This window comes from Gopherus evgoodei, unplaced genomic scaffold, assembly GCF_007399415.2.
Source record: "Gopherus evgoodei ecotype Sinaloan lineage unplaced genomic scaffold, rGopEvg1_v1.p scaffold_36_arrow_ctg1, whole genome shotgun sequence".
In the NCBI taxonomy this organism is placed as follows: Eukaryota; Metazoa; Chordata; order Testudines; family Testudinidae; genus Gopherus; species Gopherus evgoodei.
In genome coordinates, this window is record NW_022060038.1 from 2475629 (window position 1) to 2546924 (window position 71296).

General features: G+C 46.6%; 3 protein-coding genes and 3 pseudogenes across 3 annotated transcripts; 4 read left to right on the forward strand and 2 right to left on the reverse strand.

Annotated features, from left to right (window-relative positions):
• Positions 1-5966: 5966 nt before the first annotated feature.
• On the forward strand, positions 5967-6907 carry LOC115641998 (annotated as a pseudogene).
• Positions 6908-21396: 14489 nt separating this feature from the next.
• On the forward strand, positions 21397-22350 carry LOC115641943 (olfactory receptor 52R1-like). The gene has a single exon (XM_030545289.1). It carries the CDS (start codon positions 21403-21405, stop codon positions 22348-22350), a length of 948 nt encoding a protein of 315 aa, XP_030401149.1. The 5' UTR covers positions 21397-21402.
• A 13679-nt stretch (positions 22351-36029) lies between these two features.
• Positions 36030-37884, reverse strand: LOC115641935 (olfactory receptor 51I2-like). Its single transcript, XM_030545285.1, has 2 exons — positions 37153-37884; positions 36030-36263 (listed from the first exon to the last, which is right to left on the reverse strand). The coding sequence occupies exons 1-2, from the start codon at positions 37882-37884 to the stop codon at positions 36030-36032; spliced, it is 966 nt and encodes a 321-aa protein (XP_030401145.1).
• Positions 37885-48354: 10470 nt separating this feature from the next.
• On the forward strand, positions 48355-49290 carry LOC115642001 (annotated as a pseudogene).
• Positions 49291-59782: 10492 nt separating this feature from the next.
• Positions 59783-60715, forward strand: LOC115641985 (annotated as a pseudogene).
• Positions 60716-65841: 5126 nt separating this feature from the next.
• LOC115641846 (olfactory receptor 51A7-like) lies at positions 65842-66777 on the reverse strand. The gene has a single exon (XM_030545215.1). It carries the CDS (start codon positions 66775-66777, stop codon positions 65842-65844), a length of 936 nt encoding a protein of 311 aa, XP_030401075.1.
• Positions 66778-71296: the final 4519 nt, after the last annotated feature.

The following is a 71296-nucleotide window of genomic DNA, read 5'->3' on the forward strand; positions in this document are numbered from 1 at the left end:
AAAAGGGTTAGCAGAGATTCAGAACACAATTGGTGGGAGACATCATTTGGATGGTCTCCCATGGCATCAGAAATTTTCAGTTTGGCTTTATATCCAACTGTGGTGATTCTAATGATTCAAGTGCCATTGGTTGTTGTGTTCTTATCACTGACATGCTGGATAAGGAAGAAGATTGATAGGTTGCCAAGCCAGTGATTTTACAAACCATGGGCACATCCCAAAAATAAGTACATGAAGTCTGATCTTTACTGAGGCAAAGTCGGGGTGAAACCAAAAAGTGCCACTAAGAAAATTCTTGCTCAGTCTTGGCTGAGAGCCTTGAGCCTAATGCTGGACTTTCAAAAGTAACTCACTGAACTAGTTTTTTACATATACTTACTTGTGAAAGTACATATATAGATGTAGAGGCCTCAATATTTGGCCTTTGAAAAGGGGAGTGTTGCCTTGGATTTAAACAATGTATATATGTGACCAGAATGTGATCCAGCTAATTGCCACCATATTATGTGCACTGCACCACAATGAATTAATAAAATAAAACAGCACATAGGTAAGAGTCAGTTTGGAGACAGGCTTTCAGAAGCAAGGTCATAACCACAGGCAGTTTTGCTAATCAGTATAAAACAAAGTAAATAACTAAAACAAAAAAAAAGTAAGCAAACAACCTTAAGTCTAGATGCCTCTATTAAGAAAAGTTTATTAAAAATTTAGAAAATAATAACTTAATAGGGATCATTATGACCAATGTGTTTAGTACAAGTTAGTTATAAAAAGTTTAAATAATAACGTGCACTTAGGAGCAGTCCTCGGAAGCTATCCTGGGAGAGATGTTTTCCTGACATCTTTACTCCCTGGCAGGGAGGTGTTTGGCCAGCGCTGGCCTGTCGTTGATTACTGAATGCTGTCTCAGAATGTAGGTAAATATCCGAGATGTTCTAAACCTGTTCCGTATGTCCGTGTGTGCTAACATCTAATAAGCTGCCGTGTTAGACAAGAGCACGCTGACTTGAATTACCCCTTGATCAAACAGAATTGCTGAGTTGCTGCTGATTTATTCCTTACATGGCCTGAAGTAAAATAGTTAAGTTGCCCCTTTGGGGGGTTTCTGACACACCCAGGTAACAGAGCTCCTATATTTTTTCCAGCTCTCCTCTCTGTGGCAGAGACCTCTGTATATTTTGGGCAGGGTTGGTGGTTTGACAGTATGTGACCATGCTGCTCCTTGTGAGGGTATGATTCTGCCTTCACAGAGCTTCTCCCACCTAGGTCCCGTTGGATCTAGCACAATCACTTGCAGCTGGCTGAAGATAGAATTTGGCTGGGAGGTTATTATCAGTGTATCATTCAATCCATCTACCTTGAATTGAAATTGTGATGACAATGTCTTCAAGCAGCTTCTGCCCTCAGACACAGTGGCCCCTTGAAATGTGGGATTAGTTTAATGCATCGACAATGGCCTCTGTGCTTCACTTTCTATCTTCTGGGAATCTGCTCTCCCTCCAGGTGTGTGAATGGTCCATATTCCCTGTATGTGTGAGACAGCAGGGGTCTCCTGGGAATCGTCTGACGTTGCTTATTTATAGTACAACAGTACTCAGAGGCCATAATTAGAAACTCTCTGCCCAATTCTCTCTCTGCTCAACCTTTAAAGGACAAAAAAAGTCTCATCATAAATAGGTTCCACCCAAACTTTTGAAATGCACAGTTCTAGATTCAGTACGTACAAATTACCCCTCACTTGGTATGAAGTGAGCCCTCTGCCGAAGCCAACCCAGGCAGTGTCAGGGACTGTTTCTCTGACTGCAGGTTGAGATACTTGCCAGGTAAATGACAGATCCCAAGAGCAATACCCACTCCCAGGAGTGTTCTATAGCACATTATAATACTCCTCTGACAGCAGATCGGTCTCATTCACTTTCAGGTTCGGGGGCAATGATTTATTTATAGGAATGTCCATAGTGCTCATGGGAACCAAGCTCAGACATTTGTGGATCCCGTTTCACACCCTCCCCACCCTGTGTGAGGTTGGGGGTATCATGAGCCGCATCTTACTGACAGGGGAACTGAGGGTGCAAGACAAAGTCTGAAGAGCACATTGCGCTCCCGAGACCCAAGCTGGTGCCCTAGCTACAAGTCCCCGGTCCGGGTGTTTGCTTTGGGTAGCAGATATGCCATGGGATGTTTGTCCAGTTGTTTGCATTCTCAGGCATGGAAACGGGTCTATCAGTTTTCATTTTTCTAACTTCCTCCAGGCCAGAATGGACGGCCATCTTTGCCCTGGGAGTGTCTCTGCCCCCGAGCCCTGTGGGTGAGGAGCCCAATGGAATAGAAATGGGTTCTTCCAAAATGTGACAGGAGGCGGCGATTCCAGGATAAGCTCTCTGCCTCTCCCTCCAGTGACAGGCAGCCTCCGGGTTGGGGCACCACTGCTGCTTAATTGAGGCCTTGTCTATATGGGGAAGTTGAACCTGTTTTTAAACCGATATACTGAAACGGGTAAACTCCCATGTGGATGCTACTATTTCACTTTCAAAGGGGCTAACTGCAGTTTAGCTTAGACTGGTTCCCAATCAGCTTAACCTAAACTAAACTAACAGAGACCAGGCACAGGTTTGTACCAGTTGAGCGAAAGCAGTTTAAACACACTCCTTATATGAAACTGGGGCAATTTTTTCATGCAGACACATTCTGAGGCCTCATCTATACACAGGCCAGGTCTACACTACAGACCTATCCATGTCGCTGGAGAATGTGAAAAATCCACACCCCTGAGCAAGGTAGTTATACTGACCTAATGCTCTCCCCCTCCCAGATAGCACTATGCCTCCCGCTGACAGAGCTCCTGCCTCTTGGGGAGATGGATTAACAACACAGACAGGAGAAGCTCTCGCGTTAGGATGGAAAGTGTTATAGCTGCTCTGCTGCACGCTGTAGCACCGTACATGAAGACAAACCAAGAGATTTGCACCATTTTAACTAAACTGGTTTAGTTAAACCGATGCAAACCCTTTTGTAGACACTTTTATTTTGGTTTAAATCTCACCCTTAGTCTGAAATCAAAATGTCCACAAAGTCTTTTGCACCAATTGAACTGAATGAGTTTAAATCACACCTTATGTTAAACGAGTGTAACCCCGTGTATATCCGAGCCCCACGGTCAACTTTACACCCAGTGACCCTGCAAAAGCCAGGCCAGCAGCTGCTGGACGTTCTCCTAGCATGTGCAAAGTCACTAGTACACTGCACTGAGAAAATAGACAGAACTCTGCTCATGGCTCGCTCATTACAGGCTGAGCTGTAAATGCCTGTGCGGTTAGTACTGAGGGTGTGAGTAAAGTTACCAGAAGGGTTCATTGGAGGAAGGCAGGCTACATCTGTGGGAGGAATTCCCAACTTGGGGAGATGTTCCCACGCTAGCTCTGACCTAGCTCGCTGCCTACAAAGAGAAGAGTAGGTGCCGCGGTGCGAGCAGTGGGACACGCCAGCCTCCCAAATACACAGATAGGGGTTCTGATGGGCTTGAGCTTGGCCCCTCACATGGCCACAGCTACCCTGCTGTATTTAACATGCTGGCTCTCTCAAAGATGGGAGCAACGTCTCCAGCTGCTGTGTAGACAAACCCACAGAAACCAGATGGAGGAGTGAGAACGTCACCAGGGGAGAAGTAGGCAAGGTGTGCCCTGCATTCTCATCATGAAATCATTTGGTACCAGTCCTTTGGGTGCTTTATGTGCAAAGCTCCCAGCAATGTCCATAGGACTCCTGAGCTCAGAGAGCTCCCAGGTCAGACCCCTGGTGTGAACCTCCTGCTTCCTTCCTCCAAAAGGCAGGGCTGTGAGAAGGGCCACAACTCTCCCAGGAATATGCAGGGCTCAGTCCTGTATCTCCTGCTACCAGGGCCATCCTTAGGCATAGGCAGCTTATGTGGCTGCATAGGGCACAGAAAATTTGGGGCACCCCTGGGTCTTAATGTCTAACCTCCCCACAACCTTTCCCTGTCCCTGTTCTGAGCCTTCCTGCAGGCTCCCACCACAGCTGGCTGCTGCAGCCTGGTGAGTCTTCTTGCAGAGGGGATCTAGTACTTAAAAGTGAAAAAGCCTCCAGCCTCCCAGACCTATTAGCTCAACACTGAAACTGTTAAAGAGCCATTCAAGGGGTAATGAAGCCATTTAACAGGCATTTGCCAACCCCCAGGTATAGACTGTTGGTTTCTGAAAGTTCTGACAAAACCAGTGGTGCATTACTGTGATATTTACTCAGAAGAACGTGTTAGTCTACAGGACCTTCCTTTAAAAACTGCTCTCAAATATATTTCATTGGTGTGTTGCTGAAGATTATAAAATCATGTCACTAAAAAATCTTTGCATAGATTTTTAGATGCATGATCTGAGGATTTCTCTTTAGCCTTAAATGCTTGGATCTTCAGACATACAGTTTTTAAAATAAATCTTTCAACCCCCCCCCCCATCTAATATACACATGCCAACCCGGGCTGCCACCAGGTGTAGGGGCACCAGTTTAATAATACTGCATAGGGCCCCATAAATCCTAAGGATAGCCCTGACAGGGCAGCTTCACCCTAGCTTTGAATCCTGCAGAAAGAGACTTTTGACACAACAGAACAGTCCGGCGGAACGGTTTGCCCTTCTCACTTGAATTCATTGCTGGAATTGATGCTGGCATGACAGCCCCGGAGAAAGCTTAGGGGGAGCCAATCTACAATCCCTCAGGCCATTCCAATAGGCCTCATCTCTGACAGACAGAGGCTGACTCTAAGGACAGGGAGGGCAGCTGAGTGTTCCAGGCCCGCTCCACCCCATCCTCTTTGCTGAGATTCCTTCCAAGGGATTAATTAGCCCCTGTTGTCCCACAAGAATCAGGCCTGAGCCATCCAAATCCTTTACCCACATGTATGGTAATGCTCATATCACTTTCCCTCCCCTCCCTTGCCGCAGGTATTCAGGAGGCAATGCACAATTAGTAAAAACGGTTCAAATCAAGTCCCTCTTTCAGCTGGCCACAATGGGCCACGTCTCCAGTAGGTGTAAATGGGTACAACTCTAATGTCTGTCTGCCCACTTCCAACAGCTCAGGACCAGTGTTCCCTCAAATTTTTGCCACCCATGTGCAGAATTAATTTTTGTTATGTGCACTGATATGGAGGTGATGTGTGACACGTCACCTCCATATCGGTGCATATAACAAAATTCATGTGCAGGGGGTGGGGACAAGTGGTTTGGAGTGTGGAAGGGGGCTCAGGGCTGGGGCAGAGGGTTGGGGTGCAGGGGTGTGAGGCCTGTGGCTGAGGTTGCAGGCTGTACAGTGAGGCTGGGGATCAAGGGATCAGGGCTCAGGCAGCGGTGCAGGGGGTGAGGGCTCCGGCTGGGGATGCGGGTTCTGGGGTGCGGCTGGGGATGAGGGGTCTCAGGTGCAGAAGGGTGCTCTGGGGATTTGGCAGAGAGAGAGGACCTCCCTCAGTTCTCTTTCCCCACAGCACCACCTGGGCTGGGGCAGAGGGACGTCTCTTCCCGCCACAGTAGCTCCAAAACTGAGGATGCGGGATAGGCACCCTTCCCCCAGCCCCCACAGGGTTCAGGTTGGGTGACCCTGGCAGTCTGGGCCGTGGCTCAGTCTGGGCCACCAGATTTTTCATGGACAGTTCATAGTGCATCTAATGAGAAGAGTGTAGAGAAAAAGAATCACAGCTTTGAACTGCTACAGAGCCCTTAATTACCACTAAAAGCCAAGGTAATGAAGGTGGAATGTCTGCAGTGCAGGAACCAAGAAAAAGGTTATTTGTTACTCACTCTTAGTGTGCTATTAGCTCAGGATAGATAAAGAAGTAATGCTGAGAAAATGCCACCTTGTCATGTTTCCTTCAGCTGGTTAATGATTGTTTTCATGGTTAATTACCGGGGCAGGAAGCAACAATGCAGTGGAACTGAATGCACCCAACTGGATCCACCATGGCACTTTCAAACTGAACCATGACCCACCCCTTCACCTTCATCCTCTTTGGCATCCCGGGGCTGGAGGCGGCACACGTCTGGATCTCCATCCCCTTCTGCTCCGTCTACATTCTGTCCCTCCTGGGGAACGGCCTCCTCCTGGTTTTTATCAAGACTGAACCGAGCCTCCATAAGCCCATGTACCATTTCCTTTCCATGCTGGCGCTCACCGACCTGGTCATATCCACCACCACCCTGCCCAAAACCCTCTGCATTTTCTGGTTCAGGGACCAGGCCATTCACACCAATGCTTGCCTGGCCCAGATTTATTTGATTCACTCAATGAGTACCATGGAGTCTGGGTTCATGCTGGCCATGTCCTTCGATCGCTATGTCTCTATCTGTAACCCGCTGTGACACTCGGCCATTCTGACCAATCAGGCTGTAGCCAAGGTAGGGCTGAGTGTTGTGATGAGGGGTTTGTGTTACTGGGCCCACACCCATTCCTGCTGCAGCGGCTTCCATACTGCAGGACCAATTTCATTTCTCACACCTATTGTGAGTTCATGGCACTGGTGAAACTGGCCTGTGCAGACACAATGGTTATGAGTGCCCATAATCTGGTCGTGGCATTTCTCACCGCGGGGTTAGGTTTTATCCTCATTGTCCTCTCCTTAATCCTGATTCTTCGGGCTGTTTTCAGACTCCCCTCCAAGAAGGCGCGGCGCAAGTCCCTCAGCACCTGCGGATCCCACGTCTGCGTCATGCTGGTGTTTTACACTCCTGCGTTCTTCTCCTTCCTCTCCCACCTCTTCGGCCATGTGGCTCCCCACGTTCACATCCTCATTGCCAACATGTACCTGCTCTTCCCTCCCATGATGAACCCCATCATCTACGGGGTGAGAACCCCGGGGATCCGGCAGAGGATGCTCCACATCTTGGGTGTCAAACCAGCCTGAAGCCCATGGGACCGGTCAGCGGCTGGGGAGCAAGGTCCATGTGTAGTACTAGAGTTTTTTGTATTATGTATAAGTTAAAATGAACAATAAAGAATAACACTGTAGCATGAATTAAGTATATTTATGTGTGATATGATTTGACCATATTCTGCCGGCCACCCTTTCTGAAAGCAGAAAGGAATGACCTCGTGTGCCATTGGTAAAGATGCATCAGTCAGAATCTTGTATCTGAAGCTGATTTCAAGGCAGTAATAGACCTTTAGGGTCACTGCTTTGTTGTAGGTTTAAAATTAGCATTTTGTAATAAGTAAAAGAATGCAATGATTGTTTTCTACTGCATTGCAATCCGATGTTCCTGGTCAAATGTTCTGTGTAAATCAATCCTGTTTTATATGTGAATGAGAAATATGAGTGTTAAAAGATAAATGTGAAGGTCATCACAGGACCAGATGTTCTAGGGAGGAACCAAGGACCAACATAAAGGCGCCAGGAGATAGAAACGTGCCCCTATTGAGATGTCAAAGGAGGGCAGATTAATGACTCTAAAAATGAGGCAGGCACCTGTCAATTGGGGCAAGATAGCTTTGATTAAAACCAGCATGGGGTAACTCCCTGAGAGACTGATGAAGGAACAAAATAAAGAATGAGAAGAACAATTTAAGAAAACAAGCACTTGTCAAACAACGATTCATTACAGCGTGATGATGCAAAACTCATTGGTCCCAATGAAGGAAGATCAGTATATAAACAGGGTGCTTTGCCATGAGATTTTTGGTTCGTCCTGTCAAGACTTCTCCAGAGCATCATGTCACGACTGATAGAACCTGGCTCCCCTGTACCCACGATCAACCTAGCTGGCCACTAGGTTGCTCTGGACTGGTAACTATAACATTGACTGGGGGGACAGTGTGTGTGTGTGTGTGTGTGTGTATGTGTATATGTGTGTGTGTGATTTAATGCATATGCTAATTGCTGTATCTCCAATAAATGTAGAGTATTGCTTTTCCCCCTGAAAAAGATACCATATGATTCTTATAAGCATAACACATGCAGGTGACATCAGGGCCAGAAAGGTTAGGGATCCAGACGGCTGTCTCCTCCCGCTATGAAAAGCTACCTCATGATTGCTGAGCAGCAGGATTAATAAACACACTTGTCTGGGCCTGAAGCACAACACGACTTTCACTTTCCACTGGTCTAGAACATCGTTATCGTTTGTCATTTCCACCTGGAAATTCCTTTCTTAATGATTCTCAACATTGTGTTTGCTTATTTGACTGTCACTGCATATTGTGGAACTATCCACAAGGACTGGCTTCCAGTCTGAGCTTGACAAATTTATGTAGGGGATGATATAATGGAGGATAGGATTAAAATTCAAAATGATTTTGGACAAACTGGAGAAATGGTCTGAAATAAATAGGATGAAATTCAATAAGGAAAAATTCAAATTACTGCACTTAGGAAGAAACAATCAGTTGCATACACACGAAATGGGCAATGACTGCCTAGGAAGGAGCACTGCAGAAAGGGATCTGGTGGTCATAGTGAATCATATGCTAAATATGAGTCAACAGTGTAACGCTGTTGCAAAAAAAGCAAACATAGTTCTGGGATGTATGAGCAGGAGTGCTGTAAGAAAGACACGAGAAGTAATTCTTCCTTTCTACTCTGCACTGATTGGTACTCAACTGGAGTATTGTGTCCAGTTCTGGGCGCCACATTTCAAGAAAGATGTGGAGAAACTGGAGAAAGTCCAGAGAAGAGCAACAAAAATGATTAAAGGTCTAGACAATATGACCATTGAGGGAAGATTTAAAAAATTGAGTTTGTTTAGTCTGGAGAAGAGAAGACGGGGAAGGGACATGATAACAGTTTTCAAGTACGTAAAAGGTTGTTACAAGGGGGAGGGGGAAAAATGTTCTTTTTAACCTCTGAGGACAGGACAAGAAGCAATTGGAAAAAGTTTTTTCCTAATGTCCAACCTAAACCTCCCCCACTGCAACTTGAGACCATTACTGCTTGTTCTGTCATCTGCCACCACTGAGAACAGTCTAGGTCCATCCTCTTTGGAACTCCCTTTCAGGTAGTTCAATGCAGCTATCAAATCCCCCCTCACTCTTCTCTTCTGCAGATTAAACAATCCCACTTCCCTCAGCCTCTCCTCATAAATCATGTGCTCCGATCTTCTAAACATTTTTGTTGTCCTCCGCTGGACTCTTTCCAATTTTTCTACACCCTTCTTGCAGTGTGGAGCCCAAAACTGGGCACAGTATTCCAGATGAGGCCTCACCAATGTCGAACAGAGGGGAATGATCACGCCACTCGATCTGATGGCAATGATCCTACTTATACAGCCCCAAATGCCGTTAGCCTTCTTGGCAACAAGGGCACACTGTTGACTCATATCCAGCTTCTCATTCACTGTGACCCCTATGTCCTTTTCTGCAGAATTGCTGTCTAGCCATTCGGTCCCAACCTGCGGCATCCCTGCAGCACAGCCAGTGCCTGGACAGGAGACCTGGGCCGTGTGAGGGACAGACTGTGAACTGCCCTGACATTCCAGAGATGGGAGTTTGGGGGTCTCCTGTGCCACAGGATGGGGATCTGGGTTTTCCTTTAACCTTTCCCATTTTCTCCTTATTTTTTTATTTGGTTGGTGTTTAATAAATTGTATTTATTTGAACTATATGTAATGATCAGTGGGTCAGGTAAGTACCCGGAGCAGACAGACCATCCTAAAGTGCGGACACCATAGCCCCTGAAATAAGTTACCAAAATAAGCTGGGGGTTGAGCCCCCAAACAATCCTGGGCCCAGCCTTGTTGGGGTTACGTGGACTCTGTCACACAGGGGAGTGGAAAGGAAGTCCTCAAAGTCAAGCAGGCCTCTGAGTAAAGGGAGTGGCTGCAAGGTCTTCCACAATACAGATAATAATAAGAAATTATAAACACAGTGATCCAGCCAAATCAGGGCCTCGACCCCCTTTGCCTTTAGCTACAGACAAAGATGAAAACATTTTTGACAGCTACAGAATATTAGTAACTTGTATACAGGTGGATACAGCCCCCTGTTTGGCTTGGACAGCAGAATTTGTTCAGTCTTATTTCAGAGCTTGCAACCCCAGGTGCTCCACACTGGAGAAATACTCTGTGCCAGAGAAGCAAGCACAGAGTTCAGCTGTGGGAATCCAAGTGCCCTTCAGCCGGGGCAGTGCTGGAAAGTCTGACTCAGCCTGGAACATTCAATTTCAATTCCACCTGGGAGAGACTGGGAGGAAATGAACCAAGAGAGAGAGAACAAATCCAGTGCAAATGTAAGGGGACTGTTGCCTCCTTATTAACATTCAGTGGGGGTGTTTGGTTGCTAGCTCCCAGCACTAAAAAGGGAGGGGTCGATGGGAAATCAGGGGCCTGAGACTGTCAGTCTCCAAGAACAATATGGAGAGGCCAATGCTCCAGATCAGCCTGATTGACAGGGTGGGCAGGCTAATCAAGGAGTCAGGAGGCCAGGAGGATCCCCTCCTCCATGTGAGCTGGAATTGTCTGAGTCAGATGGAGTGTGGCTGAGCTAAGGAGAGAGCAGGGGCCCAAGCTAAGCTGCTAGGCACAGAGCTGCAGCCCAAAAAACCAGAGCACAGTCCAGAGAGAGCAGACCTGCCCTGGGAGGAGAGTTGCAGCAACCAGAGCCAGAAGGGCCAGATAAGCAGCCTAGGAAGCAAGTTAGAGCAGAGAGCAGAGTCACAGAAGCAGCCTGCAGAGCAGACCTGCCCTGGGAGCAGAGCTGGAGCCAGAGAGGCCAGAGAAGCAGCCCAGGGAGCTGAAGGCAGAGCAGCAGCAGCAGTCACGCTGAAGGAGAGTGGAGCTAGAGCTGGGACTGGAGCAGTCTGGAGCTGGGTGCGGTGAGCAGCTGGGGAGAGCGAGGGGGACCCTGGGCAGTGGGCCCAGCACAGGGAGACGTCTCAGCCAAGAGGCTCTGCAGGCCAGACTTGGAGGGGGATCATAACCCTGACAGGGCGGGGGTGAGCTGGGGAGAAGGGTACTGCCACCCAGAGCCTGAGAGCATGTGGCCAACACCAGAGCAAGTGTCCAACCCGCAGCATTCCTGCAGCACAGCCAGGGCCTGAGAAGGAGACCTGGGACCTACACAGAACAGACTGTGAACTGCCCTGACATTCCAGAGACACTGTTTGTGATGCTCTCTGCCACAGAGCAGGGTGATGTGTTTTCATTTAACCTTTCCCATTTTTCCTTAGGAGTTGAGCCCCCCAGGAATCCTGGGCCCAGCCTTGTTGGGGTTACGAGGACTCTGCCAGACAGCAGAGTGGAAGGGGAGTCCTCAAGGGCAGGGAGGCCTCTGGGTAAAGGAAGTGAGAGTGAGGACTCAGATCCTTTCGCCAGCCCACTTCACCGGGGTAGCGCAGAAGCCAGGAAAATTCCTCACAATAGCGGGACCATTCCCCCACTTACACAAACACTAATCCAGTCTCTATCCCTTCCAGAGGGCCGCCCTTGTTCCACAGCAGCTCTGGGAGGAGGGCCTGGCCTCTTTCCCATGGACAGGCCTCCGGCAGCTCTCTATCCACAGGAACATTATGTTGGTGTTGCTTTTACTAAATTTGTTCCCCCATAGCGGCCCCAGTGACTGGGATGCATTGGCAGGTTTCTGAGTGGGAGCGGAAGACGAGTCCCAGAGTTCGCACCTCACAGGACAGGGGAGCTCACAAACTGCAGCTAGTTCTGAAAACCTGAGAGTCACCTTCAGAAGATGACAAAGGTTCAGGCTCCCTCTTCCAGCCTTTGCTCTGCATCTCATCCAACAAAGAGTCCCTGCCAGATCTGGGTTCTGCCTGTCATACTGCCATCCGATCTCTCTGTGCCTCAGTTTACCTATCTTCATAAAATAATTAATTTACTGGATTTGTATAAAGTTTTTACTTTGTTTTTCGTTTGTTTCTTCTTTTGTTCTGTTTTCAATGGCTTTCTCTTTTGGAAGTGTCTGTAAAAATTGTAACTTTTAACTTTTAACACAGTGAGGGAGTCGAAGTGCGGACAGGTGGCGAAAAGGCGAGGGGGTGGGGGAGGAGGTGAAGTGCAGCCTAGTGGTAAAGAGCAACCTGGCAAACTGAAAAATTGAAATGAAGAACTTGGGAATTCCTTCCTGCGGGACCCTCAATCCCTTTCACCCCCGCTGGGAAAGAGCTGAGAAAGGAAAAGAAATCAGTTCTTGCTACCAGCTAACTAAGAAACGTGCACAAACATCTTAAGACACAGAAATCCAATCACGTTCTTTAAAAAAGGTAAATTTTATTAAAAAGAAGAAGAAAGAAAATACATGTGGAACTCAGGCTGTTGCTAGATTTTAAAGAGCAACTGCAGGAATTTAGCACCAAGAATAGCTTCGTGCGGTCCAGCTTAAAGGTTACCAAGCAAACTCCAGGTCAGCCGGATTGACAGGGCAGGCATGGCTAATGAGGGGAACAAGAGGCCAGGGGTCCCATCCACAGTGTGAGTGGGGCTGCCTGGGCCAGAGCGATGCTGGGAGCGGAGCTGCAGCAACCAGAACCAGAGAGTCCAGAGGAGCAGGCCAGGGAGCTGCAGTGGAGGCAAAGGAGCAGCAGCAGTGCTGAGGCAGAGTGGAGCTGAAGCTGGAGCAGTTCAGAGCCGGGTGAACTGAGCAGCTGGGCAGAAAGAGACAGGACCGTAGGCAGAGGACCCAACACAGAAAGATGCCCCAGCTCACCAGATTTAGAGGGGGATTTTAACACCAATGAGAGGGTCAACACTGGGAAAAAGAGTCCTGCTACCTAGAACCTGAGGGCATATGGCCACTGCCAGACCATGTCTGACTTGTGGCATCCCTGCAGCACAGCCAGGACTGGGCAGGAGGCCTGGGATGTGTGAGGCAGAAACTGTGAACATTTTCCTATAACTTTTCCCATGTTGTCCTTTTATTTAAAATTGCTTGCTTTTTAATAAATTCTGTTTGCTTGAACTCTATGCGAGGATCAGTGACTCAAAGCGGAGAGAGCACCCCAGAGCAGGGACACCCTAGCGCCTGATCTCAGTGACCACGACAAGGTTGGGGATTGAGCCCTCCAGGAATCCTGGGCCCAGCTCTGTTGGGGTTATGAGGACTCTGCCACACAGGAGAGTGGAAGGGGAGCCCTGGAGGTCAGGCAGGCCTCTGGGAAAAGGGAGAAGGAGCTAGGACTCAGGTTTTTTCGCTAGCCCATTCCACCAGGGTAGTGTATAAACCAGGAAAATTCCCCACCGGAGAAGGAGTGGTTCCCCGATTACATCACTTAGAAATTCTTCAAAAGACTCGCCTTACTTTTCTCTAATAAAGTGAAAATTTTACCCTTCAAACGTTTTGCTACATTGCAGTATGCAAAGCTCTTCAAACTTTTGCAAAACTGTGTGATAAACAGGTAACTGAGGCTATGTCCGCACTACCGGCTGTGCTGCTGAAATGTCTTCCGTGTAGCCGCTCTACACCGATGGGAGAGAGCTCTCCTGCTGCCATAACTAAACCATCCCCCATGAGTGTGTCCCGCTGACATACCGCTGTCCTCACTTGCAATTTCGTCAGTCATGGGGAGGGGGGAGGTGTTACACCCCGACTGACAAAAGTGCTAGTGTAGACAAAACCTGAGTTGCATGCAAATAAAGATGTCCACTGTCCCAAGTCCTGAAATGTATAAGATGCTTGCAATTATCTGCTGGCCTTTCTCACCAAACCCAGCTGCTTGCATGACTTGCCCTTGGTGAATCCACGTTGACTGTTCCTGATCACCTTCCTCTCCTCCAAGTGTTTCAGAATGGTTTCCTTGAGGACTTGCTCCATGATCTTTCCAGGGAAAATACAGTAGGAAAAAATATATATATACAGAGGACATGAAAAAATGGGTGCTGATAATAGCCCACCTTAACTGATCACTCTCGTTCTAGTGGGTATGGCAACACTCATTGTTTCATGTTCTTTGTGTGTGTGTGTGTATCTTCCTACTGTATTTTCCACTCCATGCATCTGATGAAGTGGATTTTAGCCCACCAAAACTTTTATGCAAATAAATGTGTTAGTCTCAGGTGCCACAAGGACTCGTTCTTTGTGCTGATACAGACTAACATGGCTGCTACTCTGAAACCTGACACTTGAGAGTGTCACAGTGTCACAGACATCTCACATCACAAACTTTGCAATCAGATAAGGATGAATATGAGTGTACAGGGTGTCCCCACAAGGTACAATGTGTCACACACGTGTTGGCAGGTTTCTGAGTGGAAACGAAAGTGGAGTCCCGGGGTTCACACCTCAAAGGAGCGGGGAGCTCACAAATCCCAGCTAGTTATGAAAACCTCAGATTCACCTTAAGAGGATGGCGAAGGCTCAGGATCCCTCTTCCAGATTTTCCTCTGCATCCCACCCAATGAGCAGCCCCTGCCAGAGCTGGAGTCCATTTCCCTCTTGGTGATAAGGAGAGATCATGCTTACGGCAGGGAAGTCAGGATGCCTGGGTGGGGTCTGTCATCTTACCACCCAATCTCTGTAAGATTTTGACTAAATAAAGTCTCCCTGTGCCTCAATGTACCTATTTATTTAATGGGGCTGTGGTCATAATGACTTTTCTTTGCTAGGTGTTTTGAACATCCTTCAATGAGAGGTGATGCACAGTATGATCTCTGATCCCTTAGCAACAGCACCATGTGCCTGCAGAACGTGCCTGTGTCTCCCCTCAGACATCTTTCTATAGATCTGTCTGTCTAGTTTCTTCCCATCCTGTCTAGGAATTTACAGGGTATCAGACTCTATGGACATTTAAGCATTAACCCTAGTTTTGCTATATATCAACTATAATTTGTAAATATACACAAATGCACAGAGCAGCCAATTCCTCACTGACTCAGCACAAAGCCCCAGAGTTCTCATCTCCCTTTGGGAAGGAACCGTAATAACTGTTTACTCCTAAAGCTGGATAAAGAGCACAGAAATCCAACCTGTTTACATGGAGATGCTCTCTTATCCACTAGAGGCTGAGCAACCCCTCCCTGGGGTTGCACAGAGCTATATTATAAATGGCTCTTGGTGTAGGATGCTGCTGCAGATGCTGGGGTGAGAGAAGTGGGGGACATGGCTACCTGAGGAGGATTCCCAGGGAAGATGCTTCCATCTCAGAATTAACAGGTACCCTTCTCTTGCTGTGGAGTTCAGCTGCTCAACAAACTCAGTACATTGTGGGCATGATGGGACAGAGAATGATTCTGTGGTCCTTTTTCCTCTGCACAGACATTAAACATACAAGGGCCCTGGCCACAGGGGATGAGTTTGCTTCAGTATCATGAGTTAAAATGTCCCTCTTTTCTGGGCCCTCTCAGGCTGATGGCCTCCAGCCCCAAGGTCGCTGGATTTCAGTGTTACAGTGGATCCTTTGGGATATACAATAAAAGGCCAAATTGTGAGGCCGTGGCCCGTAGTTTTTCCAGGCCACAATGAAACAAATCTCCCCTTGGAGTAGGAACTGAGTTTAAATCTCAGGAGCCAGCTGGGTGTTAATGCAGAGAGACTGTCATCTCCTCCTCTTGCAATTCAGGGCTCTGGCTGTTAACAGGGGAGCGGGGCCTAATACCTGACTTTTATCTCCATGGAGCTGCTTGGGATCCTCCCTCAAACAATTGTTTAAGAAGGATGAATTCAAACTGGAACAGGTACAGAGAAGGGCTGCTAGGATGATCCGAGGAATTCAAAACCTGTCTTATGAAAGGAGACTCAAAAAGCTTGGCTTGTTTAGCCTAACCAAAAGAAGGCTGAGGGGGGATATGATCACTCTTTATAAATATATCGGGGGATAAATATTAGGAGGGAGAGGAATTATTTAAGCTTAGTATCAGTGTGGGCACAGTAACAAATGGATATAAACTGGACACTAGGAAGTTTAGACTTGAAATTAGATGAAGGTTTCTAACCATTAGAGTCAAGTATCAGAGGGGTAGCCGTGTTAGTCTGGATCTGTAAAAGTAGCAAAGAATCCTGTGGCATCTTATAGACTAACAGTCGTTTTGGAGCATGAGCTTTCATGGGTGAATACCCACTTCATTAGATGCATGTAGTGGAAATTTCCAGGGGTAGGTATATATATATATGTAAGCAAGCTAGAGATAATGAGGTTAGTTCAATCAGGGAGGATGAGGCCCTGTTCTAGCACTTGAGGTGTGAAAATCAAGGGAAGAGAATCTGTTTTTGTAGTTGGCAAGCCATTCATAGTCTTTGTTTAATCCTGAGCTGATGGTGTCAAATTTGCAGATAAACTGAAGCTCAGCAGTTTCTCTTTGAAGTCTGGTCCTGAAGTTTTTTTGCTGCAGGATGGCCACCTTAAGGTCTGCTATAGTGTGGCCAGGGAGGTTGAAGTGCTCTCCTACAGGTTTTTGTATATTCCCATTCCTAATATCTGATTTGTGTCCATTTATCCTTTTCCGTAGAGACTGTCCAGTTTGGCCGATGTACATAGCAGAGGGGCATTGCTGGCATATGTTGGCGTATATTACATTGGTGGATGTGCAGGTGAGTGAACCAGTGATGGTGTGGCTGATCTGGTTAGGTCTTGTGACGGTGTCGCTGGTGTAGATATGTGGGCAGAGTTGGCATAGAGGTTTGTTGCATGGATTGGTTCCTGAGCGCAAATTACTATGGTGCAGTGTGCAGTTACTTGTGAGAATATGTTTCAGGTTGGCAGGTTGTCTGTGGGCGAGGACTGGCCTGCCACCCAAGGCCTGTGAAAGTGTGGGATCATTGTCCAGGATGGGTTGTAGAACCCTGATGATGTGTTGGAGGGGTTTTAGCTGGGAACTGTATATGATGGCCAGTGGAGTCCTGTTGGTTTCTTTCTTGGGTTTGTCTTGCAGTAGGAGGCTTCTGGGTACACGTCTGGCTCTGTTGATCTGTTTCCTTATTTCCACTACATGCATCTGATGAAGTGGGTATCATGCTCCAAAATGTCTGTTAGTCTGTAAGGTGCCACAGGATTCTTTGCTGCTTTAACCATTAGAAGAGTGAAGTTCTGGAACAGCCTTCCAAGGGGAGTAATGGGGGCAAAAGACATAACTGGCTTTAAGACTAATCTTGATAAGTTTATGGAGGGGATGGTATGATGGGATAACCTAATTTTGGCATGCATCTGACGAAGTGGGTATTCACCCACGAAAGCTCATGCTCCAAAACATCTGTTAGTCTATAAGGTGCCACAGGACTCTTTGCTGCTTTTACAGATCTAGACTAACACGGCTACCCCTCTGATACTAATTTTGGCAATTCATTTGGCAATTGATATGTGATTATCAGCAGGTAAGTATGTCCAGTGGTCTGTGATGGGATGTTAGATGGGGTGGGATCTGAGTTACTACAGAGAATTCTTTCCTGGGTGCTGGTTGGTGAGTCTTGCCCACATGCTCAAGGTTTAACTGATTGCCATATTTGGAGTCAGGAAGGAATTTTCCTCCAGGGCAGATTGGCAGAGGCCCTGGAGGTTTTTCGCCTTCCTCTGCAGCATGGGGCATGGGTCAGTTGCTGGAGGATTCTCTGCATCATGAAGTCTTCAAACCATGATTCGAGGACTTCAATAACTCAGACATAGGCTAATGGTTTGCTACAGGAGTGGATGAGTGAGATTGTGTGGCCTGCATTGTGCAGGAGGTCAGACTAGATAATCATAATGGTCCCTTCTGACCTTAAAGTCTATGAGTATATAATTGTAAGAATTTTTCAACAATGGCACCTCATCTTTTCTCCTAGCTTCATTTGAGAAGTCGGCTCAAATGTTATGCCAGAAACACACACAAAAAACCCAATTCAGCTGGAACAAGACACCCAGCAAGTGAAATTTGAATCCAAATGCTTAAAGTCTGGCAAACTTGTAAGCAACTGAAAATGATGTCTCCTAAGTTAAGGGGTCAGACAGCCTTAATTAATGCTGGTGCCACCAGCAACACCATCTATGGCCAAAAGATTTGTGAATCTCCTTCAGCTAAATGCTTTGTTCCAGTAACATCTGTGGTAAGAAGTTCCACAGGCCAATCATATAAACAATTTTTACTTTCAATGTTATCTGTTCAGACTTTCAATGGAATTCAATGTTCCCTTCCTCGCGTGCTATAAGACAGAGTAAATATAAATGCCTGACCCACTTTCTTTATCGATAGTTTCATAGGATATAAGGCCAGAAGGGACTGTTAGATCATCCAGTCTGAATTCCTGTCTAACATGGGGCATTAAATTTCACCCAGTTACCCCTGTGTTGAGCCTAATAACTTGTGTTTGACTAAAGCCGAACAGGGGCGGGGTAGCTCAGTGGTTTGAGCATTGGACTGCTAACCCCAGGGTTGTGAATTTAATCCTTGAGGGGGCCACTTAGAGATCAGAGGCAAAAATTAGTACTTGGTTCTGCTAGTGAAGGCAGGGGGCTGGACTCGACAAACTTTTAAGGTCCCTTCCAGTTCTAGGAGATTGGTATATCTCCTATTATTATATACTTGGATTTTATATCGTTAGCGAATCTACCCCCCTGCCTAGAAGCAGGATTTGTTGTGTCTAAGCCATCCAGGACAGATGACTGTCCAGCTTCCTTTAGAAAACCTGCAGTAAAGGAGTCTCCATGATTTCCCAAGGCATCTGTTGCATTTGCTTTCTGTTCTAACAAGAAGTTTATCCTGAGATTTTATCTAAATCTGTTTTGCTGTAGTTTGAACCCATGGCCTCTTCTCCTGCCCTATGTGACAAGAGTGACCAACTGTTCTCCATCTTTTTTATGGAAGCCTTTCAAGTATCCAAAGACCACTGCCATATTCTCCTCAATCTCCTCTTTTCCAGGCTAAACATATCCGGTTCCTTCAGCATTCGCTCATATGACCTCTGGTCATTTTCCGATTCTCTATGTCTTTCTTATACTTTGGCAACTAAAATTAGACTCAGTACTGTTTTGACTTGCATCCTATACCTCCATAAATTACATTTCCTTTTTTTTTTTTGCAACACAAACTGCAAAAAAATGCACACCCCTGAGAGATTTAGCTATATCAACCTCACCCCGATATAGCTGGCGTTGGGATCAATGGATGAAGTTTTCTATCCACTTAGCTACCACCTCTTGCCGAGGTGGATTACCTACACTGACACGAGAACCCCTGCCATTGCTGTAAGCAGTGTCTACACCGGAGCGCTAAGGCAGAACCACTGCAGCATTTTAAATGTAGACAAGTCCTCAAGCAGATCTTCCAGAAAAACATCCAGTCTGGATCTACAGACATGCAGAGTTGGAGAATTCACCTCTTCCCTCTGCAGTTTGTTCCAAATGTTAAACATCCTCATGGCTAAAAATCTGGCCTTATTTCCAGCTGTTATTTATCTGGATTCATCTTCCAGCCATTAGGCTTTGTTCTCCCTTTCTCTGCCAGATTTTAGAGCCAGTTATATGTGTTTGTGTCTAGATATTTATATCCCCCTCCAACTGCTGCCTTCACTTTGCCACTGAACAGAGTATTTAGCCAAAGTTGTTCACACTCTTTACTGCAGAGTTTCTGCTTCTTAGCTAACGAATAAATTCTCCCAACAAAGAACACCCAGTTCTCACTTTTCTCTCAAATGTTTTCCTCCCAACCAGTCTTGCTGATAATTTGCTTCAGCTTTGAGGAATTAGCCCTTATAAAACACAAAGTTTCCATAGATGTTACTGGTTGGGAACTGTTCTATGTTTGTCCATTTGAATGTAATCAGTAATCAGTTTCATTCTTTATTTTCCTCTCCACTATCATAATCTCCCTTCTTTGTCTCTTCTTTAAACTAAACAGTCCCAGACTTTTCAGTCCGCAGATGGCAGCCTCCCCCATTCTCCTTGCCTGTGGCTGAAATCCCCTTTCTATCGGCTATATCCTTTATAGAGACTGGATGACCAAAACTGAGCGCATGTCCATACCAGGGTATTCTCCATACAATTACTTAGGCATCTGAACATTGTTTTTGTTTTGGTCACTGCTGAGAATGAGCTGATGTTTCTGTTAAGTTGCCCACAATTACTTCCAGGTCTTTCCCTGAGTCTCTACCTCTGGTACATGTTTTCTCAAATCTTTTTTTTTTTCCCCAGTCTTAGATTTTAAGCAACCGAGTGAACGGGGAACTCCCTATAGAATGGACTCTCTAGCCTGGCTTTCATTGCATTAAGGAACAGTGATGGATAACCAGCATCCACTCTTGTGTTTCCTGCTGCTGCCTATTAAGGTTTCTCACAACACAACATGTAGGAAATATTCTTGCATGAAGCACCATAAAATATAGAATTGGCCTTATTGGTGTCAATTGTTCATAATTCATTTATCTGAAGAGTGAAAATGTCATTTTTCAGTGTGTGAAGAGTGAACAATCTGCCTCACTCATTACCACAGCCTCCAGCAGTACATTTAGTGTCTCTGTCATAAACAGATAGCTAAGGGTTAATGTCTCTTTCACCTGGAAAGAAGTAACCTGAAACACCTGACCAGAGGACCAATCAGGAAACAAGACTTTTTCAAATCTGGGTAGAGGGAAGTTTGTGTCTGAGTCCTTTGTCTTGTATCTGTCCCTCTCGGCTATGGGAAGGATTTCTCTATTTCCTGCTTTCTAATCTTCTGTTTCCCAGTTGTAAGTACAAAAAGATAGGTTTGGTTTTTTTTTGTAGTTACATGTGTGTAGTTGCTGGAGTGCTTTGAATTGTATTCTTTTTGGATAAGGCTGTTTATTCATATTTCTTTTAAGCAATTGACCCTGTATTTGTCACCTTAATACAAAGAGACCATTTTTATGTATTTTTCTTTCTTTTTACGAAAGCTTTCTTTTTAAGACCTGTTGGAGTTTTTCTTTAGTGGGGAACTCCAGGGAATTGAGTCTGTGCTCACCAGGGAATTGGTGGGAGGAAGAAGTCAGGGGGAAATCAGTGTGTGTTAGATTTACTAGCCTGACTTTGCATTCCCTCTGCGTGAGGGGGGAAGAGAGATTAGCTCTCGGTACTTCTGTTTTCCAAGGCTGGAAATGGGGAGGGTGGAATCCCTCTGCTTAGATTCACGGAGCTTGCTTCTGTGTATCTCTACAGGGACACCTGGAGGGGGGAAGGGAAAAGGTTTATTTCCCTTTGTTGTGAGACTCAAGGATTTTGGGTCTTTGGGGTCACCAGGGAAGGTTTTTGGGGGGACCAGAGTGCCCCAAAACACTCTAATTTTTTGGGTGGTGGCAGCTTTACCAGGTCCAAGCTGGTAAGTAAGCTTAGAGGTTTTCATGCTAACCCCCATATTTTGGACGCTAAGGTCCAAATCTGGGAATAGGTTATGACAGTCTCCAATTAACATTATCTCTCCTTCCAGGCATTTTCACTGTGACCATCACCCTAGACCCTGCTCATATACAGGAAGTCAGGGGAACATACAGTGCATAAAGGAGACACCGTTCTACCTCAGAGTTGGACACCTTCTCCCCTACTCCATGTCAGATTCCAACACAACCGACTTCACCAACCCCTCCACCTTCATCCTGCTGGGCATTCCTGGCCTGGAGGCGGCCCACATCTGGATCTCCATCCCCTTCTGCACCATGTATGTCACAGCCATCTTGGGGAACTTCACCATCTTGTTCATTATTAAGAGAGAGCCAAGCCTCCATGGGCCCATGTACTATTTCCTCTGCATGCTGGCCGTCACCGACCTGGTCATGTCCACATCCATCCTGCCCAAAATACTGAGCATCTTCTGGTTCAATTCCAGGGAGATCGATTTCAGTGCCTGCCTCACCCAGATGTACTTCATTCACTGCTTCTCAGGGATGGAATCTGGGATCTTCGTGGCCATGGCTTTTGATCGTTACATGGCCATCTGTGATCCCTTGAGACATTCCACCACCATGACAAACCCTGTGGTGGCCAAGATCGGCCTGGCTGTGGTGCTGCGCAGTGGCATGCTCGTGCTGCCCTATCCTTTTCTAGCGAGAAGTTGGTCATATTGTACAACTAATATTATCCCACAATCATATTGTGAGCACATAGCCGTGGTGAAGCTGTCCTGCACCGACATCCATGTCAGTAGTTACTACGGGCTCTTTCTGACATTCTCTGTTATTGGATTGGATGTGTCTTTTATTGCTGTGTCCTACACCCATATCCTTTGGGCCATCTTCCACCTCCCCACAAAGGACGCCAGGCTAAAGACATTTGGGACCTGTGGCTCCCACATATGTGTCATCTTAGCCTTTTATATCCCAGCTCTATTCTCCTTCCTCACACACCGGTTTGGCCACAATGTGCCCCTGCATTTCCACATTCTCATGGCCAACATGTACCTCCTATTTCCCCCCATGTTAAACCCCATCATCTACGGGGTAAGGACCAAAGGGATCCGGGACAGGGTGCTCCAGCTCTTTACTCATAAAGGGACTTGAAGTTTTCTTCTTGTGCTCTGGATCTCAGAGCGAGCTCCATGCAGAGCTGCCTGGTGATGTTTTGCTGTGCTCTCTTCCTTGAATCGCTTACTGACCAGTCAAAAAGACATCAAATCATTTTCTGATCTTACTGCGCTGTGTCAGCATGACAAACTGAGGAATCAATTTATGTACAATTCATTGGGCGGCCACCTTTCTAATTGCTGGTAAGTGGACCTCCGAGACCTGACCCCTTATTCTACCTCTTTGGCCAAGGCTGTGCCCCTGGTCTGCCCCTATCACTTGCCCCTCTCTGCCCCTCCCCCTGTCACTCACTGGATCATTTCCACCTCCCTCCTCCCATCCTTAGCTGCAAGGGAGACATTTCAGATTTTGTTAGGGTGGGTGAAATTTGAACATGATTCCAGGGGCTTCTTGTGCTCTTGAAATCTCTTGGATTTTGGCAGATAACTTAGCAATTAGCATTGTATCTAATTCCTATATAAAAGAAAGAAAGAGAAATAAGTATTAGACCCACTCACCTCTAAAATAACATGTTCTGACATCTTGTGGCAAGTCACTTAAAGGACACTGGTTAGGTTTAAAATTTTAATGTATATTATTACTTTGCTACTAACTGTACACACAGAGAGACCCCATCAGTACTCCTGGGTTCTATCTCAGTTCTCAGAGGGCAGTGGGACCTAGTAGGTTATGGCAGATGACAGATACATCTGGGGTCTGTATAAGAACATCAGAATGACTATACTGGGTAAGACCAATAGTCCATCTAGTCCAGTATTCTCTCTTCCAACTGTGGCCAATGCACATTGCTTCAAAGGGAATGAACAGAACAGAGTAATCATCAAGTGATTCATGCCCTGTCACCCACTCCCAGCTTCTGGCAAACTGTGGCTTTGGACATCATCTCTGCCCATCCTGGCTATTAGCCATTGGTGGAGCTGTCCTCCATGAACTAATCTGGTTCTTATTGGACCCATGTTATAGTTTTAGCCTTGGCAACATCCAGTGGCAAAAAGTTACACAGGTTGACTGTGCTTTAAATAATGCTTCCTATTAATTTCATTGTGTGACCCCTAGTTGTGTGTTTTGTGAAGGAGTAAATAACAATCCCTTTTTTGATTTTTCAACACCAGTCGTGGTTTTATATACCTATAGCATATCGCCCCTTAGTCGACTGTTTTCATAGCTGAAAAGTCCAAGTCTTATGTTGCCCTTCTCTGAACCCTTTCCAATTCCATTATATCTTTTTCGAGATGGGGTGACCAAATCTGCACACAGTATTCAAGATATAGGCATACCATGGATCTGTATAGAGGCAAAATGATACGTTAATATCTTATTGTCTTATTAACTAACCCTCTCCTAGTGATTCCAACTTTCTGTTCGCTTTTTTGACTGCTGTTCCACTTTGAGTAGATGTTTTCAGAGAACTCTGAACAATGACTTCAAGATCTCTTTCTTGATGGGTAACACTAATTTTGACTCCATCATTTTGTATGAATAGTTGGGATTATATTTTGCCATATGCATTACTTTGCGTTTATCAGCACTGACTTTCATCTGTCATTGTGTTGTCCAGTCACCAAGTCTTGTGAAATCCCTTTGCAACTTTGGACTTAACTATCTTGAGTAAATTTGTATCATCTGCACATTTTCCTACCTCACTGTTTACCCCTTTTGCCAGATCATTAATGACTATGTGGAATAGGACTGGTCCCCATACAAACCCCTGGGGGACACCACTCTTTACCTCTCTCCATTATCACCATTTATTCAACTCTTTGTTTCCTATCTTTTAACTGGAGTGCCTGGCAATGCTTTCTGCCCATCAAATGATGGTTAATTTAATTTAGAACAATCTTTTTGTTATCTGAATCATCCTGTCTCTGTTTATAAACAAAGGCAGAGGCTGGGAGCCTCACAGAACTCAACACATTCCACAGTCAAGCTGTGCTGCAGTTAAGAGCTCCATGTGGGGCTAGGGTGTGAGGAGCAGACCTCAGGTATGAAACTCAGGGCAGGCTAGAGCCCACCTGATTTCTCTCCATGGTGCTTCTGGCCAGCTGGGCTCCCTCTGCTCTGGGGCTGGGTTGGAAGCTGCTGCAGCATGTCATGGAGCATTTCTGCAGAAAGGAGACGGGTTCAGATCAGCAGGGGCTAGCATGGGTTAATGACCTGGGGGCTCACCCAGCCCTGCAGGAACTGGACACTGCCAGATCCCCTTTTTGTCCTGACTTCCCGGCTGAGAACTGGGTACCGGGCCACCCTAAATGTCACCCAGACACAGAAGCCAAAAAACAGATTGTTGGGGTAAAAGGGTGATGAGCGGAAACCCTATTAACTCACCTTTGATTTTATGAGCCATCTGTATCCTTATGTCTTTGAGCTTTTACTGTACCCATTGCTCCCATGGTTTGTGCTCAGAGGCAAGTGGCTGAGGAGGAGGCATCTGTGTATAAATAGGTTGGTCATTAAAGGCTACCAGCACCTAAAGAGATCTCACAGGGAGAGAAGAAGGGAGTTACTGTATTTATATAAAATCCAGATTTCTCCAGCTTCTCTACAGAGGGGTGGGCATGGAAGGAATGGAAGCTCCCAAGAAGAGGGAACAGAGAGAGGAGTTTTGGTCCAGCCCTTTAAAAACACAGAGACTAGATGAGCTAGAAATAAGCTGCCACGGGATAAAAGAGAATGTGCTGTCATGGATTGGTAACTGGCTAAAAGATAGGGAACAAAGGGCAGGTATAAATGGTCAGGTTTCAGAAAGATGAGAGGTTAATAGTGGTGTCCCCCATGGGTTTGTTCTGGGACCAGTCCTAGTCAACATATAAATGGTCTGGAAAAAGCGGCAAACAGTGAGGTGGCAAAATGTGGACGTGATACAAAATTACTAAATCTAGCGAAGACCCAGACAGACTGCAAGGAGCTACAAGAGGAACTCTCAAATCTGTGCGAGTTCAGCGGCAGTCAGAAAAGTGAACAGAATGCTGGAAATAAATAAGAAAGGGATAGATAAAAGAACAGAAAATATAATGTTACCTCTATATAAATGTATGGTACACCCACATCTTGAATACTGCATGCAGATGTGGTCGCCCCATCTCAAAAAAGATATACTGGAATTGGAAAAGGTTCAGAAAGGGGCAACAAAAATGATTAGGGGTGTGGAAGGCTTCTGTATGTGGAGAGGTTAATATGACGGAGACGTTTCAGCTTGGAAAAGAGATGACTAAGGGGAGATATGACTGAGGTCTAGGAAATCATGACTGGTGTAGAGAAAGGAGACAAGGACGTGTTGTTTACTATTTCTCATAACAAAAGAACTAGGGGTCACCAAATCAAATTAACAGGCAGCAGGTTTAAAACAAAGCAAGTATTTCTTCACACAATGCACAGTCAACCTTTAGAACTCCTTGCCAGAGGATGTTGTAAAGACCAAGACCATAACAGCGTTTAAAAAAAGAACTAAATAAATTCATAGAAGATAGATCCATCAATGGCTATTACCCAGGATGGGCAGGTATGCTGTTTCTAATCTCTGTTTGCCAGTCGCCAGAAATGGGTGACGGGTTGGATCACTTGCTGATTCCCTGTTCTATCCATTCCCTCAGGAGCAACTGGCACTGGTCACTGTCGGAAACAGGATACTGGGCTAGATGGATCTTTGGTCTGACCCAGTAGGGCTGTTCTTATGTTCAGATTGGAGAGAGGTAGTGTGAAAGTAGAATGAATTATATAGTAAGAAAAGAAAGGATTAAAGAAATGTTGTCTGTACCTTTAAGCAAAGTTGTTGGAATGTTGCAACCAGGTGTCAGGAATACAGACATTAACATAGAACAATTGCACCGTTTAAGGGCAATTGGTGAAGCATTAGCCTTAGACCGATAACAGTTAGTAAGGAAATAGGATATGCATGCTGTGCCCCAAGTGAATTTTACTGTTTTGATTTCTTTGTCCCTTTGTCTAATTCCTGCTCTTTTATCTGTATAAATAAGTCTGTTTGGGCCTTGCATGGCCACTCACATATTCTGAATGTTATTGGCGGAGTGCTGCGCTAATAAAACAGAGTGGTCTGACAAATTGTGAGTCCTGATTCTAACTTTGACAGTAGTTACAAATGGATCTCACAATACTGGGTTACTGGGCTACAAAATGGCAGATAAAATACATTATTAATAATTGAAAATAATGCACATTGGAAAACATACTCCCAATTATATATATAAATTGATGGGGTCTAAATTAGCTGTTGCCACTCAAGAAAATGATCTTGGAGTCACTGTGGATAGTTCTCTGAAAACATCTACACAATGTGCAGCAGCGATCAAAAAAGTGAGCAGAATATTGGGAATCATTAGCAAAAGGATAGATAATAAAACAGAAAGTATCATATTGTTAGGTAATAAAGCAAGTCCTCACTCACCTCTCCAACACCCAAGGTCGTGCGGAGTTGGAATTTGGGCCCACAATTCTGTCAGAGACCAGACACTAATGCGTTGATCAACGGGCTCACACTACCCCAAAAGCTTTAGAATAAGTGTGGCGCCTTTATTAGGGGTGAGCATCAATATTTATACACAGAAGTAAACAAAGTGATTAATAAAAGATAATGGTCATGCATAATCAATCAAGATTTTACAGGAAGAGCAAGTTTAACAAGTAAATGCATAGAGATAAAGGCTAATGGCTACTTGAGGAAGGGGGTGTCATGAGTAGTTTGCAGGTCAGTGCTTTGTTCAAAAAAAGGTTCAGAAAGGATTATGCAGAGACGGCCAGTCTGGGTGTTTTTTTGGCTCCAAAGTTCACCAAAAGTTTAGACCCAACATTCCTCCATTTGTAGCTTTGAGATAACTATTAATCAAAAAGCTACACCCTATTTCAAGATCTCAAGGGCCGCTTGGCAATTTCAGCCTGGGCCAATTCGAAGAGAGTAAGGCTTTTAGCTGAAGTGGGAAAAGAATAAACTGACTTACATGAGTTTATGAGGGAGGGGACACACTGAATACAGCAACACAGTATTATAAGGACTACCATGGCCCCAACAACACCCACCAAGAGGTTTTTAACCCACCCAAATCCGGGCAGCCAATTCCATAAGGCTCCCCACCAATCATAAGGTGGCTGGCCAGAGGAGTAGTTTTTAGCCATTTCCCTTAGGTGTTTGGTACGTTGAAAAGTGTCAGAGTAGGTGTCATTTACAAAAACACAGCATTCTTCATTTATGAGGGCGCAAGTTCCTCCCTGGGCTGCTAACATCATATCTAAAGCCATTCTGTTTTGCAAAGCCAACTGGCGCAGCTGGGACATTTCCCCGGCCTGGTTCTCAAATAGGGTTGCAGTTTCATTGGTCAAAGATTCTAATAGTCCCTGTAGACGGATGATAGCACCCTTCAAGCTAGTGTGACCAGCCCACCGCTGCCAGGACAAACCATCACGGAGATTAATATCTTTGTCAGTTTCACGGATGTTACGAACGTGGGGAAAATGAGGGGGAGTGAGGGAGATCCGAGAAGGCGGTGCTAGCCATGCCAAATAACATGACCCTGCCCAATCAGGGGAGAGAAAATAATAAGCCTTGGGCCCGCACACCCAGTATGTTCCATATAATGCGTTTTGGGTATTCCATTTCTCAAAGTAGGAGGTAACCCACCACCCGTTGTACCACTGTTCCCCTGGTAACGCAGAGGGGTCGTTGTGTGAACTGCAGAGGCACAATTTGGTAGTGTTGTCCTCAAAGGGCAGTGTAGTACTGCTTGAGCAGTTGTAGAAGGCAATTGTGTATCCTTTAACAATTAGTTGGACACCTTCGAGATCTGAGCAGGGCTTTTTAAAAACTGACTCTGAAAACCTGCCCCTCCATGAAAAAGTTGAAAAGGTTGGATCGGGGTGAGGGATCCACATATGGGATAAGTGGGATGCGCAAGGCTTGAAGCCAAGATTTTTACTAAAGGCGGTGCCATTAAAATATATGTTGCATTTACTTGTTCCCACAAAAGTTGACCCTTTTTCTTTAACAAAACACAGTGATCCTGTTTGATTGGTTACCCTGAGATATTTGTTAATTGGCACTTCTGTTTTGTCCCATGTAAGATTGGGTTGGACTGGATCTTTTATTCTAGTCGGTGGCATCCAAGTTATATTAGCAGTGGTTAGGGGAATGGGTGTGAAGGGGAGTCCCTGTGCTGCATTTACTGGAAATTGAGTACATACCCAGCAATCACTTCTATTTCCTAAAATACGAGTTTTAACCTCGTGGGAATATCTAATAAAAGCATTATCTTCATAAGCAGAAAATAAACTGAAAAAGCATAAAAAACATACAGTTGTCAGAATAAAGGGTCCTCTCATTTTTTTCGAGTTAATTTAAGTCTAATGTCTGAGAGAGGTAAGCTGGTCCACTGGTCGAAGGCAGTGTCCTCAGTGATGACAAGAGCTGCTGGTCCGTCACTGTGGTCCACTACGGCTGGCTTGACGTGGGAGTGGTGGATCCAAGATTTGCGTCCTTCCAGGAACACTGCAGTCTGGGTTGTCAAAAGAACCTGGTGGGGTCCAGTAAACCTTGGCTGGAGGGTGTCGTCACGAACGAACTTTTTGGCCCAGACGAAGTCCCCTGGTTGGAACGGGTGGATTTGTTCCTCCAGCGGCACGGTCTGGGAAAACTGCGAGGCTTTCCAAAGGGTACGGAGGCGAGCCTGTAGGGAGAGAAACTGACACGCAGTCATATGATCCCCTCCCAATAGTGAAACATCAGCACGTGGTAGCGCCCCGCCTTTGAAAGGGGGGTGTCCATAGAGCAGTTCAAAGGGGGATAATCCCAATGCGCGGGTTGGGCGAGTACGAAGGTGAAACAGGACCAAGGGAAGTACCTGAGGCCACTTTAATCCTGTTTCCTGACAGTATTTAGCCAATGTAAACTTAAGTTCCCTATTCATACGCTCAACTTTCCCGCTAGACTGGGGGTGGTAGGGTGTATGAAAGGAGTGTGAAATGCCCAGTCCTTGTTCTAAATGGCCAAGGACATGACCAGTAAAGTGAGGTCCGCGATCTGAGTCGAGCACAAGAGGGATGCCAAAACGGGGTACAATATCTCTAAGGAGAATCTTCGCCACTGTGGCAGCAGTACAATTAGCAGTAGGAAAAGCTTCGACCCAGGAAGTCAGAGGGCAAACCAAAACAAGGAGGTGCTTTTTCCCAAAAGCCTTTGGCATATCTACAAAATTAATTTGAAGATGTTGAAATGGAGCAGCAGGCGGAGGTCTTCCACCCTTAATTTTGTTAAGAGGTGGAGCAGGTCCATTACGCTGACATGTGCTGCATGCTTTCACTATTGATAGGCAATAGGGTTGAATGCCTGGAGCATACCAAAAGCGAGCGATAGTGTTCACGAGGGCGTGCGTGCCGTAGTGACCCCCTTTATCATGGTGCCAGCGAACTGCCACAGGGTATGTGGAGCGAGGGAGGCAGGCTCGGCCATCTGGCATAAGCCAGGTCCCTTTGACCAGAGTGGCCCCGAGGCTTTCCCATGATTTTAGTTCAGCAGCGGGTACTGGTACGGGGTGCGGTGGAGTAAAGGAGGAGGTTGCAATAGCCAATGTGGGCATGGCTAAAGGTAAGGTGGCAGCCTTCTTGGCAGAGGCGTCAGCCAGGGCATTCCCACGGGTAACGGGGCTGCTATCTTTAGTATGGGCCCGGCAGTGAACTACAGCCAGGACAGAGGGTTTTTGGAGGGTGTCCAAAAGCTTGTGGATGAGGGGGAGGTGCTGAATGGGTTTACCGGCAGCTGTCTGGAAACCTCGAAACTTCCAGAGGTGGATATGACAATGCACAACTCCAAAAGCATATTTGCTATCAGTAAAAATGGTAACGGTTTTACCAGCGGCCAACTGGCAAGCTCGGGCCAGGGCATAGAGTTCAGCGGCTTGGGCTCCCCAGTTGCCTGGCAGTGAGGCGGCCTCTTGAATGTCCCATTCAGAGGTGACAGCATAACCAGTGAAACGCTTGCCATCAACATAGAAGGAGCTCCCATCCGAGAAGAGGATGCAATCGGGGTTGTCCAGTGGCACGTCAAACAGGTTGTCTCTTATCTGTAAGATGCTGTAAACTACTTCCACACAGTCGTGCTGGTCCTGGGGGACTGGCAGGTCAGGAAGCAAGGTAGCTGGATTAAGGGGTCCACACCTTTCAAAAATTAGGTTAGTGTCTTCTAAGAGTTCGGCCTCTAGCTGTTGCTGACGATGGGCCGAAAAGACTTGGGTTGTGCCCCTACGCAGAAGGGCTGACAAGGCATGAGAGGTCCAAACCGTGGTAAAATGACCCAGGGTTAGGCTCTTTGCCTTTGTGATCAGCAGGGCAGCTGCTGCCAGAGTCCGGGTGCAGGATGGGGTTCCCTGAGCGACAGGGTCGATTTGCTGAGAGTAAAAAGCAAGCGGGAAATGGTGGGGCCCGCTCAGCTGGGTAAGGACACCACTAGCAATTCCGCCCCTCTCGTGGACAAAAAGGTGAAAGGGTTTGCTGTAATTGGGGGGGCGGAGAGACATGGAGGAGGCCACACTGTCCTTGAGTAACTGAAAGGCTTGAATAGTGTCCGGGGACCACTGCAAAGGGTCAGGAGCAAGGTTAGCAGTGAGTCGGTGGAGCGGTTTGCTTAACTCCCCGCAGGACGGCAACCAGGGGCGACAGAAGCCAATTAATCCTAAGAAACCTCGAAGTTGTTTCTTGGTGTTCGGTAGAGGGCAGTTTTGAATAGTCTTTATGCGGGCTGGGTCCATCTGTCTTCCTTCTGGGGTTAACAGGAAGCCCAGATATCGGACCTTCTGTGAGACCCACTGAATCTTTTTAGGGTCTACCTTGTGGCCTCTGGTGTGTAGGTATAATAAAAGTGCCTTACCATCGATGCGGAGGGCAGCTTCTTCGCGATTACCTAATAGGATGTCATCTACGTATAGGACCAATGTGGATCCCTGCGGACTGGTGAAACCTTCCAAGTCGTGGCGGAGGCACTGGCTGAAAATCGTGGGGCTGTCTCTGTAGCCTTGAGGAAGTCGTTGCCAGACATAACTTTGTCCCTTCCAGGTGAAACCAAAGAGATACTGAGAGTCTGGGTGCACAGGAATGCTGAAAAAAGCTGATTTTAAGTCAATAACAGTGAACCACTCAGCATCCCAGGGGATTTGGCTGATGATAGTAGCTGGGTCAGGAACTACTGCATGAAGAGGGACCACATACTGATTAACAACTCGTAGATCCTGTACAAAGCGCCAACGAACAGGGTCTCCGTCCTTTTTAGGAGGCTTTTTGACAGGCAGTATAGGGGTGTTACAGGGAGTGCGCTGAGGGCGGACTAGCTTTTGCGCAATGAATCCCTCGATAATGGGGCGGATGCCCTTCCGGGCTTCCAGCGACAGGGGGTATTGAGGGACTGACGGGGGGGTTAAGGAAGGCTTTACCTGAATCCTTACGGGCTCTGCCGAAAGGAGCAGGCCAACATTAGTGTCAGAAATTCCCCAGAGGGTTGAAGGCAAGTCAGTGAGGTCAGGGGAGAGAGAGAGAGGTGTTTCCCAATTACCCTGAGTAGGGGCCGAATCTCCTAATACTGTCATCAATAATCCTACCCCTTTAGGAGTGCAGGTTAAAGTAGCCTCAAGCTTACAGAGTAAATCCCGGCCCATCAAAGGGATCGGACAAGCTGGGGAAAAAAGAAAACGGTGAGAAAAACATTTATCAGCATAAATAACATTCAAAGGCAAAGTGAGTCCCAGAGACTGTGGGTTGCCCTCCACCCCAGTCGCAGTTTTAACCTCAGAGGATAGCCAGGGAGAGGGGGCATGATTTAAAAGAGAGAAAGTAGCCCCAGTATCAATGAGGAAAGAGACAGGCAGTCCCTGGACTGAAAGGGTTAAACGAGGCTCTTTGCTGGGAGGGCAGAAAGTGAGAAAGGAGCCGGCTAAAGACATTAAGGAAATAAGACCATCACATTGTTTGCCTTCGCCCCCGGGGTACCGTCATTGAGGAGGCTGAGTTTGCTGCGGCTGCTGCTGTTTCCCGTAGTTGATCCAGGCCTGGGGGATGGGCTGAGCTGGTGGTGCAGGGGTGTATTCCTCACTTGTATAAGCATCTGCGGATGCAACCAGACCCTCTGGGCGTCCCCAGGGGCATTCACGTTTAAAGTGACCAGGCTGTCCGCACTGAAAACAATTTCCTGATGGCTGGGGTCGCCAGGACCCTCTTCCCCGGGCACCCTGGAATCCCCTGCCACGGCCACGGCCTTTGCCTCGAACACCACCGTGAAAAGCTAAAGCCATCAGCTTATATTCTTCCTTTTTCTCTTTCTTTTTACTACTTTCCCTTTCTTTCTCCCAGGCAAAATCAGCTACTTCCAACACTGAAGTGACTGACTCACCTCCCCAACCAGGGCGAAACTTTAAGAAGTAATCCCTTACAGGGGGCACCGACTGATTCACAAAAAATGAAATAAGAGTAGGGTGGTCTGCTTCTCTCTCAGGATCCATCTGAGTGAACATTCGGGCCCCCTCCAATAGCCTCGACCAGAACTTTCTGGGCGGCTCATCAGATTCCTGCCGAATCTGCATGAACTTAGCCTGATTAGGCGAGCGGCGAGCCATTTCCTTGAGTCTCTCTAACAATCGCTCTCTATCTGTTCGCAGCTGAGTCAGCCTTAGCTGAGTCCAGTCTAGGGGATTCCAGCCAGCGGCCAGATCCCGCCTATCCATCCAAGTAAAATTAGCTGCATTGCTATCTCCCCATGTCCTTTCTGCCATCCACAATCTACTACGTTCTTCTCCAGTCAAAACTCTACTTAACAACTGATCCACATCCGTATAAGTAGGATTATAACTTAAAAACAATCTTTCTAGAAGTTCTATGATCTTTCGGGGATTTTCCCCAAAAGACCCTGACAACTGTCCCCACTCTTTCAAATCCCATTCTAGCCATCCTTTATATTCCACAATACTAGCATGTTGCAATCGTCCATCATTGCCCATATAAGGTTGATCGTGCACCTGTAAAGGCATCTCTATAACCATACTTTTATTATTCGCAAGAGATTTGACGGAGACATCCTCTGGGCTATCCTCAGGGGGGGGCATGCACCCTGCTGTACCTGCTTGGACCTAAGCCTAGTAACTACTCCTCCCGAGGTTTGCCCCTCCAATTCCTCCTCATCCTTCTGCACAAATTCCAATCTGGGATCCTGCAGATTCCCCTCTGCTACAAGGAGAGAGTTCCCCTGCGGAGGAATAGGGGCAGGTGCAGAGGGGACCAGCTGACGAGTCAAAACACGCCGTGGTCTACACCCTTCATCGAAATAACCTGGAGGGGGTTCACTCTCGGGAGAGTACCTGACTGCCATAATTTTTAAAGATTTCCACAGCTCTGCTGCTGTGTCCCAACAAAACCAGTAACATAACTGTCCCGGATGGTCTTTTTCGATCTGGCTCTTTACTCCTCTTAAGGCAGCCTGTTCGAAAGAGCCATACGAAGGCCACCTCATCTCCGAGTCGGCCAATACCGCGGTATACCCAGTCCAATTCCTTACACATAGTGTGTACAACTTCTTCCTAGACATTCCTGTCTGTACTGGGAGTTTCCCTTCGTTCCATAACTTATTTACAATCCCCAACGGACTCTCAAGAGGCACGCTAGTCCCTTGACCCATGGTGTCTGACAGGAGCCCTCCAACTGGCGTTTACCCTGCTGTCCAATACACGACCCCTCAATATTGAATTGGCTAGGAGAAATCTCCTGTGGCGCCTTGCCAATTCATATATGAGTGGTCTGACCACTGGACAGAGGTACCGCACCAGAAGGAATCCCGGACGAGCCCCCAAATTGTTAGGTAATAAAGCAAGTCCTCACTCACCTCTCCAACACCCAAGGTCGTGCGGAGTTGGAATTTGGGCCCACAATTCTGTCAGAGACCAGACACTAATGCGTTGATCAACGGGCTCACACTACCCCAAAAGCTTTAGAATAAGTGTGGCGCCTTTATTAGGGGTGAGCATCAATATTTATACACAGAAGTAAACAAAGTGATTAATAAAAGATAATGGTCATGCATAATCAATCAAGATTTTACAGGAAGAGCAAGTTTAACAAGTAAATGCATAGAGATAAAGGCTAATGGCTACTTGAGGAAGGGGGTGTCATGAGTAGTTTGCAGGTCAGTGCTTTGTTCAAAAAAAGGTTCAGAAAGGATTATGCAGAGACGGCCAGTCTGGGTGTTTTTTTGGCTCCAAAGTTCACCAAAAGTTTAGACCCAACAATATTGCCGCTATATAAAACTATGGTATGTCCACATCATGAGTACTGCATGCAGATGTTGTCACTCCATCTGAAAGAGATCGATAGATAGAGAGATAGAGAGATAGACAGAGAGATAGCACAACCGATCAACCTCCACCTGGACACAGGTAAAGGTGGAATTCTCATGCACGTCGTCCACCAGGGAGTCATGATTGACAATCTCTCTGAGGATGCCTGCAGCAGCCTGGCTGCTCTCAATCCCTGAGTGATTCTGGTCCTCAGAGATGGTATTAAAATCCCCATTCAGGCCCAGGCACTAGTGAAGATCCAAAGTGCTGAGGAAGGCAGATGCCTGTTGATAGAAACACACCCACTCGGGGTCTGTATTTGGGGTGGGGGTAGACACTGAAGTCAACATCAGCCCCTCCACACAGTCCTGGAGGTGCAGCAGGCAACTTGGTGTGACCTCAGCAACTCCCAGCGTGTAAGGCTGTAGGTAGCGGGAGAACAGGTTGGACACCCCAACCGAATGAGTGCTGAGGTGTCTACAGTATAACCGAACCCTCACTGCAGCCGCCAACAAGTCTTGGCAGCTAGATCTATGTGGGTTTCCTGCAGGCAAACCATAAAGTACCTTACTTCACAAAGGAAGGAGAGCACCTGGCAACTGTGGAGACCCCCCCGAGAGCCTCTGGTGTTCAGTGTTGTAAAGATGGTTGGTTTCTTTATGAAGGCTGAGATGAAACCTCATGGACAGGGAATCACCAGCCGGGCTTGCAACAATCTCCGACCAACCCGAAAGCCTTGTCACAGAAGTTGCAGGTCCACGGGTAGACAAGGATGTCCTACCTCCTAGTTACCCTCCACTTCTCCAAAACAGCCCTTTTTGCTCTAACACACTGTACCCCACTCGCCTCCGAGAGATAAGATAGATCCCAGGAGTCCTGACGAGATCTCTCTCTCTCCACAGAGAGTAACAGTGTAAGAATAAACATTGAAATGTTAACACTAGCCAGCCCCCTTTAAGTGTCTTCCGATAAGATGTGAAAACATGTTGGTTTTAAGATGACTGGGCTGCAGCTGTCAAGGGGAAGGGAAGACAAGAGGAAGTGACAGGGGCAGGGCCTTGGGGAGAAGACACACAGCAGGGTTGAGATTTTACAAAGGACATGGGGTAAGATTGCAATTTCAGAGATCCAGCTATGAGCAATTAGATAGGTGGTAACCCAGTGTAGTGCACACACAGACTGACTCCCCAGTTCATCACATTGACACAGCACAAGAAGCACAGGAAAGGGTTTAATCTCACTTTGACTATCCAGGAAGTGATTCAGGGAAGAGGCCTCAGCATCGTACACCAGCCAGCTCTGCGCAGAGCTCAATCTGAGATCCAGATCACAAGGAGAAAACATTTAGGTCTCTTTATGAGTAAAGAGCTGGAGCAGTCTGTCCCGGATCTGTTTGGTCCTCACCCCATAAATAATGGGGTGCAGCACAGGAGGAACGGGGTGGTACACACTGGCAATGAAAATCAGGACATGCAGTGGTACATTGTGGCCAAATCGCAGCACAAGAGAGGAGAATAAATCTGGGAAGTACAAAGCTGAGATGGCAAAAAGGTGAGAGATGCAGGTTGTCCTAGCAATCTTTCCCAAATCTGAACCTTACAGTCCAGAAAATGAGATACTAGCATGAATTTCCCTAAGCTTAATTACCAGCTTAGATTTGATAGGCTGCCACCACCCAAAAATATAGTGATTTGGGGCACTCTGACCTCCCCACCTTCCCTGGGGATCCCAAGAACCCAGATCCCTTGGGTTCTTAAAACAAGGAGAAATAAACCATTCCCCCACCTCTCCCCCTCCCAGAATTTCCCTCCCTGGGCTATTCTGAGATACTGATCTAACCTCTTAAATCACCATACAGAGAAGCATCTCCCTTCCCTTCCTCAAAGAGGCAAACAGATTCAAGGAAAACAGAGAGAGATTTTATCACTCCCTATCTCCCCCACCCGTCCTGGTGAGTTATTCCAATCCCCTGGGATAAAACAAGGGAAACAGAGAAAAACCAATCAATCAGGTTCTTTAAAAAGAAATCTTTTAATAAAAGAAAGGAAAAAGTAAGAATTATCTCTGTAACTTCAAGATGTAAATATTACAGGGTCTTATAGCTTACAGACACCAGAAAAAGACTTTCCCACCAGTACCAATACAAATCAAAATATTCCCAGCAACTACACATATAAAAGTTAACCAGCCAGATCCACAATTGCAAATAGAGTTAAAACAATTAAAAAAGCCTAAACCGCCTGTTTTACTTACTTTATGAAAAGAAACTTAGAGAGCCTGTAGTAATGTCTGGTCTCTCTCAGACCCTCCGAGAGAAGAACAAAGAACTCACACCCAAACTTCCCTCCACCCAGTTTTGAAAGTATTTTGTCTCCTGATTGGTCCTCTGGTCAGGTGTTTCAGGTCACTGTTTGTTAACCCTTTTATAGGTGAAAGAGACATTAACCCTTAGCTATCTGTTTATGACACAGGTCCCAAAAGTTTTGAGCCAGGCATCTTTTGTGAGGAGGCGGAAGATGGCCCGGAGGATCTCAGTATAGGACATGGCGATAAAAAACCCATCCATTCCGATCACAGAGAGAAGATCAAACAGGCCATAGTAACTACTGATGCTGATGTCAGTGCAGGCCAGCTTCACCACAGCTATATGTCCACAGTAGAAGTGTGGGATGATGTTGGTTCTGCAATATGGCCACTGACTCGCCAATAAGGGATAAGGTAATGCGAATAAGCCACTGTGCAGCACCATGGCCAGGCCTATCTTGACCACAACAGAGTTTTTTAGGGTCATGGAATATCTCAGAGGATTGCAGATGGCCACATAGCGATCAAAATCCATGACCACGAGGATTCCAGACTCCATCACTGAGAAGCAGTGAACAAAGTACATCTGGGTGAGGCAGGCACTGAAATCAATCTCCCTGGAATTGAACCAGAAGATGCTCAGCAGTTTCGGTAGGGTGAATGTGGACATGACCTGGTCGCTGAGGGACAGCATGCAGAGGAAATAGTACATGGGCCCATGGAGGCTCGGCTCCCTCTTCACAATGAACAGGATGGTGAAGTTACCCAACACGGCTATGGTGTACATGGCACAGAAGGGAATGGAGATCCAGATATGGGCAGCCTCTAGGCCAGGAATGCCTAGTAGGATGAAGTTGGAGGGGTTGGTGAAGTCGGTTCTGTTAGAATCTGACATGGAGTAGGGGAGAAAGTGTCCAACTGTGACATATAAAGGTGTCTTCTGCATGTACCCTATGTTCCCCTGACATTCTGTGTGTTCCCAGGATCACGGGTGATAGTCGCAGTAGAAATGCCTGCATGGAGAGACAACGTTAATATGAGACACTGCATGCACTTGTGGAGGCTGTTCTTATGAGAGAAGCAGATTGATCGCTCTTCACACACTGAAAAATGAGATTTTCATTATTCAGAAAAAATAACTATGAACAATGACCCTTCGTAATCCAATTCCATATTTGTATTGAGCTCCCTGCATTAAGAAATCTCTACACTTTGTGGTGGGGGAACCTTCAGAGGCACCAGTAAGAAACACAAGTGTGGATACTGGTTATCTATCACCGTTCCTTAATGCAATGAGAGCCAGGATAGGGAGTCCATACTGAAGAGAGGTCCTCATTCATCTAGTTGCTCAAACTCAGTGAGGGGAAAAAAAAAAACTTTTCCGAAGACATGTTGTCATAAACAGATGGTTAAGGGTTAATGCCTCTTTTACCTGTAATGGGTTAAGAAGTTCACCTAGCCTAGCTGACACCTGACCGGAGGAACCAATAGGGGAACAAGATGTTTCAAAAGGAAAGAAGGAAGTTTTCCTTTGTTTAGTCTGAGTTTCAGTTTCAGCTGGAGTGAAAAAGATCAAGGAACCAGCCTCTTCTCAGAGTAGTAAGTTTTAGAAAATAATCAATAAGTTTATGTTTATTTTCCTTGTAACTTGTCTTAGTACCATTAAGGGAATTATCAAATTTGGGCATTCTTGTGTGTATTAAGATTTTTGCCCAGGGGAACATCCTCTGTGTTTGGAATCTGTTGTCTGTGAGAGTAGCTGGTATGCTAATCTCTCCAGAGGGTTTTCTTTTACCTTTCTTTTCTTTAATTAAAAGCCTTTTTTCTTAATTCCTGATTGATTTTTTCCTTGTTTTTAGATACAAGGGGATTGGATCTGGATCCACCAGAAGTTGGTGGGAGAAAGGAGGGGTGATGGTTAATTTCTCCTTGTTTTAAGATCCAAGGCGTTTGGATTTGTCTTCACCAGGAAATTGGTGACGTCTCTCAAGACTACCCAGGGAAGAAAAATGGTGCTTGGGGGTGGTGGCAGCGATACCAGATCTAAGCTGATAATTAAGCTGAGAAGTGTCCATGCAGGTCCCCACATCTGTACCCTAAAGTTCGGAGTGGGGAAGGAATCTTGACATGGTGGTAGTGGTGGGATTTTTTAGGAACCAAAAGCCAGATTTTTTTTTCCTCCTTTGAGATGCTGGGGAAGCAGTGAAGGAGAGATACCCTGAAGGCAAACAGATAAGAGATTCTAACAGAGGGCTTTTTGTTAGAAGGGAAGCTTCAGCTGTGATCACTGGAGGCTCATTAACATAGCCAAGGCAAGTCACAAAAACCTGTTTTACTTGTTTTTTTTCCTAAAAAGTCACATTACAGTAACCAAGGATTCCAAGCTGTTCCCCGCCCCCCTCAGATAGCTAAGGTAGACCAGGGGGAAAATGTCAGGCAAAGGAAAAAAAAAAAACATACAACAGCAGCTAGAGTTAGCCAAACTCCAGGCTGAGGAGAGCCGAAAAGAACATGACAGACAGATGGCCAGGGCTGAGGCTGCCCACAAAAGAGCTATGGAGGAGAAACAAAAAGAGAGGGAGGTGAGACAAAAAGAGATGTTGGAGAGGGAAAGAGAGAGAAAGCATGAACTGGAATTAGCAAGGGCTAAGCAGGATGTACCAGCCAACCCTAACAACCCTTCTCCAGGTACCGCTTCCCATCCCAGAAAATTCCCCACCTACAAGGCAGGTGATGATACTGAGGCCTTCTTAGAAAATTTCGAATGGGCTTATACAGCATCTCTACAAACCAGTACATGATAGAGCTGAGGCCACAGCTCAGTGGACTCTTAGCAGAGGTGGTGGCTGAAATGCTTAAGGAACACATGAACGATTATAAACTTTTTCAGACTAAAGCCAGAATCAGAATAGGGCTAACACCTGAGCATGCCCTTTGGTGGTTCCGAGCCCTGAGGTGGAAACCAGATGTGTCATTTACCTGACACGCCTACCACATTGGAAAGAATTGGGATGTGTGGATATCAGGAGCAAATGCTAACTCTCTGGCAGAGCTGTCCTTCCTAATGCAAATGGAGCAGTTCTTAGAGGGTGTTCCTGAGGAAATAGAAATGTACATCCTAGATGGGAAGCCCAAAACGGTAACCGAGGCGGGGGAGATTGGAGACAAATGGGTGGAAGTGGCAGAAAAGAAAAAAACTACTAGCAGTTGGAGTAAATATCAGAGGGGGCAAACTGAAACCAAACCCTGTCATCAGGGGCAACCCAAGGCCCCACCTACAACCCAAGGAAAGCCACAGACACCTTATTGTACCATCTCACCAGTCTCCAGCAACCCACCTCATCCCAGTGACGAGTCAGCTGGGCGATGTTTTAAATGTAATGAACTGCGACATATAAAGGTCCACTGCCCCAAGAACCCCAACCGATTACAGTTCATTACACCATAATCACACCAAAGATCCCCAGGCCCAGATGCTTCTCCAATACCCTCGGAGCGAAGGGAAACCTTGAGAGTGGGCAGAAAGAAAGTTATCACGTGGAGAGACACTGTGGCACAAGAGTCAGCTATCCACCAATCGTTAGTGGACCCCAAATTCATCAACCCAGAAGCCCAAGTGACAATTCACCCATTCATGTCAAAATCTTTAAACTTGCCTACAGCTGAGTTTCCTGTCCAGTACAAGGGCTGATCAGGAATGTGGACTTTTGCAGTCTATGCTAATTATCCCATCCCCATGCTACTGGGGGAAGACTTGGCCAACCATGTGAAGCGGGCCAAGAGAGTGGAAATGGTCACACGCAGCCAAGCCAGGCAAGCTTCTACACCCATCCCTGTTCCTGAGCCATCCACCAGGGGCCCGTCTGTGTTACCAGGGACTCAGACAGAGGTGGTAGAACCGGATCTTCTACCCATGAATGCTACAGACATAGTGCATCCAGTCCCAGAACCAGAACTGGTAAAGCAACCAGCACCAGAACCATTGCCAGCACTGACTCCAGTGCTTGCAAACCCATCTACATCTCCGATGTCAGAGGGTGCCAGCGAGCCTGAACTGGCAGAAACAGCAAACAACCTTACCCAAGAGGCTCAGCCAGAGCCTGAAATATCACATAGTGCACCAGTGGAGAGCGGTTCATAATCAACGAAAGCAACCCCATCACCTACATCGCTTCCAGAGGGACCAAGCCCAAGTCCACAGTCCAAGGAGGAACTGATGTCTTCAGCATCAAGGGAACAGTTCCAGGCTGAGCAGGAAGCAGATGACAGCGTTCAGAAAGCTTGGGTGGTGGCATGGAGCACCCCACCGCCTCTCAGCTCTTTTAAACGATCCTGATTTGTTGTAGAACAAGGACTTTTATACAAAGAGACTCTTTCTGGTGGACACCAGGAAGACTGGCATCCACAAAAACAGTTGGTAGTTCCAACTAAGTGCTGGGTAAAGCTCTTAAGCTTATCCCATTATCATCCCAGTGGCCATTCTGGGGTGAACAGAACCAAAGACAGGTTGGGGAAGTCCTTCCATTGGGAGGGGATGGGCAAGGAAGTTACTAATTATGTCCGGTCTTGTGAGGTGTGCCAAAGAGTGGGAAAGCCCCAAGACCAGGTCAAAGCCCCGCTCCAGCCCCTCCCCATAATTGAGGTCCCATTTCAGCGAGTAGCTGTGGATATTCTGGGTCCTTTCCCAAAAAAGACCCCCAGAGGAAAGCAGTACATACTGACTTTCATGGATTTTGCTACTTGATGGCCAGAAGCAGTAGCTCTAAGCAACACCAGGGTTAAAAGTGTCTGCCAGGCATTAGCGGACATTTTTGCCAGGGTAGGTTGGCCCTCCGACATCCTTACCGATTCAGGAACTAATTTCCTGGCAGAGACCATGAAAAACCTGTGGAAAGCTCATGGAGTGAATTACTTGGTTGCCACCTGTCATATAACCTAGTCCCAGATTTGGACCTTAGCGTCCAAAATATGGGGGTTAGCATGAAAAACCTCCAAGTTAGTTACCAGATTGGACCTGGTACTGCTGCCACCACCCAAAAAATTAGAGTGTTTTGGGGCACTCTGGTCCCCCCAAAACCCTTCCCTGGGGACCCCAAGACCCAAACCCTTGAGTCTCACAACAAAGGGAAAGAAATCTTTTCCCTTCCCCCCTCCAGGTGCTCCTGGAGAGATACACAGAAGCACCCTCCGTGAATCTAAGCAGAGGGAGTCCACCCTCTGTAATTCCAGTCCAGGAAACAAAAGCACTTTCCTCTTCACCCAGAGGGAATGCAAAATCAGGCTAGTAAATCTAACACACACAGACCTCCCCCTGACTTCTTTCTCCCACCAATTCCCTGGTGAGCTGCAGACCCAATTCCCTGAAGTTTCCCACTAAAGAAAACTCCAACAGGTCTTAAAAGAAAGCTTTATAGAAAAAGAAAGAAAAATACATACAAATGGTCTCTCTCTATTAAGGTGACAAATACAGGGTCAATTGCTTAAAAGAATATTGAATAAACAGCCTTATTTAAAAAGAATACAATTCAAAGCACTTCAGCAATTATAGACATGTAAATACAAAAGAAAAAACCTACTTTGTACTTACAACTTGGAAACAGAAGATTAGAAAGCAGGAAATAGAAAAAAATCCTTCTCTAGCTGAGAGAGATTCAGGCAGAAGACAAAGAACTCAGACACACAATTCCCTCCACCCAGAGTTGAAAAAAATCCTGTTTCCTGATTGGTCCTCTGGTCAGGTGGTTCAGATTACTTCTTTCCAGGTGAAAGAGACATTAACCCTTAGCTATCTGTTTATGACACCACCTCTTACCACCATCAAACCAATGGCCTGGTGGAGAGGTTTAATGGAACTTTGGGGGCCATGATACGTAAATTCATAAATGAACACTCCAATGATTGGGACCTAGTGTGGCAGCAAGTGCTTTTTGCCTACAGGGCTGTACCACATCCCAGTTTAGGGTTTTCACCATTCGAACTTGTGTATGGCCACGAGGTTAAGGGGCCATTATAGTTGGTGAAGCAGCAAAAGGAGAGGTTTACGCCTTCTCCAGGAACTAACATTCTAGACTTTGTAAGCAACCTACAAAGCACCCTCCGACACTCTTTAGCCTTTGCTAAAGAAAACTAAAGGATGCTCAGGAAGAGCAAAAGGCCTGGTATGATAAACATACCAGAGAGCGTTCCTTCAAAGTAGGGGACCAGGTTATGGTCTTAAAGGTGCTATAGACCCATATGATGGAAGCGTCATGGGAAAGGCCATTCACGGTCCAAGAGCTCCTGGAAGCTGTCAACTATCTCATAGCATTCCCCACCTCAATCCCAAAGCCTAAAGCGTACCATGTTAATTCTCTAAAGCCCTTTTCTTCCAGAGAATTAAAGGTTTGTCAGTTTACAGCCCAGGGAGAAGATGACGCTGAGTGGCCTGAAGGTGTCTACTACGAAGAAAAAAGTGACGGTGGCATGAAAGAGGTGAACCTCTCTACAACCATGGGATGTCTGCAGCGGCAACAGATCAAGGAGCTGTGCACTAGCTTTGGACCAATGCTCTCAGCCACCCCAGGACGGACTGAACGGACATACCACTCCATTGACACAGGTAATGCTCACCCAATTAGAACCTCACCCTACCGGGTGCCTCCTCATGCCCAAGCTGCTATAGAATGGGAGATCCACATGCTACAGATGGGTATAATCCGCCCCTCTGACAGTGCATGGGCATCTCCCGTGTTCTAGTACCCAAACCAGATAGGGAATACGCTTTTGAGTGGACTACCATAAGCTCAATGCTGTAACTCGTCCCGACAACTATCCAATGCCACACACCGATGAGCTGTTGGAGAAATTGGGATGTACCCAGTTCATCTCTACATTAGACTTAACCAAGGGATGCTGGCAAGTACCGCTAGATGAACCTGCCAAGGAAAGGTCAGCCTTCATCACCCATTCAGGGGTGTGTGAATTTATTATGCTTCCTTTCGGGCTGCGAAATGCACCCGCCACCTTCCAAAGACTTGTAGATGGTCTCCTAGCAGGATTGGGAGAATATCCAGTTGCCTACCTCGATGATGTGGTCATTTTTTCCAATTCATGGGCAGAACATCTGAAGCACCTGGAAAAAGTCTTTGAGCTCATCAGGTAGGCAGGACTAACTGTTAAGGCTAAAAAGTATCAAATAGGCCAAAACAGAGTGATTTATCTTGGACACCAGGTGGTTCGAGGAACAATAAATGCCCTACAGGCCAAGGTGGATGTTATCCAAGAGTAATTTCCATGTATGTAACATTGTGGACTCTCCCTTCCCTGGCCTGCACCCTTGGTTTGTCATTATATTATTAATTATTATTATTATTATTATTATTATTAATTTCAGCAAGAATGCAGCTGTGACAGCATCATCATCATTCAGTGTCCCCAAGGGAGATGTGTGACTAATCGACATCACACGAACAACCCGGATTCCAGGAATAGATCCTGCTCAGAGTTGCTGCTGTGGTATGGTTGGGTACCATCACCACTCACCCCCTGTGATTTCGCATCCTGCATTTGCCATTGACCGTGATGAGGGTTAAAGTTGGTTCACAGGAAGCCAAGCAGTTGAGATTCCCTGATGGCCAAGTGGCCCCCAAGGGAATGTGCAGACATGCTTCATATAGACAGTTGCTTTCTATCTGAACAGATACTGTCTGCTGCCTGTGCAACCTCTCTGATGACTCCTTGTCCTTTAGGGTGAAGATCTCTGGTGTCAGCGGCTCCCCTTCTAGCAGGAATTAGGTACTTTGGCAGGTTTCACTATTTTTCAAGTGCAAACTTGGCGTGAAAAGGCTGCACGCTGTTTACATGTGTCGATGTTCTGAGCAGTAGCAGAGGACTCAGCTGGGCTGTTGGGGTGACTCAATGATCGGGCTGAAGGGCAGGCAGCACTAAGTAGCTTGGGAACCCCTCCCTTACATCTGCCGAAACTCCACAGTGGGCTCTTCAAGCTACAGAGGAACCTGACATTCAAAGCGAGCTCAGAGTCTTAAAACCCTGATGCCCCAAATCAGGATTTCTCCAGGGGTTCCTTTTCTAGAGGTGCCATGTTCTCTGGCCCCAATTCTGCCAGAGGCTGAGTTAGAGAAGACACCATGAAATATCAGAGACTAGTTTCCAAATTTCCTCAGGTTTATTTGCTGCTGGAAATTTAATCAGCAAAAGCAATTTCAAAGTCACGATGGAACAGAACCGCTCATCTGTTTTTTCAGCAGAATAGAGCAAAGGCGCAGCAAAGGGGAGTGCAATAGCGTTTGTATGTAATTTATACCCATCATCTCTTACACGAGCATAGTTAAAATATATTGTACACAGTCAACAGGACATTAGTGCAATACCAGTGATTGCAGTATTCACTCATGTGTGACGTCAACCCCAGTGCAGTAACTATGCGTGTTAGCTTGTAACTTGCCAGATAAGTACCGACCCTGGCATGGGGAGAGGATGCAGGTCCTGTGAGGATGAAGAGCCACCTGTAGGCTGAACAAACTCTCTAGAATCAGTCAACATTGGCCAGGCAAGGCGCTTCAGCTTCTCTTGGATTGATTCTTGGGGGCCAGAGTAAGGGAGAGTTAATACAGTCTGGTTCTGACTGAATTTACACATGAAAGTCTGGAGTGTGGCTAGAGATATCACTGTTATTCAGCTTAGAACTTCTCCTAACAATTTATCTCTTGTGTTGCAAACAGGCAGAAGAACAATTTGGATTCTCAGTAGTGGAGAAAATAAAAAAGGATATAAAATAAAGCAATAACATGCATTTATAAATAGCTTCAGTGCAGGACAGATAAATACAATGACCGTTTTCATCATGCATGCACCATGTGTTTACATACATGTCATGATACAAGGGGCCACACTCAGAAGTGCAGGGCCAGAAAGAGTGTGTGTGTGTGAAGAGTGTAACAGAGTTCAAAAGAGAACTACATAAATTCATGGACGATGGATCACTTGATGATTCCCTGTTCTGCTTATTCCCTCTGGGGCACCTGTCATAAGCCCCTGTTGAAGACAAGATACTGGCCTAGATGGACCTTTCATCTTGCCCGCTATGGCTGTCCCCATGTTTTTATGTTCTAAGGTGTCATAAACAGATAGTTAAGGGTTAATGTCTATTTTTCCTGTAAAGGGTTAAGAAGCTCAGTAAACCTGGCTGACACCTGACCAGAGGACCAATGGAGGGACAAGATACTTTCAAATCTTGGTGGAGGGAAGTCTTTGTTTGTTTTGTTTGTATTGTTGGTTGTTCGCTCTTGGACAAAGAGGGACCAGACGTACAACCAGACTCTCCAAATCTTTCTGAATCCGTCTTTCATGTTTCAAAATTGTAAATATAGCCAGGCAAGGTGGACTAGTCTTATGTTTATTTTCTTTCAATTTGTGAATGCTTTTTCTTTTGCTGGAAGGATTTTTACCTCTGTTTGCTGTAACTTTGAATCTCAGGCTGTGGGGGGGAGTCCCTCTGGGCTACATGAATCTGAGTACCCTGTAAAGCATTTTCCATCCTGATTTTACAGAGATAATTTTTATCTTTTCTTTCTTTAATTAAAAGCTTTCTTTTTTAAGAACCTGATTGATTTTTTCCTTGTTTTAAAATCCAAGGGACTGAGTCTGAACTCACCAGGGATTGGTGGGGTGAGAGGACGGGGGGAAGGTTAATTCCTCTTTGTTTTAAGATCCAAGGAATTTGTATCAGTGTAGCCTCTCAGGGTAACCCAGGGAGGGGAAAGTCTGGGGGGAAAAAGAGGGGGATGGTTAATTTCTCCTTGTTTTAAGACCCAAGGAGGTTGGGTCTTGGGTTCCCCAGGGAAAGTTTTGGGGGAACAGGAAGTGTACCAAACACTATATTTTTGGCTGGTGGCAGCGTTATCAGATCTAAGCTAGGAATTAAGCTTAAAAGTAATCATGCAGGTCCTCACTTTTTGGACACTAAAGTTCAAAGTGGGGGAAAAAAACCTTGACATAAGGTCACAATGGTAAAATCATAAAGTGCTCAATTAGGGCTGTGGAATTCACAGCCAGTTTTGAAGGGGTTCTTGTCATAGCATTCCCTCTCAGATCTGAACCTTAGAGTTCAGAAAATGAGATACTAGCACCTGAATCCTCTAAGCTTAATTATCAGCTTACATCTGATAACACAGCCACCACCCAAAAATATAGTGTTTTGGGGCACTCTGACCTCCCCAACCTTCCCTGGGGACCCCAAGAACCCAGATCCCTTGGGTTCTTAAAACAAGGAGAAATAAACCATTCGCCCACCTTTCCCCCTCCCAGAATTTCCCTCCCTGGGCTATCCTGAGAGATACTGATCCAACCTCTTAATTCACCATACAGAGAAGCATCTTGCTTCCCGTCCACAAAGAGGCAAACAGATTCAAGGAAAACAGAGAGAGATTCTATCTCTCCCCCCTCCCGTCTCCAGCGCCCGTCCTGGTGAGTTATCCCAATCCCCTGGAATAAAGCAAGGGAAACAACAACAAAAATCAATCAGGTTCTCTAAGAGAAATCTTTTAATAAAAGAAAGGAAAAAGTAAAGAATTATCTCTGTAACTTCAAGATGTAAATATTACAGGGTCCTATAGCTTACAGACACCAGAAACTTTCCCCCCAGTACCAATACAAATTACAGACTTTCCCCCCAGTACCAATACAAATTAAAATATTCCCATCAACTACACATATAAAAGTTAACCAGCCAGATCCACAATTGCAAATAGAGTAAAACAATCAAAAAGCCTTAACCGCCTGTTTTTACTTACTATTTGAAAAGAAACTTAGAGAGCCTGTAGTAATGTCTGGTCTCTCTCAGACCCTCCGAGAGAAGAACACACAACGGACAAAGAACACACACAAAAGCTTCTCTCCACCCAAATTTAAAAGTATCTTGTCTTCTGATTGGTTTTCTGGTCAGGTGTCCAGTTCCCTGCTTGTAACCCTTTACAGGTAGAAGAGACATTAACCCTTAACAATCTGTTTATGACAGTTCTAAATCTTTCTGATTTACACCACAAAATATTTCTAACTAGTAGGTGTCAGCTGGGAACTCCCTGGGAGCAGGTTAACTCATAGCTGCCTATTTCAGGGCTTCATTCACCTCCTCAGAATCATCTAACCATGGACACTGGTTATTGAGGTGGATGAGCTACAAGTCTGATCCAGTTTGACTAATCAGAACCATGTAAATCCAACAGTATGTTTTTGCTTATTTTGAGCTCTGGCAGACTGTAGAACTGCAATGAAAGCAGAATGCTTTCTTCCTAAATATCATCCAATCACCTCTGATTTTTATTTTAGGAAGGACATTTAAGAACTCCTCAGACCTGCCCAGTACATTATGTCAGCTATCAATGACACCAAATTAAATTCTGTAATATTCCTTCAAACCAGGCTACCAAGTCATAGAGACGCACATATCTGGATTTCTATCCCATTCTGCTTCATTTATGTTATTTCAATAGTAGGAAATTCAGTCATTCTGTTCATTGTAAAAACAGACCCAAGACTCCATGAGCCCATTTACATTTTCCTTTCCATGTTGGCCATCACAGACCTTGGTATATCGATAATGACCATTCCAATGATACTGGGCATTTACTTGCTTAACTCTAGGCAGATCAGCCTCGATGCATGTTTAGCCCAGCTCTTCTTCATCCACTTGCTTCAGTGCATTGATTTCTCTTTGCTGTTGTTGATGGCCCTTGACCTCTTCATTGTGATCCATAACCCACTGAGATATGCTTCCATCTTAACCCAGCCGAGAATAGCCAAGATGGGACTGGTGGCTGTGATAAGAGCAATGGTCATAATTCTTCCACTTCCCTTTCTCCTGAAACAGTTCCAATATTGTAAAGGCAATGTTCTTTCCCATTCCTACTGCCTTCACTAGGAGGTCATGAACATGGCTTGTTCCAATATCACAATCAACAGCATCTATGGATTGTCTACTAAACTCTTAACAATGGGGTTGGACTCGCTGCTCATCTTCCTCTCGTATATGATGATCCTCAAAACGGTTCTGAGCATTGCATCACACAAGGAGTATCTGAGGGCCCTGAACACCTGCGTCTCACACATCTGTGTCGTCCTGCTCTTCTACACACCAGAGATCAGCTTGTCTGTGATACACAGATTTGGGAATGGCTCTTTACCGTTACATCAGATTCTCCTGGGCTACATCTCCCTGCTTCTCCCACCTCTGATCAACCCAATTGTGTACAGCGTGAAAAGCAGACACCTTTGTGAGAGGATAATCAGGGTGTTCATCAAGTGAAGGGTCAGTTCACCGCCTGGATCCAGTGACAGTGGAGACAAATAAATTGGGCCACCTATTGCATCCTGGACCCTTACATCCTAGATGACATGAGTTATTGATCTCCACTTGTAGACAGGTTCAGACAGGGTCTAAGGCTGGTGAGGGAGAACTGGACACTGTGGGAGGGAGACCAAGGCATACAGCAGCATTTATAAAGTGATTATGTTTGTGGAGACTCAGGAGATCAGTGAGATGTTCACCCATAAAGAACCATATTGGCTGCTTTTCTGACCTCACAATTCCTGTCGATAATCAATAAAGAGAAGGGATATGGATGCCCTTTCCCATTACACCTGGCCTGTCACTGTCTCATGTCTGGCTAAACATCCAAGGGCCATGAAAACAGCTGCTCAGTCCACTCCCCACCGAGGCAGAGCAGAACTGCATGTGTGAGGAATGGCCTGACACACAGAAGCCCTGGTAAGAGACTCAGACCAAGGTTCGCTCCCCTTCTGCACCTTTTGTGCTGCCCCAGCAATGCAAAACTGTGGAAACTGGCCTCAGCTCAGGCCCAGCAAGTTCCTATCCCAGCCCAGGCCATTCAGTGTAGGGTAAGCACCTTTCGAACAGGCAAAAGTGGAACATAGGCCGGGAGCCCTGTTCCTTCAGTGTCCCCACCTTGTGCTCCCTTTCTTCCACTTGGAGGTCCTATCCCCTGCTCCTCCTCTTCCACCGATGCTCAAACCCTTGTTCAAGCCGGAAGCCAGAGCTGGGACATGGAAAGAGCTGATCACGGAGCCACAGCCTCTGTGAGAAGCCCCACATTGTCCAGCTGCCCTGGGCAGGGGACAGGGGGGACAAGAGAATGTGTCATCCTATGTCTCTGCCCCTCAGAAATCATCCCCAGAGAAGATGGAGAGTCTGGAAATCCCCATAGCAGCTTGGGCTCCTAGGGTAGATGTAACTGTGCTTTTGTGGGTCATAATTGTGAATACCAAATTTAGGACAAACTACTGAGAAATAGGGTAGACAGACCCCAAAACTGGTGATTCTTCTCCTGTGAGATATACGAAACCAGAAATGGAAAGTAAACTTCTGCTTCACCACAATGGCTAACAAGAAATCATAAAAGCAGTTTGCTTAGATATTCCAGTCCTTATATCCCCATCAAAACTATTAGATTGAAAGATGTGTTGTTCTTTAAAACCAATTTAATGTAATAACAGGTTCATTTGATCCCAAAGGACCAGCAGCACAGACAGGTCAATATATAACTCAGATCTTACCCAAAAATCATGCTGATTTCTAATCCTTTGCTATCTATAAGCTAAAGGTTTATTTATAGAAAGAAAGAAAGAAAGAAAGAAAGAAAGAAAGAAAGAAAGAAAGAAAGAAAGAAAGAAAGATGAGAGTTAAAATTGGTTAAAGAAGTCAAATACATACAATAAATGCAAAGTTCTTTTTTCAGGCTTGTAGCAGTGATGGAATAAGCTGTAGGCTTGAGAAGCCTCTGATTGCTTCTTAATCATTGGAAGGACCTCAGTCCATTGGTTAGAATGCTCCCATTACATAAATTCATAGTCCACAGGCTTGATCAGGAAAGAAGCAGAAATGGAGGTAGTTCCTTTCACAGTCTTTTACAGAGTCTGCCATGTGCAGGGAAATCCATTTCTTCAAACACAGCCCTCAGCACAGCTAGTGGAAAATCACAGGTGAGAAGCTGGGGTTTGGAATCACATAGGCAAGACACATCTCCATCATAATTTTGCTTAGTCACGGCAGTAAATCATTACCTATACCCGCAAAAAGAACAGGTATCAGAGGGTAGCCGTGTTAGTCTGGATCTGTAAAAGCAGCAAAGAATCCTGTGGCACCATCATAATATTTCCATTACATGCATCTGAGGAAGTGGGTATTCACCCACGAAAGCTCATGCTCCAAAATGTCTGTTAGTCTATAAGGTGCCACAGGATTCTTTGCTGCTTTTAAAGATCCAAAACGCCAAAAAGAACAGGAGTACTTGTGGCACATTAGAGACTAACAAATTTGTTTCAGCATAAGCTTTCGTGGGCTGCAGCTCACTTCTCTGGATGCACAGAATGGAACACACAGACAGGAGATATTTATACATAAGAGAACATGAAAAAATGGAAGTATGCATACCAACTGGAAGAGTCCAATCAATTGAGATGATATTCCTGGGTCATCTGCCATAGAAGGGGATCGGGCACACTAACTGTCATAAACATAGAGATAAGGGTTACATAAAATCCCTCCCTGGTAGTGGACTAAATCGCTTTACCTGTAAGGGGCGAAGAAGCTCAAATAACCTGTTTGGCACCTCACTAAAAGGACCAATAAGGAAAGAAGATACTTTCAAATCTCGGGTGGGAGGGGAGGTTTTGGTTGTGCTCTTCGTTTGTTCCCTTTCCGGATGGAGAGAGAAACCAAGCAATCCCATCTCCTAAACATATCCCTGAAATAATCCATTTAAGAATTGCAGAAATTGTGAGGCAAAGAAATGCATTAGGTTATCTTTTGTTTTAGTTTCTGAATTCTCCCTATACTAAGGGATGTCCTTGCCTGCAGGTATATGGGATCTTGGGGAGCAATTACCACACAGCTGGGGTTCCAATTAATTTATTTATTAAAGGGAAAAAAAGGAAGTGGTGGGAATTTAATAATGAAATACGATGGGATGGGGTGTATAGGGTGTTTACAATAGACAACGATGGGGGGGTTCTTCTTATTGAACAGTGTAGGGAGTTCTAATAGTGGGCTACAGCAAGTGGGGTTCAGCACAATGGGATACAGTACAGTCAATAAGCAACTCTAGATACAGTGTGGAAATGCAAAGCGTACCCAAAAGAAATGCAAAATAAACTGGTAGCTTCTATATGAGTTAATAGCTAGATACACAATGTAACACAGTGGGATCAATGTAAATACAAAGTGTATCAGAAAAATGGAGGCAACCAATGGGGTGTTATAATTACAAGTAAAAGGTGAGTTACAGTACAACAACACAATATCAATATAAAGGCTGGGTCAAGAAACAGGAGGGGGGGAGTGAGTGATTAGTGGAATGCAGACAAGCGGCTGGAAGCAGCGAGAGACTCTGAAGCGCTGCAGGGCAAGGACAAGGGAGCAGTGTGATGGTGATCTTCGGGAGGGGAGGGGCAGCGGAGAAGTGTAAAGAAAGGCTAGAGAGAGGTTTAAGCAACAAGCGGACACCAAAAACAAAGGTAAAAAAAAGCAGCAAGGGGTTTGGGACGTTCGGAGGGTGATGCAGACACGGGGGGAAAAGCAGCAAAGGGTTTGGGAAGTTCGGAGAGTGCAGATGCGGGGGAAAAAGCAGCAAAGGGTTATAACAGGGAGACACGGAGGAGCACACAGAGGGGGAGATTGGAGCGGGGGAAAAACAGACACGGGAAAGTTCAGGGAGAGATCGGGACAGCAGGAAGGCGAATTTAAGCAGCAAAAATCCTTATCTATCTTAACCAATGACTAGGCAAAACGACAAATATCACAATTCTAAGCAAAGCTATAACAGGCAACTATACGGAGCAACAAACCAGTAAACTATAACAAGGCAGTTGAAACTTACAAGCTCTACAATCTTAACAAACTATGACTTATTAAACTAAAAAAACCAAGACCTATGGTGCACCTTATGCTATGGGGAGGTTACAGAGGGCAGAGTGGTATGTGTCCAGGACCCAGCTCCCAAGGAAGCCAAGGGATGGTGGCTACAGCGGTGGATACAGCTGAAAGCAGAGAGCCCCAAGGCAAAGCCCACAGGAGCAGAGCTTAGCAGGGGCACAAACTTATTTTTAGCGGCAAAGAGCCCTGGAGTTTAAGAGAGGTTTTAAGACACAGACCAAGGTTTAGCTTGAGTCTGTGTGCTGGGGAAACAGAGCCAGCAGCTAAAATAATAAAATAAAAGTATAGAAAGTTTTACAGAGGGATTCTTACCAGTCCCCAAGGCAGCAGCAAAGGAAGAAGCAGCAGCAACATCAGAAGAGGCAAGGAGGGCTCGGTAGAGTCTCAATAATCAGGAGATCTCTCAGGTAGCAATTCGTTCTTCGTGGGGGGTGGGGCGTTCAAAAAACGGGGGTACGCTCAAAAATAAAACGAGAGCGGAGAAAGGACCCCCCAGAACCCCTGGCTGATCAGACCAGGCAGCAATGCAGGAACCTTTCTGAGGTGTGTTTCAAAAATGTCTGGTTTTAAAGGCAAACTTGGGCAGTTTCCCACCAGTAATCCTGATAGGCTCCCTCTGTCACAGGGGAGGGAGCACAGGGAAAAAACTGCAGGTGAGCACAGAGACATGACCGGGCAGAGTCCTGTGCAATAGGTGACTCAAGAGCACATGAGCCCTATGACTCATGCCCAGGATCTTAAAACCACAATAGGCCTTGCAGCTCTGGACATTGCCTACCCTACACCAAGCCCAGGCTCAACGAGCTGATAACAGGACTAACCCTTTGAACAGGGCAGTGGTCCCACTTAGCACGCAGCACAAGTGGCCATCCCTTTGAGAAGGGCAGTGGCCCTGGTAAACAACTTAACAGCCAGGGAAGGGCAGCCACAGGAGAACAGAAAACAAAATGGAGTCTGGGGACAGCTGTAAGAAACAAAATGGACTAGGGGATAGCTGTAACAGACAACGGTAGTTTTATTCCTGTTTTGTAACTGTGAAGCTGAGTCCAGAGGGGAATCCACTGTGTTTTAAATCTTTTTCTTTCCATATAAAGTTACCTTCCATCTTGATTTGGCAGGTGTGATTCTTTTATTTTTTTTCTTTATAATAAAGTTCTTCTTTTAGGAACCTGATAGATTTTAGTGTCCTAAAGATAAAGGATCCAGTCTATACTTATATTAAAGGCAATTGGATAGTGTATTATTCTCAAGCCTCTCCAGGAAAGGGGGTGAAGAGGTTTCGGTGATATTTTTGGGGGGATATGGATTCCAAGTGACCCTTCCCTGAATTTTTGCCTACAGTACTTGGTGGTGGCAGTGATACCGTCTAAGGACAAGGAAGGGAATTTGTGCCTGGGGGAACTTTTTAACCTAAGCTACTAGAAATAAGCTTAAAGAGTCTTTCATACAGGTCACCACATCTGTACCCGAGAGTCCAGAGTAGGGAGCGAACCCTGACACTGACCCACCAGATCCCTTCCAGGATTGTGTCCCTGTTGGTCACATTAGCCCATTTTGCATCACACTGGGAGCTCATGTGGACTTTTCTGTCCGCTATAACCACCGTTCTGCGCCCTAGCCAATGGATTTGTCCCTCAGTATATTCAGGTGAAAGCATGATTCAGCGTTATCATATGGAAAAGGAATTGTTCTTGGGTTGTTGTTACAGTGATGTCACAGGAGTTTAATTCCCTGAGTTCCTGGTAATCTCAACATGCTGAGATGCCAGCTGCTCCCTCCCCAGCCACTAGCCCCAGAGAGGAACAATAGTTCGGTGCCAGGCACACACAGGTTACAGCAAAGGCTCAATCCACAAGAAAGAGGTAAACAGGTGGGAAGATGCTCTCAGAGACACAGGGAAATTAGAATGGGTCCCAACAACGACTGAGGTCTATAAAATCATGACTGGTGTGGAGAACACAAAGAAAAAGTATTGTTAGTGTTATTTACTACTTCTCATAACATAAGAACTAAGGGTCACCAAATGAAATTGATAGGCAGCAAGTTTAACACAAATAAAAGGAAGTTCTTCTTCACACAACGCACAGTCAACCGATGGACTTCCTTGCCAGAGGATATTGTGAAGGCCAAGACTATAACAGGGTTAAAAAAAAGGAACTCGATAAATTCATGAAAGAGAGGTCCATCAGTGGCTATTAGCCAGGGTGGGCAGGGATGGTGTTCCTAGCCTCTGTTTGCCAGAAGCTGGGAATGAATGACAGGAAGCTGCCATCCCATTCCCTGAGTCTAGAGCCTTGATACTGTGAGTGTCAGGAAGCTCCTTTCGTGGGGGATGGTACATGCAGGCAAGTCCAGGGCCACGTGAAGCCACCTGCACCTCCTCAGCAAATGAGATCTACCCCAGGGAAGCGCCCCACACCCCAACTCTCTGCCCCATCCCTGAGTCCTCTTGCACACCCTTACTCCATCCCAGGCGCCACACCCCAACCTCCTACCATCTTCTAAATCCTAAGTCTTGCCCAGACTCCCACTCCCATCTCAAGCTCCTGCTCTGAGCCCCCTCCTGCACTCCAAAAGCTTTATCCCCAGAGCCCACACCCACAGTTGGAGCCCTCCCCCTCTCCTGCACCCACCCTCCTACCTCTCCTGCAGCCCCTCCTGCTCTCTGAACCCCTCATCTTTGTAGCCACTCTGGATCCTACGAGGCATCACAAATTCTAATAACCCTGGGCCCTCAGAAGAGTTAATCCAGCCCTGCTCATATATCACTACAAGCTAAATTACTCAGACTTTGCTCAGGAGATGGAGAAACAGAAATGATCCACCTTACATTCTTCTGGGAAGCCAATGGGCTCGTGGGACCAGTGATGTAGTTAGAACAGAAAAACTGGGTGGGCTGAGCCTTCAGAAGCCCAATGCCCGATACAGAGGCAGATTTAGGATTTTGGCTCAACCAGGAAAATTGAGGTACCCTCTTCATCCCTTCTTCAGCGCCCCTCCTGCTGGGGAAATGGTGTCAAAGGCAAAGGGGTTTACACTCGGCACTCCCGTCGGGGAGTGGGGTCAGGGCACTCTGTCAAGCAGTGGGGAGCTTATTCTTCTTCCCCCACCCAGCGATTCTGAGATGCTGGGCTTACTCCACTCCTACGCTCGGCACAATTCCAGAACCCCAACCCGCTCTCCGGGAGTCTGGTGTGGGGAGAGGGGCAATCCCCCACACCTGGACCTCGCTTCAGCACAGGAGTGGCAGCTGGGAGGAATGGATCAGGGTGACACCATTGCCCCAGGATGTGTAGCTAGTCCACTACTGGCCCAAACCCGTCCACACAAGGCACATCCCCATCTGGCGTAAGAGACCTGGGAATCAGTGCTCTGGACTGGCAGGAGAGGGATACAGCTGGGCACCAAACTGCGGTGGGGAGTCCCAGCTGGTGGATTGGGCTTGGATGCTCAGTGGGTGCCCCCTGTCCGCCACCCCTGGCACACCCATGGCTACTCTCCTGTTTCAACACAACCTTGTGTCCCTATGTCTTTGAGAGCATCTTCCTGTCTGTTTGCCCCTTTCTTGTGGAAGCAGCCTGTGCTGATCCCCGTGTGAACCTAGGCCCTGTCACCATAGTGCTCTGTGCTCAGTGTTTTACGGGGTCAAGGTGTGAAGCTGACCTTTGCCCTCAGACTGCTTTCTACCAGCCAGACCATCTAAGATGAGGCTCCTGTGTCTGTTCCTCTATTGTTTGCAATGGCTGCAAACACCGTTCTGGTGACTGTGTGGAAACTCCTGGCATCCTTGTGGCACTCCCACATTCCCCTCTGAAATCCTCCTCCTTATTCCTTGTTTCTCATGGAAAAGGGAAGGGTCCTCCCTTACTGGAAGGATCCAAAGGAAATGTCCATGTGTTTGTAATGCAGGAAAGGGGACAGCCAGGGAGTAATCAGGCCCCATATAATTATTCTATTTTATTTTATTTCAGCAAGATCACAGCTGTGATGGCCCCATTGTTACCACTCATCCACCCTCGAGGTAGCCATGTAACCAATCAGAACAATATGATGACAAGCCTGGATTCTTGGAATAGATCCTGCAGCAGGGCTGGTGCTGCAGTCCAATTAGGTAGAATCACCCCATGTCCCCTGTGATTAAGCCTCCTGCAGTTTGCCATTGGCCATGAGGGGGGTTAGAGCTGGTGCACACAAAGCCAAGCAGCTGAGTTTCCCTGATGGCCAAGTGGCCCCCAAGGGAATGTGCAGACATGCTTCATAAAGACAATTGCCTCCCTATCTGAACAGATGCTGCCTGCTGCCCTGCAACCTCTTCAGTGACTCCTTGTCATTTAGGGTGAAAACCTCTGGTGTCAGCGGCTCCTCTTCTAGCAGGAATTGGGTATGTTGGCAGGTTTCACTCTCTTTACAATGGGAAGTGAAGGGTAAAGGCTGCAAGCTGTTTAAATCTGAAAATGTTCTGTGCCACCGCAGCAAACTCAACTGAGCTGTCAGAGTGACTCTGTAACAGGGGCAGGAGGACAGGCAGCAAAGTGCTCAGTGAGTTATTCAAGTTCCACAGAAACCTGAGGTAGGAGTATTAAAAGCATGATGTCCTAAGTCAGGATTTCTCAAGGGATCCCACTTCTAAAGGTACTGTAGGCTCTGAACCTGATCCTGCCAGGAGCTCAATGAAAGGAGACCCCAAAGAATTCAATGACCAGGTCCCAAATCCACTCAGGTTTATTTCCTCCTGAAAATTTAAACAGCAAATGAATATTCAAAGCTTTTATTCTCTGCCTTGATTGTGAAGGCAAGAGTTCAGAGCTGCATTGCTTTGTGGTAACAGGTCAGAGAAAGCGTATTTTCCCCTTATAGTTACTATAGTTACAGGGCTACTGGCATCTTTTCCCCCTCTCTGGTCTCTGAGCACCAAATGTCAGGCCTTGCAGCCTTCCTGCACCTGGTGTGGAATCCTGCCATTCTCCCACCCTCAGACTGAGCCCTGGGCTACAGCCCACCGTGGGTCAGCTGTGCTTACTGAGCAGGTCCAAGTGGGTTCAGCACCTGTGGTTGACATGTGTGTACTAAGGTACAGATGTGTAAATGTTAGGCCAAAACTATTCATTGTAATACAGATATTACAAACCAAACCCTCATGCCATGCCTGTATATCAAAGGCCAGCAGCAGAGTTGTTAGAATCTCTGCAGGAAGAAGCAGGGGTAACTTTACTGCTTAATGGCTTTGGATTTAGAAAATGTTTCAGAAGTGCTCCACATGCTGTTTGTAATGGGTTTGTACTATTAACTCTTTGTTCAATGGACATTTGTGTGATACTGTCTCCTGTTCACTAACTAGAAGCTGTTTCTAACATTTATATTCAGAGTCATGCACTCAATAACTCTGCAAGGCTTGTGCAAGACTTTCCAAAAAGTCACAAGAGACCCGAACCGCTGGTCTGTGTTTCAGCAAAGAGTTTAGCTGAGGTTCAGGAAAGGGGAGTGGTATAGTAGCTGTATGTAATTGTCCCTGGTCACCAATTACATGAGCATGGTTGAAGTAACGTGTACTCCTAAGTGGATATTAATGCAATGACATGTTTGAAGTATTGACCCGTTTGTGAAGCCAACTCCTCCCCTGCACAGCTGAAAAAACTGTCAGTGTTAGCTTGTAATTTTCCTAATATCAACAGACTGTTGCATGGGGAGAGGATGCAGGTCTCAGGGGTGTAAAGAAAAACCTGTAGGATGATCGAAGTCTCTGGATTCCATCAACATTGGCCAGGCAAAGAACTTCAACTTCTCTTGGAGGGTTTCTTGGGGTTCAGAGTATATCACTGGGAGACTTTGATAAGTGTGAGTTAATAGAGCCTGGTTCTGATTGAATTTACACATGAAAGTCTGGTGGGTGGCTGTTGATATCACTGTTATTAAATTAAGTACCTGACCCTAAAAATTTATCTCATATGCAGCGAAGAGGCAGTTGCATATCCTGAACTGTCAGGAGCACAGAAAAATGTAATTCATATAATGAAGCTATAAAACACATTTTAAAATATCAACAGTGTAGGACAAATAAATACAATGACCGGATTCACCATGCACTTGCCATGTGGTTATACACATGGCATGATACAAGGGACCACACTCAGAAGTGGAGGGCCAGAAATGGTGTCTGTGTGAAGGGTATAACAGAGTTCAAAAAAGAACTACATAAATTCATGGATGATGGATTCCTTGATGATAAAATATTCTGCTCATTCCCTGTGGGGCACCTGGCCTAAGTCACTGTCAAAGACAGGATGCTGGGCTAGATGGACCTTTCGTCTCACCCAGTATGGCCACTCTTATCTTTTTATGATTTAAGGACACAATGGTAAAATCACACAGCAATCAAGTAGGATATGGAATTCACAGCCACAAGATATCAATGGGGGAAAGATCTTAGCAGGATTCAAAAAAAGACTGAGTAATCTGAAAATCCTGTTACAGTAGAGGATTGTTTTAAAAAAAGTTTTGGAGAGGCTCTAAACCTTCCTGAGTTATGTCTAACTAGTGAGTGTCAGGGGGAAACTCCCTGGGAGCAGATTATCTCATAGCTGCCTCATTAGGGCTACTTTCACCTTTCTGTGAAGCATCTGGACATGGTCACTGGTTACTGGGGTAGATGGACTACAAGTCTGATCCAGTCTGTCTAATCAGATCTGTGTAAATCCTAGAGTAAGTTTTTGCTTATCTACCTTCAGCTCTGGGAGTCTGTAGACTTGCACTGAGAGCAGAATGGTTTCTTGATAAATATCATTTAATCTACTCTTTCTTTTCTTTTAGAAAGAATATTTCAGAACTCCTCAGACCTGCCCAGTACAATATGTCAGCTGTCAATGATACAAAATTTAAATCTGTAATATTCCTTCTAACCAGGCTACCAAGTCATGGAGATGCACATCTCTGGATTTCTATCTCATTCTGCTTCGTGTATGTTATTTCAGTAGTAGGAAATTCAGTCATTCTGTTCATTATAAAAACAGATTCAAGCCTCCATAAGCCCATGTACATTTTCCTTTAAATGCTGGCTACCACAAACCTCGGCATATTGATAACTACCATGACGACGATACTGGGCATATACTTGTTTATCTCTAGGGATATCAGCCTCGATGCCTGTTTAGCCCAGCTCTTCTTCATCCATGTGCTTCATTGCATTGAATCCTCCGTGCTGTTGTTGATGGCCTTTGACCGTTTCATCGTGATCTATAACCCGCTGAGATATACCTCCATCTTAATCCTGCCGAGAATAGCTAAGATGGGACTGATGGCTGTGGTAAGAGCCACGGTCATAATACTTCCACTCCCCTTTCTCCTGAAAAGATTCCAATACTGTGGAAACAATGTCCTCTCCCATTCCTACTGTGTGCACCGGGAGGTCATGAAGATGGCTTGTTCAGATATCACAGTCAACATCATCTATCGATTGTTTACTAAACTCTTCCAGATGGGGTTGGACTTGCTGCTCATCTTCCTCTCTTATGTGATGATCCTCAAAACAGTGCTGAGCATCGGGTCCCATGAGGAGTACTTGAGGGTCCTGAACACCTGCGTCTCGCACCTGTGTCATCCTGCTCCTCTACACACCAGAGATCACCTTGACTGTGATACAAAATTTGAGAAGGGCTCTTTACCGTTACTTCAGATTGTCCTGGGCTACATCTCCCTGCTTCTCCCACTTCTGATCAACCCAATTGTGTACAGTGTGAAGGGCAAACACCTTCGTGAGAGGATAATCTGGGTGTTCATCAAGTGAAGGGTCAGTTCATCACCTGGGTCCAGTGACATGGGAGATGAAAAAAATGGGCCACCTATTGCATCCTGGACCCTTACATCCAATATGGCATGAGTTACTGATCTCCACTCTGAAGAGAGGTTCAGGAAGGGTCTAAGGCTGATGAGGGAGGACAGGGATGGCGAGGGAGGACTTGACACTGAGGGAGGGAGACCAAGGCAGGAAGCAGCATTTACAGAGTGACTTTTTGTGGCAAGCCAGGGGATCGGTGGGATTTTGGCCCATAAGGAGACATATTCATGATCACTCCAACCTCACAATACCTGTTGATAATCAATAACGAGAAGGGATGTGGATGCTGTTTCCCATTACACCTGGTCTGTCACTGTTCCATGTCTGGCTAAACATCCAAGGGCTATCAAACAAGCTGCAGAGCTGTTCTGCAGTCACAGTCCTGGCCCTTCCTGGGTGCAGCATGATCCACGGGTGCTGCATCAGCTGGGGACAGGAGTTATTCAAGGGGTCTGGTAAATCCATTTTCCCCTGCACTCTCAGTCCAGTGTTTGAGACTGAACGGTGTCAGAGACATGATTACTGCAGGAATGCAAGGAGAAACCATTTAGGCAACCCCTCCATTAATGGCTTTGAACACAGCACACCTGCTCAGTCCAGTCCCCGTTGAGGCAGAGCAGAACTGCATGTGTGAGGAATGGTCTGACACACAGGAGTCCTGGTAAGAGACTCAGGCCTAGGTTCCCTCCCCTTCTGCTCCATTTGTGCTGCCCCAGCAATGCAAAACTGTGGAAACTGGCCTCAGCTCAGGCCCAGCGAGCTCCTATCCCAGCCCAGCCCATTCAGTGTAAGGTGAGCAGCTTTACAAAACGCAAAAGCGGGACACAGGACAGAAGCCCTGTTCCCTCGGTGACCTCACCCCTGCCCCTCTTCTTTCCCCTTGAGACCCCACTCCCTGCTCCTCCTCTTCCACTCAGACTCCATCCCCTTTTCAAGCCAGAAGCCAGAGCTGGGCCATAGAAAGAGCTGATCAAGGAGCCAGAGCCTCTGTGAGGAGCCTCCAGCTGCCTTGGGCAGAGGACTGGGGGGACAAGAGAATGCTCCAGCCTATGTCTTTCCCCCTCAGGACACATCCCCAGAGTAGGTACAGAGTCTGAGAATCCCCTCAGCAGCCTCGGCTCCTGGGGTGGATGTAGCCATTCTTCTGTGGGTCACAACTGTGGACACCAAATTCAGGACAAGCTGCTGAGAAAAAGGGCAGACAGACCCCAAAACTCATGGTTATTCTCCCAGGAGATATATGGAAGCAGGAATACATAGTAAACTTCTGTTTCACCACAATGGCTAACAAGAAGTCATAAAAGCAGTTTCCTTAGACATTCCAGTCCTTATATCCCCATCAAGAACACTAGATTGAAAGATGTGTAGATCTTTAGAACCAATTTAATGTAAGAACAGGTTCATTTGATCAATATATGTACCTGTGCACCCAGGTCAATATATAACTGAGATCTTACTCAAACATCACACTGATGCAAATGCTTTGTTATCTCTAATCTAAAGCTTCATTTATTAAAAAAAAAAAAAAAAAAGCAAGACTTATAATTGGTTAAAGAAGTCTGTAACGAGGCCTGTGCTTGCCCTCACAGAAATCAGTCAGAGACCTCCTCCAAGTGCAATCACCAGCGTATCTTTTATTAACAGTATCAGATCCCCCCACCTTCTAGTTACAGACAGATGCAGACCAGCAACCTGGGGGATGGTTAGCTTCTCCAGCCAGTGGGGACGCACAGTCTGTGGCTCCTCCCTTCCCTTGCTCCTCAGCACTTCCCCCCCCTCCCCACTGCTTTCCCGCCAGCTTTATATAGCCCCCAGCCAATAAGGCCCACAAGTGCTTCTGTTTCACCAGTTAGGCATGGCATACCCAGCCAGCCCCAATTAATACTTCTTAATTTGGAGCTGGGCTAACAGAGGCCTGGCTCCTGGCCTCCTGGCCAGCACCCTGTTAGAGAGTCAAATATGTACAATAAATGAAAAATTCTTCTTTCAGATTTGTAGCAGTGATGAAATAAGTTGCTAGCTTGATAAGTCTCTGATTGCTTAAAAATGGTTGGAAGGACCTCAGGGCATTGGTTAGATGCTCCCATTAGTATAAATTCATAGTTCTGAGGCCTGAGCAGGAAAGAAGCAAAATGGAGGAGTTTCCTTTTACAGCCTTTTATAGCATCTGTCATGTGGAGGGAACCCTATTGTTTCAAATAAAACTCTCAGTACAGCTACTGGAAAATTGCAGCTAACAGGTTGGGGTTTAGAATCACATGCCCAATCACATCTCCATCATAACTTTGCTTAGTCACAGCAGGAAATCATTACCTGTACCCGGACAGTACATTTGAGGGACAGTCTATCCAGTGTAGATGGGCGTCCCCCATGGTCCATTGTCAGTTAAGTGTTTCTTCATGAGTCCTTAATTTGAAGAGTCCCTCCAAGATTTGCAGGCTAACAACTTTGTGGGTGTTACCCCAGGAGCAAACATCTGAAATCCAAGTATAGAGACAATAGTCCTGCCATCAAATCTAAAATTGATACATGCATAGAGATAGCACAACCATAACCGGCAAATCAGAACCTTTTCATAGACATCTTACATGCCGCATTTTGTACAAGTGTGTTGCAAATATATAACTGGTGGTTATATGATCATATTATGATCATAAAACATCACAGTAGCTCTTACCACGGCCTGGCTCTGGTGTGACCGGGAGGCGAAGCCTCAGGGGAAGTGGAGCAGCAGGGGCAGGGCTTAGTGATAAGAGATGTGGGTGGGGGGCTCAAGGGAAAAGGGGTTGCAGCAAGTCTGAAGCAATGTAGACACCAGCAACAAGGGTGACAGACTGGTCAAGTTGGAGGGTAGGAGACCTTGTGTTTTGGAGAAGACTGAATAAATGTGACATCTCAAAGGGAGCTCTTGTTTTAAATATTCCAGCCTGAGAACACGTCATTGCAAGAACCATTGAGGGAAGAGCAGGGCACCTGTAGGGCCACCTCAAGCCCCCAGGGGACACTCTGTGGTGGCCCTGATCAGCACGGACATGGCCAGAGTGTGCTGTGCTCTTGGAAGCTGTTGAAGTCAGGCAGAGGTTAGCCAAGTGCCCCAGCTGCTCTAAACTCTGCTGTGGCAGGGGGAGAACAGGCCAGAGAATCAAACTTCCCTAACTGGCTCCTTGCTATCCCTGCTCTCTGCAGCATGGCCGGGAGGGGGAGTTCTGCAGGAGCAGCAGAGATTCCATCCAGGCCTGTCACCACTCAGCTGGCTGGAAGCCTGGTGCTGTGGTCTAGACACTGCTCTGTGACTCAGGACAGGCATGTTTAATTCCCTTCTCGGCTGTGATCGTGGGTGAGCTATTGCTCTATAAATATATCAGGGGAGTAAACACCAGGGAGGGAGATGAACTCCTGCAGCTAAAATACAGTGTTGGCACAAGAACGGATGAGGACAAACTGATGAGGAGGAAACTGAGGCTGGAAAGGACAGATGTCAGCCTTCTGCCAAGTGGAGGCAGAAGCAACCAGGGCAGCCTTCAGGCTCTAGGCGTTCCTTTTCAACAGCACAACAGAGAAGCGGCTCGAGCCCCTCATCCACTAAACTGGAAAAATTACACCCCACCCCGTGGTGCCTTTGAAAGCCAACACTTCTCTACTCACAAGCACAAAGTCTGAGTGTAGGAAAGTAAATTTTTCCTGAAGGAGGGAAGTCATCGCATATTAATTAGGGAAAATGCCACAAGCAGGATTCTTAAACATAAAGTTGTGAGCAGAACAGTGCATGTGAGGCAGTGTCTTCTACCTCATATGGTTGAGTCCTACAAAGAAAAGTTCCTTTGTTGCGCCCCTCTCTGCTCCCTCACCTCACCCCACTCACTGTGGTCATCCTTGGTATATGTCATAGGAGAATAACCACCAGTTTTGGGGTCTGTCTGCCTTTTTCTCAGAAGTTGTCCTCAATTTGGTATTTTTCAGTTGTGATCCACAAAAGCATGGTTACATCTACCCCAAGATCCCAGGTTGCTGTGGGGATTCCCAGACTCTCCACCTTTTTTGGGGATGATTTCTGAGGGGCAAAGACATAGGCTGGCGCATTCTCTTGTCCACCCACCCCCTGCCCAGGGCAGATGGAGGATCTGGGGCTCCTCACAGCAGCTCTGGCTCACTGATCAGCTCTTTCCATGGCCCGGCTCTGGTTTCTGGCCTGGACAGGGGCTGGAGCCTCAGTGGAAGAAGAGGAGCAGGGAGTGGGACCTCTGGGGGGAAGAAGATGGGTAGGGGCAGGGTCACAGAGGGAACCTGTGTCCAGCTGTGTCCAGATTTTGCCTTTTGAAAAGGTGCTCACCCTACACTGAATGGGCTGGGCTGGGCTAGGAGCTTGCTGAGCCTGAGCTGAGGCCAGTTTATATGGTTTTGCAGTGCTGGGGCAGCACAAATGGAGCAGAAGGGGAGGGAATCTTGGCCTGAGTCTCTTACCAGGACTCCTGTGTCAGACCATTACTGGCACTCCTGCGTTAATCATGTGTCTGACACCAGACAGTCACTAGCACCTGACTGAGTGTGCAGGAGAAGATTGAGTGACTGGACCCCCTGAATAGCCCCTGTCCCCAGCTGGTGCAGCACCCATGGGCACTGCTGTACCCAGAGCACTCAGAAAGGGCCAGGCCTGCTACAGCAGAACAGCTCTGCAGCTTTCTTCATAGCCTTTCGATGTATAGCCAGAGAAGGGACAGTGACAGGCCAGCGGAAACAGCATCCACATCTCTTCTCTTTATTGATTGTCAACAGGAATTGTGAGGTCGGAGCGGCTACAAATACCACTCTTTATGAGCCAACATTCAACCTATCCCTTGGCTCTCCACAAAAAGTCACACTGTAAATGCTGATGCCTGTCTGGGTCTCCCTCCCACAGTGCCCAGTGCTCCCTCACCATCCCTGTCCTCCCTCACCAGCCTTAGACCCTTTCTTAACCTATCTACAGAGTGGAGATCAGTAACTCATGTCATTTTGGATGTACCAGTCCAGTATGGAAGAGGTGGCCCATGCTTTTCATCTTCCATGTCACTGGAGCCACGTAGTGAACTGACCCTTCACTTAATGAACACTCTGATTATCTTCACACGAAGGTGTTTGCTTTTCACGCTGTACACAATTGGGTTTATCAGCGAGGGGAGAAGCAGGGACATGTAACCGAGGAGAATCTGAAGTAAGGGAGAAGAGTCCTTCTCAAAGCTGTGTATCACAGTCAAGCTGATATCTGGTGTGCAGAAGAGCAGGACAGCACAGAGGTGGGAGATGCAGGTGTTCAGGGCCTTCAGGCACTCCTCATAGGAGGTGATCCTCAGCACCGATTTGAAGATCATTACATAAGAGAGGAAGATAAGCAGCAAATCCAACCCCATTGTTAAGAGTTTAGTAAACAATCCATAGATGATGTTGACCGTGATATCTGAACAAGCCATGTTCATGACCTCCCGGTGCAAACAGTAGGAATAGAAGAGGACATTGGCTTGACAGTATTGGAACCATTTCAGGAGAAAGGGAAGTGGAAGTATTATGACCATCACTCTTAGCACAGCCAAAAGTCCCATCTTGGCTATTCTCGGCAGGATAAAGATGGCAGCATATCTCAGAGGGTTATAGATTGCGATGAAGTGGTCAAAGGCCATCAACAACAGCAAAGAGGATTCAATGCACTGAAGCAAATGGATGAAGAAAAGCTGGGCTAAACAGGCATTGAGGCTGATCTCCCTGGAGTTAAACAAGTAGATGTCCAGTATCGTCGGCATGGTGGATATCGATATGCCAAGGTCTGCTACGGCCCACATGGAAAGGAAAATATAAATGGGCTGATGGAGGCTTGGCTCTGTCTTTACAATGAACAGAATGATTGAATTTCCTACTATTGAAATAACATTCATGAAGCAGAAGGGGATAGAAATCCAGAGAGGTGCATCTCCATGACTTGGTAGCCCGGTGAGAAGGAAAATTACTGATTTTAATTTTGTGTCATTGACAGCTGACATAATGTATTGGGCAGATCTGAGGAGTTATGAAATGTCCTTCCTAAAAGAAAAATAAGAGGCGATTATAAGATATTTAGCAAGAGATCATTCTGCTCTCAGTGCAAGTCTACAGAGCTCAAGGTAGATAAGCAAAAACATACTCTAGGATTTTCATGGATATGATTAGTCATACTGGATCCGACTTGCACTCCGTTTACTCCAGGAACCAGTGGCCATGTCCAGATGCTTCACAGGATGGTGGAAGAAGCCCTAATTAGCTAATTATGCTGCTAAGCTCTTGGCCTCATTGATATCTTGTGGCTGTGAATTCCATAGCCTACTTGAGCACTGTGCGATTTTACTGTTGTGATCTTACAACATACAAACATAAGAGTGACAATACTGGGTGAGACGAAAGATCCATCCAGCCCAGCATCCTCTCTTCGAGAGTAGCTTAGACCAGGTGCCCAACAGGGAATGAACAGAACAAGTCATCGTCAAGTGATCCTTCGTCCATGAATGTATGTAGTTCTCTTTTGAACTCTGTTATACCCTTCACACAGACACCCTTTCTGGTCCTGCACTTCTGAGTGTGGCCCTTTGTATCGTGCAATGTGTGTAAAAACATGGCAAGTGCATGGTGAAAACGGTCATTGTATTTATCTGTCCTGCATTGTTGCTATTTTTAAATGTATTTTATTGCTTCATTATATGAATTATTTTTTGTGCGCGACCTGACAGTTCAGGATATGCAACTGCCTCTTTTCAGCTTATGAGATAAATTTTTAGGGTTAGGTCCTTAATTCAATAACAGCGATATCAGCAGCCTCACACCAGAATTTCATGTGTAAATTCAATCTGAACCAGGCTCTATTAACTCACCCTTGCCAAATGTTTCCAGTGATATTCTCTGACCCCCAAGAAACCCTCCAAGAGAAGCTGAAGTGCTTTGCCAATGCTGATGGAATGCAGAGACTTCGATCATACATACACGCTTCTCTTTATCCTCACACGACCTGCATCCTCTGCCCATGCAACAGCCTGTAGATATTTGGAAAATTTCAAGCTAACACTGACAGTTATTTCAGCTGGGCAGCGGAGGAGCTGGCATCACAAATGGTCAATACTTTAAACACTGGTATTGCACTAATGTCCACTTGAGTGTACAAAAAGAACAGGAATATGTGTGGCACCTTAGAGCCTAACACATTTATTTGAGCGTAAGCTTTCATTGCTTCAGCCATGCTCATGTAATGGGGACTCGGGTCAATTACATACAGCTACTATACAACTCCCCTTTCCTGCACCTCAGCTAAACTCTTTGCTGAAGCACAGACCAACAGTTCGGGTCTCTCATGACTTTTTGAAAAGTCTTGCACAAGCCTTGCAGAGTTACTGAGTGCATGACTCTGAATATAAGTGTTAGAAACAGCTTCTAGTCAGTTACCAGGAGATAGTACCACACAGGTGTCCGCTGAACAAAGAGTTAATGGCGCAAACCCCTTGCAAACAGTATGTGGAGCACTTCTGAAACACTTGCCAAAGCCAAAGGCAATAAACCGTAGAGTTACCCCTGCTCCCTCCTGCAGAGATTCTAACAACTCTGCCACTGGCTTTCAATATACAGGCATGGCATGAAAGTTCTGTTTGTAATATTTGTATTACAATGACTAGTTTTGGCATAACATTTACACATCTGTACCTTAGTACACACGTCAACCACAGGCAGGGCTGGCTCCAAGCACCAGCCAAGCAAGCTGGCGCTTGGAGAGGCAGATTCCAAGGGGTGGCATTCTGCTGGGAGCGATGCCAGGTCTGCAGCAAGCCTGCCTGCCAGAGCGACGCGGAGCCCTCCCAGCAGGAGGCGCTGCGGGAGGGGCCACATTGCGAGCTCCCCGCTTAAGGAAGCCCTGGCCACCCCCTTCTCTGTCTCCCCCCTCCACTAGCTGGGGTGTGCACACCTCTGTCCAGGGTCTGCAGGGCTGGGAGTCCCCCTGCACCCGCTGCCACGCAGGTATTTTTCTCCTTTTTGTTTTTCTGTTTTTTCCTGGCTTTGCTTTTCTGGCCAGCAGGCAGGTTTGTTTCGCCTCCCTCCCCCCACCCCCTTTGCTGCTCCAGTTCAGCTGCAAGTTTGTTTCTCGCCCCCTTTGCTGCTCCAGCCGCTGCACAGGTTTTCTTTGTTTTGTTTTGTTTTTTTGCTTGTGGCAGCAAAAAAGCCAGAGTCAGCCCTGACCACAGGTGCTGAACCCACTGGGACCTGCTCGGGAAGCACAGCTGACCCACAGCGGGCTATGGCCGGAGCCCAGTCTGAGGGTGGGAGAATGGAAGGATTCCACCCCATGAGCAGGAAGGCTACAAGGCCTGACATTTGGTGCTCAGAGACCAGAGAGGGGGAAGAGATGCCAGTAGCCCTGAAACTATAGTAAATATAAGGGGAAAATATGCTCTCCCGGACCTGTTACCACAAAGCGATGCAGCTCTGAATTCCTGCCTTCACAATCAAGTCAGAGAATAAAAGCTTTGAAAATGCATTTGCTGATTAAATTTCCAGGAGCAAATAAACCTGAGTAGATTTGAGAACTTGTCACTGATATTCTGTAGGGTCTCATCTCCCCCAACCCCTTGTAGGATCGGGCCCAGATCACACGGCACCTGTAGAAATGGGACCTCTTGAGAAATCCTGACTTGGGGCATCAGGATTTCAACACTCCTACCTCAGGTTTCTGTGGAACTTGAATAACTCACTGAGCACCTTGCTCCTTGTCCTTGTGCCCCCGTTACAGAGTCACTCACACAGCACAGTTGAGTTTGCTGCGGTGGCACAGAACATCTTCAGATTTAAACTGCTTGCAGCCTTCATGCTTCTCTACACATTGTACAGACAGTGAAACCTGTCAACGTAAATAATTCCTGCTAGAAGGGGAGCAGCTGACACCAGAGGTTTTCACCCTAAAGGAAAAGGAGTCAGCGGAGAGGTTGCACGAGCAGCAGGCAGCATCTGTTTAGATAGGGAGGCAAGTGTTTTTATGAAGCATGTTTGCACATTCCCTTGGGAGCCACTTGGCCCTCAGGGAATCTCAGCTGCTTGGCTTAATGTGCACCAGCTTTAACCCCCATCATGCCCAATGGCAAACTGCAGGAGGCCAAATCACAGGGGACATGGGATGATGCTACTTAATTGGACTGCAGCACCAGCCCTGCTGCAGGCTCTGTTCCTAGAATCTGGGCTTGTCATCATTGTTCAAATGGTTCTGAATGGTTACATGGCTACCTCGAGGGCGGCTGAGTGGTAGTGATGTTGCCATCACCACTGTGATTTTGCTGAAATAAAATAAAATAGAACAATAATATGGGTCCTGATTACTCCCTGGCAGCCCCTAAATTTCCCTTGGATCCTTCCAGTAGGGGATGTCCACTCCCTTCTCCATAAGGAACAATGAATAAGGAGGAGGATATTGGAGGGGAGTGTGGGAGTGTCACAAGGATGACGGAGTTTCTGCAGAGTCACCAAACCGGCGTTTGCAGCCATTGCAAACGATGGAGGAACAGACACATGATTCTCATCTCAGATGGTCTGGCTGGCAGAGTGCAGTCCGAGGGCAAAAGTCAGCTTCACACCTTGACTGTGTAACACACTGAGCACACAACACTGTGGTGACTGGGCCCAGGCTCACATGGGGTTCAGCTTCCACAAGAAAGGAGCAAACAGATGGGAAGATGCTCAGAGACACAGGGAAACAAGGCTGGGTCGAAGCAGGGGTGTAGCCATGGGTTGGCCTCCGGGGCCAGGGCCCACCCATTGAGCATCCAAGCCCAATCCACCAGCTGGGACTCCTGACTCCAGCTTGGTGCCCAGCTGTGTCCCTCTCCTGCCGGTCCGGAGTGCTGATTCCCTAGTCTCTTACCCCAGATGGGGGTGTGCCTTGTGGGGGCGGGTTTAGGCCAATAGTGGACTAGCCAGTGGTCCTCAGCCAATGAAGTCACCCTGCTTCGTTCAGCCCACCTGCCACTCCTGCGGTGATGCAAGATCCAGGTGTGGGGATTTACCCCTCTCCCCCCACCCAGTAGCCAGAGAACGGGCCAGGTCACTGGAATAGCACTGCGTGTAGATTAGGAGTAGGGTAAGCCCAGCATCTCAGAATCACTGGGTGGCAAAGTGGAAAAAGCCCCCACCCTCTGACCATGTGACCTGACCCCACTCCCCAGCAGGAGAGACGGGCGCAAACCCTTGCACCTTTTACCCCATTTCCACTGCAGGAGGGGGGCTGCAGCAGGGATGGACAAGGGCTCAGGGCAAGAGGTTGGGATGGCTGCAGGAGTCTGGGCGAAATTTAGGATTCAGGAGATGACAGGGGGCTGGGGGTGTGGCACCTGGGCTGGAGTAAGGGTGTGCAAGGGGGCTCAGGGTTGGGGCAGCGGATTGGCGTGTGGGGCTCTTCCTTGGGGGTGAATCTCATTTGGTGAAGGGGTGCAGGAGGCTCTGTGCAGCCCTGAGCTTGCCTGCATGTACCACCCCCCATGAAAGGATCTTCCTGACTTT

Excerpts from the sequence above, each read along its gene's own strand:
- LOC115641943 (XM_030545289.1), top strand. The coding sequence starts at position 21,403 with ATGTCAGATTCCAACACAACCGACTTCACCAACCCCTCCACCTTCATC.
- LOC115641935 (XM_030545285.1), bottom strand. The coding sequence starts at position 37,884 with ATGTCAGATTCTAACAGAACCGACTTCACCAACCCCTCCAACTTCATC. Across the intron at positions 36,264-37,152 it reads TCAAAACTTTTGGGACCTGT|ATTGCTAGGACAACCTGCAT; the intron begins GTCATAAACAGA and ends GATTTGGGAAAG.
- LOC115641846 (XM_030545215.1), bottom strand. The coding sequence starts at position 66,777 with ATGTCAGCTGTCAATGACACAAAATTAAAATCAGTAATTTTCCTTCTC.